Genomic DNA, 72,089 nt, shown 5'->3' with positions numbered 1-72,089 from the left:
ACAGTTCTAGGATCAGAGACACAGGAGCAACACATACACACATGTACACACACGCACAGTTCCTCCCCTTCCTGCAAACTGGCCAAGGAATTTGACAAAAAATAATTGCCTCATTTAATTAGTTCCCGCAACAGCCTGGTATTATAATCCCCTACCTACGTATGAGATCACTCAGAGTAACCCCGGGGAGGTGGCCTTCCCACAGCTGCTTAGAGTTAGGAAAAACCCCAGGTGTCAGTGGTTAAGATTTGGCTACACCAGCTCTAATGTCTGAATTTCCACCCTGGGCTCCACAGCCTGATCAAGGTCATGGTGTGACCTTGGGCAAGTTGCTCAACCTCTCTGTTTCAGCTTCCTCCTGCTGCAGAGGTTTGTCGTGAGAATTAAGTAAGTTAACGCCAGTCTACCCAGTTCAGTAGCTATTTCTTGTTGCTCCAGCTGTCCCCTTCCTCTTCTTTCTTTTGAACTGGCAATGAGCAGAATTGTTCACTTCTTACAGCCACAGAACTGACTGGCAGGTATGCTCTTTCCTTTCACCGACTCCCACTTAATTCATTAATACGCCTTCCGGAAGAGGAAAAAACAAAACAAAACAAAAAACAAACAAACAAAAAACCCTCACACCATGTTAAGATCAAAATGATCCAAAAAGGGATCATATTGTAATATTTAACATTTGGGGGAAACTTTTTTTCTCATCCACAGATTCAGTGAGGCAGTCAAAATTTTCAAAGGGCAGCTAGTCTAGGTTTTAACAAAAGTGACAAAGTAATTGATTTCTGACATCCTCATGTTACTTCTTTAAAAAATGCTCAAATGACTCTAATTGTTTTTAAAATAGTTTTTTGTTTTGAAGAAAATCTGATTTATCTGTGATGAATGAAAACAGACCAATAAAAACATTTGTTCTGAAAAATGCTCAGAGTAAGTTCACGACGTGGGCACAGTACAGAGGTGTGTCCAGACGGGCTCGTCACTCAGAGCTCTCAGGGCTGCATCAGCACGAGGTGGGGATACGAGCGTCTCCAACAGAGCCTGATCTGCAAGACATTCCTTACCCGTGAATTTGCCAACAACGTCCCCAAAATCTTACATTTGCAAACAGGAAAGCAGTGAACACTTCCCTGTCATTCATAAATAATACCCAGTTGCTTGTGACTGTATGAAACAGACAAATGTTCAAAATCATACCATTGGAAACATTATCATTATGCATCTATGTATCTAAAAATCTTTGGTTTGGGTAACAACTTATGTAAAATATACAACGTTATCAATTAAATGTAACACTAGAACAACTATAAAGGCAATCTAGTAGTATCAATGAGAAACAATCTTTAACAGTTATTTGAAGAATTTAGGGACCTAACTCTTCTCCTGTACATTTTACTTGTAGTGTATGAGATGATCTTAGTATCTCACATCAAAGCTGGAAGATTAATTAGGATAGTTCAAGTTAGGGAGAGAGTTCTCTTAATGAAAATGCTTAAATTCAACAATGGTAATTTATTTAAGGACCTATGGAAATTACCAATAAGAGTAATATGAAGATTATTTGATTTTATCATTTAAGAATATTTTAGAGATGTGATTCCTGATGAAAAGGAATAATTTGTTAAAACACAAGTCAAAAAAATAAAGTCTGCCAAGTCAAGAGCACCCTAATTAACATCAGTCATTTGAATACAATGTATTATAAAAGGAGTTGAGTATATTAAATAATACATGTTATATGTGAGATGGCATAATTCGACAACTAGTAGCATAATGTTATTTACTCAAAAACCTGATAGTCTTCATGTATATTCAAAACAGAGGTAGCTACCTGATTTTCATAAGTAATTTAAATACAGTTTATGAAATATGTACTAAATTATCTGATTTCTAAATGGATGCTGAGAAGAGGAAACTTTTTTTTCCCCTGTACCAGCAAATACCAAATTATAGCAGAGTTAATAACTCCCATTCAATTTATATAATCTGAATATTTTATCTCTGTAAAATTTGTGATCATTTCTTACTAAGAATGTTTTATTTACCAGATTAAGATACTACTGCATGAAATAAAAATTTTCAAATCTATGTCAGTTCTTTTGGTGTTGAATTTTAAAACTGCACTAAGGAATTTAAATAAAACCCAAACAATTCCTATTCATGTTGTTCCATTAGGAATTGCCTTAATTTTTAAACTTGCAAGAGTAATAGTTCGGAATAAAGTCTCCACCAACAATCACAGTAGAAACTACGAAATTGAAATGAGCCTGTGAAGATCCTTCTATTACGCCAAAACGGAGCTCCCTCCGATAGTTCTTCCTAGCTAGCCCAACCATTACCATTCTAAGACCTCGTCTAGCTATGCTATACACTTGCATTTAAAGGTTATTTGAATAACCTCCTAATTAAAAAGCACAAATCAGACTCCTACACAAACGCAAGTGGGTCAGGGTTCCGCTATTCTAAGCCTCTTCCAAATGGGTCTGGGAATCCTGGAGCACACAGATTGCATTTTAAATGGCGCCATTAGGCGGGCTCAAGGTGGCCCTGTGGTGGTCATACGGGGGGCGGCATTCCTAGCCACAGTCCCAGGACAGGAGCTTGGAACTGCAGCCGGCAGGAGGAGATACAGGGGCGATCGGATCCTGTTGTCACTGATTCCTGAATTCAAACACTGGCACATCTGGCAAACGATCCAAAATAGCATTTTTCCCAGCCCTCTGAACAGGAATGAGATCGGAACAAAACTGGTGTGCTGAAGATGGAGAGAAGGAAGTGTGCTTTTAACTCCAAAGGAGGAGCCCCCACCCTTGGAGAAAGTGATGTGCCTGGGAAGAGACAGGTCATAATGAGGCAAGAAAAGGCGCCTGGCATTTGCATGGCCCCGACATGGAGCCCTGACTTGCAGAGGGTGTAATTGGAGCTCGCTCTGTGCAGGAACAAAGGCCTGTCATGATGAAGAAAAGCTCCAAGCTAAGCAGAACCCAGCCACCTGCATCTTTCAGCTCCCTCTCCGCGCCTTGAAAAAGGGAAATATAAGAAACCAGGTATGGGGGGGGGGGGTTCCTAATGTTAGGGAGGGAAGGAAGCCTCTGGGCGGATATGACTGCGGGGTTAATTCCGTGGTTCTGCGGCGAGGGACAAGCACCATTCCTGGGGACAGTTTGCTTCCCGAAGAAATGGCGAGGCTCGCACAGCGCACGCAGACCGCCTTCGTTCGCTCGCTCCTTCGAGACGCGGAGGCTGGGCTGGTCGTCCGCCTGCGGAGACGGCGGTGCTCGCGCGTGTCCTCGGCCGGTCAGCGCGCGCCGAGGGGAGACGCCCCGCGCGACAGAGCGCAGCAGGTGGCCCTCTGCAGCCCTTCCTCTCAGGGCCTCGGTGCGCCGGGCAGGGAGACGTGCTGCACCTGGGACAGCCTGAATCTGCAAGATGAAGCTCCGTTCGCGGCTCCGTTGATGTTGAGCAGCGGCGAGCTGTGCCCCGGGGAGCCCCGCTCTCTGGCCCGGGCGCGCCCGCGGTCTCCCCAGACGCGCGGCGGCTCGTGGGTCCCTCCGGGGAGAAGCCCCTCTTCGCTGAGTAGCAGATAGAGCTATTAAGCTTGAATATTTAGATTCCTCACTTCAGTAAATGTCATCAGGAAAAGCTTATTTTCAGGGGATTAGAAAAGGTTGTTAGGCATCGTCAAAGGACGGCCGTAGGAAGCCAAGTTTGGATGATGGATTGCCACGGCCTTCCGGCCCACAAAGGGTTGGGTCGGCGAGACCGTATGTTTATGCGCTGATACAGCTCCTCGGGCCACCTCCACAGCAGTGGACAGCTGGCCGTGTCCCAGATAGAGATTTGTCTCCCAAGCACACAGCACGGTTATAAATGGGGAGTGATAAAATAGTGTGGAGGGCTTGGGAAAACACGGATGCTGGTTACCGGCCCACGATGTACCAACGGGACATCTTTATTGTGTCAACTTTCACATTTCCACAGTCCTGGAAGACTATGGCCGAAGGAGGGGGGATCTCATTCATTTCCATTGTGCTATTTTTATATGGTTTTCACAACAGATTATTTTGGAGGAGATAACGCATAAAATCATAAGATGGATGCTATTTTATTAGTGACAGAATTTAATGACTAAATTTTTTATAGTAGTAAAAGAATTTTTATATCTTGGCCAACATACCGGACCTCTCTTTACTGTGCATATATAAATTTCCATGGCAATACCCCTAGGTGGCAGGGTAATATTATGATACTTTAGTTCTGAAGATGCTCTACATTCTAACCTTAACAAGAGAGAGAGAGAGAGAATTAGAAATAATCTCTTGAATGCTTAACCTTGAATGTAGATATCTCTGAAAATAGAAAGTCTAAAAAATTGGTTGGTAGCTGGCCCTGAGCAGGTTTTATCATCAATATGGAACCATATCTGTATGCATATTCCAAAACTTGTCTGAATAAAAATAAGTGTTTTGGGGCAGCTGGGTGGCTCAGTGAGTTAAGCCTCTGTTTTCTGCTCAGGTCATGGTCTCAGGGTCCTGGGGTCGAGCCCCGCAGCGGGCTCTCTGCTCAGCAGGAAGCCTGCTTTCCCATTTTCTCTGCCTGCCTCTCTGCCTGCTTGTGGTCTCTCTCTCTCTGTCAAATAAGTAAGCAAAATCTTTAAAAAAAATAAGTTTTTCTTTTATATTAGGAAGGAGGAGGGAGAGGAGCGGCCCCGGAGCCCACTGCCTCATCCCAGGTCATCAGAAGCTCATGTTCTATATTATAAATCCTTTCCAAAATATCTATCATTTATTAAGATTGATTAAACAAACCCCAACAAAACAAAAACTAAGCAATAACCAGGACACAGGGCATCAGAGATAGTTAACCTGTGTTCTATTTTGTCAAAATAATATTTTAAAACATACAAAATATTTTCCATTGAAGGTGTGGCTTAAGTGTCCTCTGGCACCTACTTATATAAATGGTTACAATTACGTAGGGAAGTCATTGGACATCTGAACAAAAAACCTCAAAATACTTAAGAACTTTGACCTCATGCTTCTGCTTCATAAATTGATCCCAAGGAACTGAAATACAATAGCAACAATAACTCTTATGAGCGTTGGTGCACATTTAAAATGATACAGAATTTGTGAATCAAAATAACCAGGTATTTGTGCTATGAAATAGTATATAATCATCAAAATTAGATTTACACATAAGATACTGGGAAATGTTTATTATAGTATTAAGTGAAAGATCAGGATTCAAATTGCAAACTTCAATCATAATAAGATATTCAAAATAAAAGGATTGCATAAAAAATCCCAAAGTAGGTACAGGGGTTTCCTCTAGATGATAGTATTGCAGGGGAATTTTTTTTTTCATTAAATTTTTCTATAATTTTTAAATTTTCTCCAATGTGTTACATATTTTATATTTTGTTATATAATAACAAAACAATTTTAGTTCATGTGTTTCTGTGACTTTGTGCAAACACAAAACACATTTAGATCGAGAACTTAGATGTGTGTATATAGGGGTCTATGTGCATGTGTGTGTATGTGTGTCTAGTGAGAAAAGTGTTCTGGGTATTTCTATATGAATATTGAGACTGAAGTAGATCATTGATCTTATCTGAGTATATTATTTAATTTTTAAAAATCTTAATAGAATGGCAGTCAGTCAAAACAATCATTAGGATTTTAGAATTCTAAATTTAAGGATTAACAATATATTATATTGTAAATCTATAACAGAAGTGCCAACTCTTAAAGCCTGAATTCTTGTTCATGAGAATTAAAAATTCATAAATGTGGTGTTTTTTACATTGTTCTTTTTCATAATCTTACTGAGCTATATACTTCTGCTTTACCTTATCATGTGCATTTTCATGGCTTATCAATAAACAAAAAATATTCTTAAATGTTCATACATTTGCAAAATGTCAAAAAATATATTCCTGTGTTGATGGACACCCTTTTTTCCTTTCTAGTGTTTTCTTTAAATAATATTTTTCAAAGATTTTATTTTAAGTGATCTCCACACCCAGCTTGGGGCTCAAACTTAAAATCCTGAAATCAAGAGTTGCACACTCCATTGACTGAGCCAGCCAGAGGCCCGTTTTTCTGAAATATTTAGAAGATACCCCAAGGGTCAGATCTTGCGGAACCTCGGGGAAGCCCTCGCTGTGGGAAGAGGACGTCATCTGTCTGCAGTAACGGAGGCTCTCAGCTCGGCTCCCCATCCCTGCTTCCCTCACCACTTGCATCTGCAGAAACACAATTCACTTGTGTCACTGATGTCTGTCCCTCCTACCTGCAGCCTGTGCAGTAATCATGAAACTGGGCTCACATTTTTCCTTCACTCTCATTTTGGTTTGTATTTCTACCTAGGTAGATAATGTTCTTCAGTGCTTATTACCATATTTGTTTTAATCTTAGATTTATGATTAAACTCATTCAATTCTCATTATCGCTTCTTTTGCCAAAATTTTCCAGTCATCTCTTAGTTGGATGAAGCTTGACCCCTAGGAGAATGCTCAGAAAAAAAATATTGAATGCCATATTTCTCAAGTTCTAGAAGTTTAAATCTGCAATCCTTGGGGCGTCTGGGTGGCTCTGCATGTTGAGCGTCTGACTCTTGATTTCAGCTCAGGTTCTGATCTCAGGGTGGTGGGATCAAGTCCCACCCCATCTCCCGGCTCAGAAAGCAGTCTGCTTGAGATTCTCTCCCTCCTTCTCCCCCTGCCCCCCCCCATTCACAGGCACTCTCTCTCTGTCTCTCTCAAATAAATAAATAAATCTTTAAAAAACAGCCTGAAATCCTTGACTCACACTTTTATTTTATTGAGATACAACTGACATTCAGCATTATATTAGCTTCAGTGTGCAATGTAATGATTGAGAAACGACCATGGCCACCATTACCAGCCAACTACAGGACTGTGATGGAGATGTGTGCGGAGTGTAAGGAATCAGCAGGAAAGGGAGAGAAGAGGGGAACAGATCCTGCATCTCTGGCTTGGACAGCTGCCCGTGTCAGGAAAGGCAAGGAAGCCCCAGTGGTGAAATTCAGAAAAGAGGATAGCTTTGGTTTTGGACATGGGATGCGTCGGTTAGCAGGTCAGGCTGTCATCCATGAGGACAGTGCAGGGTGTGGCCATATGGGGACAGCCGAGGGTAGTGACAAACGTTGGTGATGAAACATCAAAGGCAGGAAGTTGAACCCACAGAGGTGGGTGGACACACTCAGCGTGGGGATTAGAAAACAGGAGCCACACAGGGCAGGGTCTGAGGGACACTGGTCTTCGCAGGAGCATTTGGGGAGCGTCTACATGGGTCGACCTAACCTGGGTGACAGAGAAAAATTCACAGAAAGAAAGAGAAGAAGACACTTGAAGAAGAATGGAATGGCTGACCCTATCAAAGGCGGCTGAGAAGCCAGCTGAGTGAAGAAGCCAGAAGAGGTCCAGGAGTAGAAGACGTAGAACCATCCACACACTAGAGGAGGTGGACACGTGGGTGGGAGATGAAAACATTTCTAATCTTCGCCCAAGTCTAGGCCTCTGTTGCAATCATACCTATGTCACCAATGTCTGTCCATATCAATGTCATGTGTACATATGCCTTGATCTATATGTACATCTACCTGTGTGTATCATCTACACACATGGCTACATTTGCATCTACATATCCTCTACATGCACACACACATTATCTACATGTGTACGTGCATCTACATACCATGAATACATCTGCATCTACATACCATCTACATGCCACCCACATGTCCATATCATCTACATGTGCATCTACACATCATCTACATGTCCACCTACACATCATCTACATGCCCACCTACACATCATCTACATGTCCATATCATCTACATGTGCATCTACATATCATCTACATGTGCATCTACACATCATCTACATGTCCATATCATCTACATGTGCATCTACATATCATCTATATGTGCATCTACACATCATCTACATGTCCATATCATCTACACATACATCTACGTATCATCTACATGGACATCTAGATTGGTATTTTCATTGCAGGTGGATTCCTAATTGGTTCCGCCATGTGGATAAATGCTTCAGTCTGAATGGCAGAAAGGACACTGTCATTGACATTACTAACACTTGTGTTTCTCCTGAGTCATGTGTTCTGTTTCTTTTGATTTTTTTCCAGTTTCTGCCCTAGAACCAAACCTGTCCCTTGAGACAAAGGAAGGGATTTCATATTCTGCACATTGAGAATCAGCCCCATTCCTGGCTCTGCCCCATTTTCTAACTTTATCCTCTCGATAGTTACTCAATTATTTGAAATTTATTTGAACATGAAACAAGGATGTATATATTAACCATATTAGTAGGACTTGTTAAGAGAATTACTAACACTAGATGATTTAGTAAGCTCAAAATGTATACTGGGCTAAACACAATAAAAGCAATATGTTTCTTTTTCAATTCAAGTCCAAGAAGGTGATCCTGCCTGGCAACAGCTGTGTTCTAAGCAGTGATCCGAGGACAGCCCATCTCCCATGCATGATGCCCAAGCTTGTGTGCTTTCCCATCAGTTGGCAGAAAAGAAAATACTATAGACTATGCGGTGAGAAGTTACATGGGGGCTCCTGGGTTCTACCACATGGGTTTGCTCCCAGGCTCTGTCGAGGATTCTGTGGGGTGGGACCTGGGTTATTTACCTGCCTCAAGTCTTCCTGTGTAAGAGGCAGACAGTGGCACTTAAAGCTGCTGGTCCACAGGAGAATCAAATTGGTAAGGCTGTACATGAGTCCCAGCTAAATATATTAGGCATCTTTTATATTAAATGTAAAGACGGAGGCATGATACCGTCAAAGCTCCACAATGATGATGCTAAGAGACAAAAGGATAAAGGGAGGGACGTCAGTGAACAAGAGCAGCCCTGGAAGCAAGAAAGACTATTTTCCACCAAATGAAAAGAAACATCACTGTGACCAGCAGGCAATCCGTGGATTAAACTCCAGGCTTCCCAAGAGGTTTTTCAGGGTTCCAAACTCTCAAGATCAGAAAATGTAACAATTCACTCCATTAATTTGTAAATGATGGATTAAACTGGCAGGTTCTTAAGAGAAAGGAAGGGAGTCCGAGTCCTTTGTTTGATTTTACAACGTAATGTTCCAGGAAAGGCAGAGAGGCTCCTGCCTGGGCTGAGAGTTGAATGACCTTATTTTTCTATTGGTGGAAAATACATTTATATATCATGTTTATTATGCTATATTTTAATAAAATAGAATTTAAAGTTATGTTACATACCTAAACATATGATGTGTATATTTACCAACATGCTTGCTTCTTGGACACACAGTTACGTTTCAGGAAGATATCAAGTCTTCTCGATCTGAGTCACACGTGTTACGGCATCCTAAGAGAATGCCACTGGAATTTTAGGAATGCAGTAGAAATAATTCCAAAGTGAATCCTGATAATGAATATGTACAATTACGGCTGAGAATTACGAAAAGAGCTGCAAGCACACCACCCAACTTCCCAGGTAAAAAATGCAGTTTTCAGATAAATAATTAAAATGTGAAGGGATAGTATGGGTGTAGGCATTGATGGGTGAGATTAGAGAAAGAGAACGGAGAGTCTAAAAATAGATCCAGTCTTATATGCAAATCTGATGTTTGACAGAGATGGCCTTTCAACTCTGGGGAAAAGTTGAACTTTCAATGAATGATGTTCATTCAACTGACAAGTATTTAAAAAAGAAAGAAATTTAGAAAGCTCCTCATCCCTGCATGGAAAATAAATTCCAGATGAAAACACACAAATTTTGTATATTTTATTCTAAAATGTCATGTTCTATGTTCTAAAAAGAACATGGACAAAAATTATGAGTTAGGCACACATTATAGCTCAATCAATATTTGCTGGAATAATTTCAAAAATATTCTCTTAGAATACAGGTGGATAATTGAGTAAAGACCCAGAATTACCTCCTCCTCTGAAAAAATAAAAAATACAATACCTATGAATGGCAAAAACGACTCAGCTGAAGTTGAGATAAGCAGGTAACAGAAAAAGAGATTTGAGGCACCACCAACGAAGACTTGCTGACTAGTTTTTGAATTACTCTTTGACGTCGATGAGAAGAAACCAATGTGTCAACAACATCAGAAGAAAATGAGAAAGGACACCAGGAAGTAATTCACAGGAGAACGAGAAAACACACCAACAGACCAGGCGTTCATGGAAATACACTTAGCCCCAGAGGTAATCAAACAAATGCAAATTAAAACAAAGAAATATGTTTTACATCTCAAGTAAGAGAAAGTTTAAAATGGCAAAAACCACAAGAGTAAAGTAATGTTAAGGATAAGTTTATTCATCCAAAGGAATTTATTGAATGCCAATATGTGCTGGGCCCTGCTAATGATACCTGAGGATAACGCGTCTTCTGCCAGAAAAGAGCACAGGTGCATTCCCTACAGGGAACATGTCTATCTGAGTTTCTGGAATCCGGTTTCAGAGACCTCAACTGTGGACAACCCAGCACTGAGGAAGTGACCTTTTGGGAATGTACTCTAACAAAATATGCACAAGAAATTTCATCACAACTTTGGTTAAAATAAGAAGACTAAAAGAAGAAAGTTTAAAAAAAAAAAAAAAGGAAGTACGGTAATCAAAATGACTATGTGTCTACAAGTGATTTGCTAACAAAATTGATTTTGCTAACAAAATTGTCCTTAAAATGCAACTGTATACAGCCAGGAAAAGGAGCCGAAGTGCGGTTCGTTGGTTGGTTTTTAACCATTGAAAGATGCACATGCTACACTATTAAAGAAAGGAATTTGTTAGGAAGAAACATGCATGGTGCAGCCTGTTAGTGGGGGTCGGAGTCTATGAACTGGTAAGTGTGACACGTGACAGACCTTAGAGCAGACACTGCAGGCTTCTCTTCACCCTGAGCAGGAAAACAGGGATGTTGCCACTAGGAACAACATGGTTTCATTTAGAAGACACAAAATAAACATGATAGAGAGTAAAATTTTCCGTTCAGTCCCTTGACTTTGTCACAATAAGCGAGTTATGATCAGATGTGTGTGGACCCCATGCTCCTGAGGGTCTGTAGGTGGGACAACATGACCTCCCTGCACTGTCTGATTCCAGCCTTTTCAAGGGGAGCAGAACTCCATTCTGATTGAAATTCCCTTCTTCTGATTTTTTGAAGGTAAGTTTTCAAATCTGGGAGAAAAAAAAATGTCATGAACTCTAGGAGGCAGAGTACAGCCACATGAAAGTCTTGACATACAAGTTTTGAGGTCAGAGAGAATATACTTCTCCACCGGGGAGGGATCTTCCAGTCCCCCAAACTGACCGTAAGGGATGTCATAAGCAATGCCTTGGGTCCACCTGTCCTAATCGTAGAATCCCATTCAGGAATCGAGGTGAGTGTGCGAGAGTCCTGGGAAGAAAGTCTTCTGAGAGGGGTTCTGCGTGGATCCTGATCTCAGCCACACGGGCTCACACACTCACCAGCTCACTGTACTAAATCTTCTTTAGTGAACAAGATGGAAAGGTGCTAGAAGCCACCTAGCAGGGACAGAAGGGAACCTGAGATCCCTGGTAAACCTGATATAGGAGTTGCACGCCTGCGGTCCCGGAGGAAGCCTGTCCTTAACACACAGGCTACGGCACTCACAAGGGGTATCATGACCCTGGGAAAAGCAGCGGAGCATCTTACATACTTTGCAAGTACCCTCAAGTTAGACTCCTGCTTTAAACTGGATTTCTTTTACTACAACATTTCTAGGTTGTAATTTGTTTTCGATTATACTCAAGTTCATTTAAATAACATCGTAGTATTTTTAAAACAAGACTCAGCCTCATGGAATGGATGCTTTGGGGGTCCCAGACTTCAGTGCAGAGATCCTATGGTCCTTGAAAGCCGTCTGGGTTCTAGTGTGCCGGACACAGGCGGGAGTGAGTGTGTGCAACCTACCTCACACACCCAAAACTGTTTGGAGCAAGTTGCTTAACCTCTCTGTTCTTCAGTTTTTCTTATCAGTAAAACAGTAGTAGTCGGAGTCGTCACAATGAAGTCACTCTCAGTGTTATTCTTGTTACTATCATTGTCATCCGGCTTACCGTAAGGACACTGGTGACAGCTCAAGGAGTTCAAAGTCTCATAAGCTTCCTTAAGTGGTCGCTATAATTATAGGTCAAAGAATGTTGTCATTTAAAGTGCCATGAACTTTCTTTAAAAAGATTATTACTGGGGAACCTGGGTGGCTCAGTGGGTTAAAGCCTCGGCCTTCAGCTCAGGTCATGAGCCCAGTATCCTGGGATCGAGCCCCACATCGGGCTTTCTGATCAGCAGGGAGCCTACTATCCCCCTCTTTCTCTGCCTGCCTCGCTGCCTACTTGCCATCTCTGTCTGACAAATAAATAAATAAATAAATAAATAAATAAATAAATAAATAATTCTTTAAAAAAATTAAATTAAATTAAAAAGATTATTACTAAAACACAGGTCTTGATTACCTTGCTCCAAAAAATTAGCCACAGGCAAGATTCGGGAAATCATAATGGCCTTCCCGGTGGCAATTTTCCAGATTTAGGGGCACAGAGCCGGAAAAGCATCTGCTGGAGCCTCCCAGGTGACCACTGGACGTTGATAGAGAGCCACACACTTCCCATATCCCAGGTTGTGCTTCCGTGCTTGTCCTTCATGGCTTTTGTACTTTGTGACCTCTTCCGTGATGTTCCCAAATTTATCAAAAGTTTGGGAGTGGGGGGGGGGTGGGGACCAAAATCAAAAAGTGGAACCAATCCAAAAGAGTTGATGAAAAACCAGACCCAAGGTAGATGTTTAAGTGTACTAGGGCTTTTCTTTCCCTTTAAGATGTTTGTTCTATTATCAAAGAACCACTTAGGTACTTCTCCTAAGTGCTTTCATTATAGTATTGACCATTGCTAATAAAACAGTTACTACCAACAGGCCGTTGGTGGGCAGTTACCCTCATCATTCATTTCACTCTTGACACAACTTTGTGAGATCAATGCCGCCTCCAGGGTCCCAGGTCGCTGAGTGTTAGGGGAGTCCATACGCTAGGCTGCCCCCCCACAGTCTGGTCAAAGGAGGTGGCCTCCGCCAGCATGCCATTCCCCGTTACGTCCTGAAAGGCTCTTTCTTGTTTTGGCTTCAAGTATTCTGAGTGCTTTCATTTCAACCCACTCATCGTTGATGATTTTCCTTTAATCTTCCGTAAGTTTTGTTACTTTCACATAGGAATAGGGGTTTTGTAGAAGTAGGCAAAATACTGACACTCTGAGCTATAATTCTCCTGATTTTTATAAAACTACTGTTCAACAGACAACACATTTTAAACTATGTTAGATAGTTTATAATGTCATAAGCCTAGCTTACCTGTGAGGATATGGTAAGAAAAATCAAGGTTTCAGTGACAGGTCTCCCCAGACCAGCTGATCACCAAGGTGTATTTTTCTATAAAGGAAAAGGACATCTTGGCAGTTCCTGAGCTGTTAGCCTTCCCGGATGTTTGAGAAAATCTGGGCGTCGGCGGGGTGTCAACTGTAAACCCTCAGATTAAAGCTTTAAGTGGGGGTGAGCTTCAGGGGATTGAAGAGAAGAAAGGAGAACACAGTGTTTTGATATTTTGTTAAATATTAAATCAAACAAGGCAGAGTTCTGGTGTGATTGTGTCTCACTTCGCATTACGCACCTGTACGACATCACTCTGTTGAGAAGACTGGGCTCTGGGACGCGTGCAGGCTTCCCCAGGTTTCAGAAGAGATCTGAGTGAAGGCGCCGTCACAACAGTGCGGCAGACGGAGGAGGGGGTGTTGTTTGCTCCTCTTGACACTCCCGCTTACCCAACAATGTGTGAGGGAGTCGAAATTTCACACCCTCTTTGGAAAGAAAAATAATACAGAGCATCTAAAGGCATGCTCCTTCACAGAGAGGGTAACATGTCCCGACACAGACCCAGGAGAAGGTGTGCACTATAGGCTTACTTGCCTTTTACCGGTGACCTTGAAACGCTGAGGGAAAGCTGGAGAGAAAAGCAATTTCATCTTTGAAATTACACACCACTGTTCTCATTCATCTTGATAAGCACTTTTAAGGAATAAAAAAAAAAAAAAGGCAGAGGAATATTGCTTCTATAAGGGTTATGGAGACCTTCCTTCTGCAGAGTCGGTGTAAAGTAAATTTAGATGTTCAGAGATGCATTTGATTTCTATTGGGAGGCTCAATTGGCCACTTTGAGAAGGTTGAAAAAAAAAGAAGAAAAAGACAGCTGAAAAGGGGGGAAACGTGTTTAGAAAATGATTGTGTAATCTATTTTTAAGATGCATTTAAAATGAATAGTTCCGAAAGCAGATCCTCCAGGATCGATCAACAATCAAATCCATCAATCAAGCAACAATCAAAATGTTATCAAACTCCGAGAATAAGAGGTTAAATGAAAGACATGAATAATGTGACAATATCATTAAGATATTAAACGATTTTCTTATAAAAAAATAAATACAAGTTTTAAAAGGTATCCCGAGTGGGGCGTTTATTTAAACACAAAGCCTGCTAGCTATTTTGTTCTTCTATTTCCGCTAATGCTGATTCAGTTTGCGTGCAAGCGCGCGCATGGGCTTGGGGAACACCTCTCCCTGCTCATCAGTGTGGTCAAGTCTTTGACCTCAAATAACGCGGGGTCTCCCTCAAACACACACAAAATAATGCAATGCTTCCATGAAATCTGCTCGTCTCCCCACAGTCTGGAATGTTTCTCTGGTTGCAGGAACAGTCTGTCTCTCCTTGGAACCTAACACTCGATCGTACCCTCCTCTGTTATCAGGAGGGCTTACTGTGAGCAAAGAGAAAGCGAGGGTTTTAAACCCAAGAGGGAGCCACTGAGGCAGACATGAAGAGCCAAGGCAAGCGGGTTTAGTTGGGCAGGGGAGGGTCTCCCACAGGGAGGCAGGAGGACTTGTCCTGCAATTAGAAGGGGCTGGACGCGCCCTGCACTCACACTGAGCCCCGAGAAAAGGAGCCAGCCTGAGCTCCACTCCCTCAGCGGAGAAAGACAACAGGGGCTCTGTTTGGAAGTTCTTGGCAGTTACCAGGTAGAGAAAAAGAAAGCAACTTCAAAAATCATCCCTTTCCTTTACTGAAGGCTCCCTCAGGAGCACGGCTGGAAGGAATCGGGTTGGCCCGCCATGGTTGCAGGCACTCAGCCACCGGGGTACCGGCTCCCCAGAATCAGTTCCACTCTGCACACCACATCAGAGCTTCAAGGTTGGGTGGGGGAACACACTCTGCTGACAGCTGTTCCGCAGAGTTCGTGATAGAGAATAAAATGCCTAATGGGCCCCAGAATCTCCCACCTCAAACAAAAGCCGGGAAGGAAGCGGGCTTTCTTCAAGCAAGAAGGGAGTCCGTGCCAGTCCCCAGCTCCTGCCGACGGCAGCCTGGCTCATCGAGACTTCATCTGCCGTGCCCGAGTCAGGGGCTGGGCTGCACACATCAACAGGCCGTCCTTACACGGAAAGGTCCTCCTGCTTTGGCCAGGAGACAGGGAGGGTGGCCGTATGACCAACAGGCTAGCAGACCGCATCTCAGAGACATGGCTGTCTGGGAGCCCACCCTTTGGACTCAATGTAGTGCTTCTGGGTCCCTGAACCTCCACCTCCCTAGGCTGTGCCCATGCATACAGAAAGCATTCGGTGACCTCTCCCTGGTTCCTACATGGATCCTTCCTCCAACAGACACAAGCCTTGGGATTTGGGGTGAACACATAACCACTTTGCGTTCTCTTTTTTCTTCTGGCTCACGAGAATGGGAGTAATAGATACCGAACAAAGTCCGGGAGGTGTGATGTGCTTGTGGTCCTGTGTGATGCAGGTCCGTACTGCGAGTTTATTTCTCTTACAGCAATGCGCAACCCCAGAGAAAATCCCCCTGCAAGAGAGGCCCTCCTGCTCTCTCCATCTTCTTGCACTCAAAACTTTAAGGGTGATGTTGAGACAGCTGATAACAGCAGTAAACAACGTTGTGATCAGAAGAAGACGCCCAGCTGAGTGGGGAACTCCATCACCTGATTCACTGTCCTGCGGCTCTAGAGCGGGTCATAAGACCACCACTCTTGGTCATCCCCCTTCTCAACGCCCCTCCTTCTTCACCTGATACGTTTACCATACTACAAGGGTGTGTGTGTGTGTGTGTGTGTGTGTGTGTGTGTGTGCCCTTATATAAATAGACACACATTCAATCTAGAAGTCATGGACAGACACACATTCAATCTAGAAGTCATGGACTCACGACTCAAAATTACAGAGATGAGTTTCACCAATTATTTTATCCTGTCCCTTTCCCGTCTGCTAAAGAGACTTTGGATTTGCACCGAGAAGGAGAACGTTTGCCAGAAATCATCGGAGAGAACTGATATCCTTCAGAAACCTTGCGGGGTGGGGTGCCGTCGCAGCTTGCAGCAGGTGTAGCGGGTGCAGTGATAAGACCCCTTCTAGCTGCTTCCTTGCTTACTCTGGGAATTCCCCTGTCGCCCTGTCTGCAAACGTCTTGGCACCTCTAAGTGTCCAAGCAAACCTCCCTGAGGGAGGGAAGCATGAGTGGTATTTATTGTTGGGTGAGTATTTATTTCTCCTTTGAAGGTAATCACCCTTTTCAGAAGGTAAGAAGCCACCCTCCCTTAAAATCACAGAAAACCCTTGTGCAGATCTCCAGATCTGCATCTTTTACCAGATGGCAGACATCCACTGGAGTAATTTTCTCAGCTAAGAGTCTCAGACATGAAGAGCTGATTCTTTCTTGGAATCTCGAAGCTGGTGAGACAAGTTCTTCAGTAGTTGAATGAAGAGATAATCCACAGATTGAATTTGAGGGGTTGGGAAAAGAAGCCGACTCCTTGGGTATCAGGGACTCGTTTAACAGTAAAGCATATTTAATACCGAAAACGACATTTTCAGTAATGCTTAGAAATTAAGCCCTGAGTTTAAATTACTCATGCAGTCACTCATCCTTGATGAATGACTAATATAGAAGGGTACTGAGTGTTTAATTTCATATGAAATCAACCAAGTGTGCAAACTGTAGAAGACAGGATTGTTACTAAAGTGTGCTCTAACTCCTATGCCAAGGATACCCACCTTCACTGCAGGTGGGATTAATTGTTACACAGGCACAGAAGTGAGCTGAAGGCTGTCCCTGTGCAGGACATCAACTTTTTCATGCATCCTAGGTGCTTGTGAGGTGTGGTGGAGACACCAGATACCAGCACATGGGACTGGGCACCAGGGCCGAATGTCCCTGAGGGTCTGCTGGGAGAAAAGCCACAGCCACGTGAAGGCCAAACAGACTCAGGTCACACATGAAGAACCTGCCATCCCCTGGAGGAGGTGGGGAGAAAATGCTAAAGAAAAGTCAGAGAAGTTTAGACATCTGATAGTTGCTCTGTCCTTCCAAAGTGAGGGCCCTAGTTGACAAAATCTGGGGCACCGAGTCTCTTAGCTGCCACAGCAAAACACTACAGCCTGGGTGACTGAAAGAACTCATATTTATTTCTCATGGATCTGGAGGCCATACATCCAGAACTAGGCGCTGGCCTGTGGCTCCTGGAGAGGACTCTCTCTTGCTGTAGCATCACACGGGCTTTCCTCTGCATGAGTGTGCATTAAGAGAGAGCTAGCTGTGGTCTCTCCCTCGTCTCCTAAGGAGCCTAATCTCCTCATGGTGGTTCCATCCTCATGACGTCCCCAATCCTCTTTACCTTGGAAAGGCCTGTCTCCAAATACCATCGCCCTGGGGACTTGGACTTCAACCTATGAATGGGGAGGCACAAATTCTCCATCCACGACACTGACAATGGGCTGGATGCAACTCAGAAGCTACTCCCAAACAGTCAGAGTCCTGAGATGCATCAGAGACTTCGGAATCTGTAGAATTGTTCTATCTTTCCCAAATATGAGGCAGGACACCTCCCTATGCTGGAGGACAGTGAAGAAGCTTCTCCCCTGAAAGGTAAGGGGTGCTCCATCAGGATCTGCCTCTGCACTTTCCGTGGTCTATGTCGGTGGCTAGGTTAAGCTGCAACATAATTCACCCAGGGATGTTTAAAGGAGGTACCATGGGTTCAACTGTGTCTCAAAGAGAAATATGTTGGGATCCTAACTCCCACGCTTGTGGACTTGACCTTATTTGGAAATAGAGTCTTTGCAGGTACAGAAAGTTAAAGTGAAGCCATTAAGATAATCCCTAACCCAATGTGACCAGTGTCCTGATAAGAAGAGACATCACCAAGTGTGATTACTGACCTCAGGGAGAAAGCCACATGCGTTCAGAGCCAGACTGGAGACAGCAGCCACAAGCTGAGGGTGGCCAGCACAGAGAGACCTCCACCTTCGGAAGCTGAAAAAGGCAAGGGAAGATCTACTCAGAGTCTCACAGGGAGCATGTCCCTGCTGATATCTTGATCTCAGAGTTCTAACCACCGGAACTGTGACAGAATGATCTCTTTGCTTTAAGCTGCCCAATTTGTGGAAATTTGTTACAGCAGCCACAGGAAACCAATACAGGAAGAAAGAGATTAAACCCCCAGGGATCTTCAAAAGCTCAGAAGCTTGTACCAGCAGACACAGGGAGTACATATAGGATTGGAATTTGAAGATGCTCGATCAAGGGCGTGTCAGAACATAAAGCTGATGGAGAAGAGTATATTGGCTGGAGTTTTCTTCATGCATATAGAATTTGCCATCTTTGCAAGGACCCTGCAGGATGGGGCATACTTACTGCGAGACGCAGCGCGGAAGCCTCCACCCAGAGGAGGAGCACTTCCACCTCCACTCCAGGCTCAGGGCTCAGCGGCCACTGCGTGTTGTCTCCTTCTGTGCTTTATGCCTCCGTCTCCCCCTCAGCCCACTCTGTGCTGCCTTGTCTACTTTTGCAGTCTGAACATCGCTCGCAATAGAAAACGTGTCTTCTTGCCCGCCTCCTGGCATAAAGCCCGAGAGGTGGTGAGTAAATGTATGTGGATGATTAGGTAATCTTCTATGTAATTCGCATGGCGATTTTTCTTTTTAAGATTTTATTTATTTACTTGAGAGAAGTAAGTGAGAAAGATATTAAGCCACAGGGAGAGTTGGAGAGGCGGCCAGCAGTTACCTTGCTGAGCAGGGAGGCTGATGCGGGCTCGATCCCAGGTCTCCAAGATCATGACCTGAGCCCAAGGCAGAGTCTTCCGCCGTGCCATCCAGGCCTCCCAGCATGACAGTTCTTAAAATGCAAAGTAGTACGTGCACCAGCACAGTTGACTAGTGGTGTTTGCTACACAGCAAAGCCCGTGTGGATCCCTTCCACCACTGTTTTGTGGGTGCGATCACTCTTGCAGAATGTTGAGCAGGCTCGGCTGGGGTCTCAGTGATCTCCTCCCAGGGAAGCACCAAGCTCCGTGGCGGGGATTTTTACTAATCCGCATTTCCTGGATGAGGAAGTGAAGGCACGAGGAAGTCCCGCTAACTGCAGAGAGCCGGGATCCCGACCCACTGGACCGCTGTGTCAGCTGAGCTGGAGCATGTGTTTGATATAAACCAAGAGGGAGGCCAGCCATGAGCGATCTTAACTCTAGGGAACACACTGAGGGTTTCTGGAGGGGCGGTGGGGGGTGTGGCTGGGGGAGGGGCACTAAGGGGAGCATGCGATGTGCGAGCCCTGGGTGTTGTATGCAACTGAGGAGTCACGGAACTCTGCCTCTGAAATGAACGGTATGTTATATGCTAAGTAAATTGGATTTAAATTTTTTAAAAAATTAAACTAGAATACAATGGGCTGCGGGGTGTAGCACCCCCTCCCGGAGGGCTGTGGGCCCCTCACGAGTCCCTGAGCGCACAGGTCCTGGCGCAGGCCGGGCATCTGCTGACCGCGTGGCCGAGGAGCGCACACCTGCGGCTTCCATCCCAGCGCGTCATCTACAACCAGGGAGACTCTGCGCAAATTATTTAGATTTCAGTTCAGGTTCAGGCCTAGTCTACGGTCTGCGCCCTATGTCTGGCTTTAAGTTAGCAGAAAGCAGTATAAGAAATGCTACCCAGGCAGCCCCATCAAGGGCATCTTTGACTCTTTCTATTCCAAACAGTGCTCCTGGAAGCTCAAGCCCTCTTTCACCCATTGTCCACCCTCTGATACTCTGTTAAGATAAAAAGCTGCCTGTGGTTATAATGTATCCTTCTCTCACTGCCTGTGGTTACAGTGTATCCTTCTCTCCATCACGACTGCAGAGGGGGTCCCGTGGGAAAACCTCTCAGTTTTCTGCTCTCCCACAGGGCTCTGGCCCTCACCCCATGGCTCCCAACTCTCTTAATGTTAATAGCTTACTAGAGGGAAAAACCTTGACACTGGCAAGGCCTCGGGTATCGGGTATCGGGTATCTTGGTATCTTGTAGGTCCTCTTTAGCATGTGAAAGTTCTTTTTTGAAACCTCCCTTTTCCTTACCTCCCCCAAGCGCATCTATATAACCTGCAGCCCCTCACAACCGGGGGCCAGGAGTCGTCTGCCCAAGGGTCCTGTCCCCATGCTCGAATAAATTACCTTTTTGCACCAGAGACGTCCTAAAGATCCTTTCTTGGTCCTCAGATCAGACCTCACTCATATTCTAAAACTTCACCACCTCTGCCCCTCGAAGCTCCTGGCAACCACCACCCACGGGGCACCACGTTGGTTTTCTGCAGGAGCAGGACACAGCCTGTCTAGCATGGGCTGACCGAGGTCAGGGCAGTGGCTGTGCCCCAGGCCAGGGGTGGCGGGCTACTGTCAAGTTTTCCCTCTAGCAAGGTATTAACATTAAGAAAGTTGGGAGATTCCAGGCAGACTGTCACACTTGCCCCACTCAGGAGTGGGAAATGGGGAAGGTTGTAGGGTGTGCGCTTGTGCTTTGTTCTCAGCCAGCCTTCAGTTCCCTCATCGGAGGGAGGAGGGGAGGCCAGGTGCCCCCTCCCATGAAGAGTTGGGCCTTCTTCCTAGACGCTGACATCCCTAAAAATACTACATTTAAGAACACGTCCCGGGAGAGAGGCTGTCTGGCTTAGACTCCCTTTTGTCCCCAGTTCTTAGAACACACTTTCTCCAGCAAAGCCCTGCTCTGGGGCACAATGGCTGAGGTGTCTGTGAAAAGCTACTAGAAGGTTCCCGCATTTTTGTGTCCTCCAGTAATAAGTCTGACAGAAAGGAATCCACTGGAAGGATTGTGACTGATTTGATGGGAAGCTTTTACCCTAAATATAATTTCTGAAAGAGAGAAACAAACTGCTCCCTTTACCCCAAGCCAGGGGTCTGTGTCTCCCTTGCAAGGAAGCAGCACGGTCTCGCATTACAGACAGGGGAGCACTCTCCCAGCGCACACCTGCTCCTGTGGGGAATGAAGCCGCCGACCGTCCCTTACTGGGCTCTGGTAAGAGCACACGTGTCTGTGTGTCTCCCACGTTCTGACGGCTCGAGTTCAGATCTAAAGTTAAGACAGCACATTTTCCAACAGGAACTGGATCCCCTCTGACTTTATGGCAAACTAGGGAGCTGTGGTCACAAAAGCCTTCTTTCAGAGACAGGAAGGGTTTTCACCTGGAAAAATAAACTGACAAAGACAACATTTACATATTGCTGATGATATAGTGCCCTTGGAGGAAACCCTATACGGCCTTTGAGTTAATGGTGCATTTTAAAAGACGGAGATGGCTGGACGTATTGTGGTACATAATTTGTCTGTTTCCTGTTCCAGTTTCGTGAATTTCCCACAATGTGGTGTCCATGTGACCATCTCGCTGCCTCCATTGTACTGAACCCACATCTGCTCTCACACACGGGGCCGCGGCTCAGGCCGTAGATCTTCTAGCAGCCAGCCTTGTTCCCTGCTTCCTACTTCCTCAAAACGCTGTGCAGTGATTTGTGGTACCGAAGAAGACTACAAATCTGGTAACGTGTCTTGCTTAACTTGTGAAAAATTAAAACTAAGAAAAATAAGCAAAAGACAAGTGCTCTGCTTAAGACAGATCCTTCTGAGCGTTAGGAAAGCAAAGTGCCTGTATGATTCCATGAGGGAACAGATCTCCGATAATATGAAATTAACCACCCACAACCACCAGAACGGAGTCTGCATGTGGGTGTGTGGGGCAGGAACGTAGAGGGGCTGGTCCTATCCATTATCACAGATGAAGGGGAGAGGAGAACTTGTCTTCTGCCTTCTCCACCCAACCCCTACACTCTAACCCCTTCCAAGATGTCCCTGCTTAAGAAAAAGCACTGTGGTGCTGTAGTGACACCATGATCTCTCTTGAGACAACTCAATGTTTCTAAGAAGGTTCTGAAAGATGGCACCGTCATCCCGAAGCAGGGGCTGCCCTGGGTTGGCCCTTCCACTGGACGCCTGTTGCTAGGTCTCCTCAACAGTAAACACTGTGGGCCCCTAGAAAAGTGCTCCTAGACTCAATGGATTCTTTGTAAAATGTTGAGACTTGCACTGGGTATGATTTAGAGGGGACAAGACGTATCACAGCTCTGGAACTTTGCTGGCCTGGGGTGACCCCAGAAAGCCCTACACTACTCTTCTCTCTGGCATTTTACATTAACATGTTGTGTCAAGGTGCGGGCTTCTGTCATCTCCTCAGTAAAGAGCAGCCCAGGCTCCAGCCACACAGGGCACCCCCGCCCCAAGCCTCTGGAAGCCTTCAAAGCTTACTTCAAAAGCACTAGTTAAACCTACAATGCATCTTTCCAAAGTGGCAACAGAAGTCCTTTTTATCCCTTGATCAGTGAAGCTCAAATAGGAAATGTTACACCTTTTTATCAACCCCATAGATTGTCTTTTCTGTATAAGCTGGAGACATTCTTCACAGGCTTACAGCCATTAAGGCCTCCCAGGAATGCTGGGGAGCGCCCTGAGCACTGGCCCGCGCCTCTGCATGTCAGGGAGCCGCAGACCGTCCAACACAGTCTCCCCTGGATGCTCACAAGGCTGATTTATTGAAATGAGCAAAAGCTTATATGTTGGCAGGGTAGTCCCTGACACAGATGTGTACAATAAAACACATTTGATGTTTTCAAATAAAGACCTTGCCTTAAATTAGCAAGCTATTGGATTACTCTGACAGGCTGGCAAAACAAAGCATCCGTCAACAGCTGTCACAGCCTCTCTGAAAGCATCTTACTGGGGTCTGGCCAAGACGCTCCCCGGAAAGTGCGGGGCTGGGCGGGGACAGGGAGCGGGAAATGCCATTGCTTGCACTGCGTCTCCCTTCTTTCTTTCAGCCACGCTGCTGAAACCAAACTCGCTTTGTTGTAAAGAACTTGCTGAAAACATTTGTTTTTCCTGTGCTGTTGGCCACTAAAGGACAGTTTGCCCTCCGTGCCTCCCCTCCCCCCTCCCTTCTTCTTTTCTAAAGAAACTAAGACTCAAATTCTCTCCAAAGACCTGTCCTCTACTGTCCTGCATAATAGCTGCACCCTTTCCTGTCTACGAGAAAATGTGTTCTATTAGCAAGCACCGGTGTGAACGTCACTGTCACATACCCACCTCCGTAGGTGGCTAAGTCCCCAAGGGGCCCTACTCGCACGTTGACTTGGATTTGGATTATTATTATTAATTTTTTTTTTTCAAAAGGAAAGTCACTGGAGCAGGAGGTAACTCACTTGGATGAGTTAAATATTTACTAGTAGCCAACAACCGTGCTTGGCTCCCCTTCGCGTGTTACTGTCGCTGTTCATTTGCAGGATCTCTTATCACTTCTTTCCAGTTCATATTCTAGGTGTATGTGGTAGGTAAATGATCTGTTGATGGCAACAGAAAAGAAAAATGGCATTTTTGCAGGCATTTGGGAGGATGTTACCTTGCCTTATCTTTGGGTCTCTGTAGTTCCCTCTCTTTGCACCGGAGAGAGAGTTCAAAACTTACTTTCCCACCGCAGCAGGATGCTGGGTACAGAGAGGTGCAGCGGACCTACTTGCCCGGTGGGTAAGATCATACAGCGGAAGTGGACCGGCAGGTGCCCCCCATAGTAACACACGGGCTCGTGTGCATACCTCCTAAGTGCAGGGCAAGGAGGTCCAGAGCCAGAGGCAGTTTCGGGCTGAGCATTGGGGAAATGTGGTCCAACCCAAAAAGGTGGTGGTTCACTACACACCTGCTGCACTAACTCCCAATATCTCGGGAGATCAGAATACCTGGACATAAGAGAGGGCATGGGGTGGGGTCCCCTTTCACCTGGGATTGCCTCCGGTGGATTTCATATAAAGGAGGACGTGCCTCCACACGCCTAGGAGATGAACAGGTCTCACGTGCCCTGAGTTTCCAGGGAAAAGCACATTCAACCAGAGGTTCTGAGCAGCATGTCATGGCGGGTGGCTTTTATCCCAGTGACCTGCCCCAGTGGAGGTGCTTCCAACAAAATCCAGAGAAGTAGAGAAGACTCCTTCACACATTTTGTATGGGAGCTATTTTCAATATGCTAATATAAGTAACTTCTGGTAGTTATTTAATTCAGGCAGTTTAGTTACTCTAATGACTCCATTTGATAAACCCAGGCCCATTTTCTGGAAAAATTAATTATTTGAAGAAGCTGTCATGCATAAACTCCTAGAAAACTCCAAAGGTTGTTTGGTCACGCAACACACCTATCCAAACACTTCATTGTTGAAGTGACAACAATACTTGAAATCCTTATGGCTTGGGGGATGGGCATTAAGGTGGGCACGTGATGAGCACTGGGTATGAAACACAACTGATGGATTATTGAACTCTACCTCTGAAACTAATATGCTATGTGTTGGCTAATTGAAATAAAATAAAATAAAATAAAATAAAATAAAATAAAATAAAATAAAATAAAATAAAACAAAACATTGTAGCAACTCAAGAATTTCCATTTCATCCCAAAGGCTCCATATCACCCATTCTTGGCCAAGGGCTTCTGTGATGTTCTCACTGCAGGCTGGTGCCCTGGGACACAGCAACCCTCTGGAAGCATTTCACAGATTCATTACTAACAAGCAGTCAAGAAGGTTACCCTGAACCTGCAGGTTCAGGTTGTTCCTCAGGGATGACTTTCTACTCTCAGCTGAACCATGGTTATCATACATTGTCACATACTGTTGATACGCTCTTGTATTCCGCACTGGTTCTACCCAGAGTGAGCCTTGTGGGCGATGCAGCCGTTTGGGGTCAGCTGCGCAGTGACTGTCCCATGACCTCCTCCCTGAGTTTGCCATGCCCATGAATGGACGGGGATGGAGGAAAGGGGTGTGGGGGCTGTTTGGGTATTGATGGTCCCTGAGAAAAAAAGAGTATGTGGGTGCTGGGGGCTAGCAGGTGAGACAGAGAAACCATATTCCAGAGGGAGAGTCCCTGAGACAGGACAGACAAAATTTGGAAGTAAAGCTGCGTGTGGAGTGTGGTCCTAAAGGTCCCAGACCACACAGTGCATGGACAGAGTGCCCATTGTTGATGAAGGAACTGTGAGGAGACACTGTGATCAGCTGCACTACCACAGTAAGAGGGTGGACAAGTACCACCGCTGGCTTGAGCCTTCAGTATTGCAGCACTGGCCTGGTGAGATGGACTGACATGCGGGCTCTGAGACCGTCCTGCCCTAATCACTCTTATTAGGTATGCCAGCTGGGGCTAATTATGTAAATGTTCTGTGCCTCAGTTTCCCCATATACAAACTGGGCATAAAGTGGGATTTCCCTCATGGGCTAGGGAGAAGCGTAAATGAGTTAGTGTGCGTGTCCTGCTTAGCACTGAGCCTGGACCGTAGTCTGTGCTGAGTGCACATTTGTTATTAATGGTTTCACTGTTTGTATGGGCAGCTTTAGGTCTCTTATCTTAATGTATTGGTGCATTTTAGAAGATTTATTTATTTATTTGGGGGGATGGGGCAAAAGGAGAGAGACTCTCAAGCAGACTCCCTGCTGAGCCCGGAGTTGGATTCAGGGATCGATATCATGACCCTGAGATCATCACCTAAACCAAAATTAAGAGTGGGATGCTTAACTGACTTAGCTACCCAGGGACCCAATTGTTTGGCATCTTAAAAAAAAAAAAAAAAAGTTTATAAATGTTCTGGGTGTGAAAACGAGTTCTCTGCATGGTGTTCTTGTATATTTCCCTCCACAGACAGCTCAGCCTGTGAGTAACTCCTGTCTTTGTCACCTGACCCCTCGTGATCCCCATGAAATAGTCCAGCAGTGACCACAGCAAGCCCATCTGACACAGGCAGAGGGGGCAGCCCTGCCCTCACACAGGCTGCCTGCAGGGGACCCAGATGTGGACCAGTAAACATGCGCTCTGTGAGCCATAAGCCTCTGGAGGGGAAGGATGGGGATGATAAGGAAAACAGAGTGAGCGCTCGGCGGGGAGGCACCCAGTTTGGAGGAGGCACCAGGACCTCAGGACAAGTCCTCAGTGTGTGCCCAAGCCACAGCCAGACTACTTTGGACATGACATCCTCAGAGCACAGGATCACTCCAATATCCCCAGTCATTCCTCACCCAACTATGGATACCCAGGAATGTCCACCAAGATATCACTCAGAACTTCGTACAGGCTTACATAGTAAAGCAAGAGTTCTCTTTCAGGTGCCACCGATGCTTTGCAGCTGTGAGGATTCAGAAACCATGGCCCTGGGACCTGCTTACCGGTGCTGTCTGGTCCCGTGACTGGCAGGCTGGGAGAGTGGAGATGTGTCCTACCTATTCTCTATTATGAGATAAGGCTGGTGGAAGTAGCTTCCAGATGACCTTGTTTTAATGTGTTTTGGTGCATAAGAGCTCTGCTTAAGCTCCAAAATTTTCATGGATCAACCTCTAGATCCACTGTTTTTATGAATGTATCCAGTTTGTGTCCAGCAGTGTGCATGAGAAAGACCGGCATATTAAAATGCTTTCTTCCAGAAGAGTTCAGGGGCTCATGATTATCCAGATCCATCACCAGTATCGCTACGGACCATGTGTGCGACTCAGGCCAATCCTTCCGTGCCGAGCAGCACACTTCGTGCCCGCCACCTCCCTGCGGCAGCGGGAAGCCCTGGGGAGCTGTGGGCCGGGACCTGCGGACACAGAGCCGCCGGCAGAGGACAGAGGACGGGGGTGGGAGCAAAGATCACAACTCATCGCTCCAAACAGCACTGTCTGGCCCGGACAAAACAGAGCTGTGTCCGTGTGTGGAGAGGGCAGGAGGCCATCCGTCAGATCCCTTATCCAAGGGGCAACTCCAGAAAGAACAGTTGCTTTTAAAAAACAGAAACTAGTTAGAAGAAGGTAGAAAAGAAGAGAAGGGTAGGCAAGAGAAGGGCAGGGGAGGGGAGGGGAGAGGGCAGGGGAGGGGAGGACGGGGGAGGAGAAGAGCGAGAAGGAGAAAAAGAGAAGAGAAAACAGGGAGACCAGCCTGGTTTCCAAAGTTGACACAACTCAGAAGTGTATTTGAACAACAAAGCAGCAGAGTTTTGTTTTCCGTGTGACTTGATCTTAATTTCTTAGTGAAATGGGTCCCACAACGGAGAGGGACAGCCCAGCTCCTTAGCTCCCAGCAGCCTCGTTGGCAGATTCCTCTTGAACCCTGCGAGGTCACCAGACATCCATCACCTGCCTCCTGTCCCCTAGGGAGACGCAGGGGGGACCTGCTGACAGGCCCCTCACCTGGCCTCACAAGCAATCCATCTTCTGCAGATCCGGGGCGGGTCCTTGCTGAAGCCCGCCCTGGGGCCGGCCGCACTCAGCGCGGCAAGGACTCCCGTCCAGTGGGAGCTCATGGGTCACGCTTCCCCTCCGAGCTTCAGCAGCAAGTTCCCAAACTTCAGCAGCACTCCCTCCCTGTGGCCCTCCAGGCCACTGACCCTTTGGCCCCCCACAAGTCCCCCCAACTCACATGGTGAGTGGAAGGCAGGTCATTCGCTCCCTACCAACAGGACTGGCTTTTCATTAGTGAATTGTCTGTTCCAAGACACATTGTATTGTTAAAACATGGGTCTGACTCTCCGCATGGCCTCCCCCAGACCCATGCTGAAGCCCTAACTCCCAGTGTGACAGTCTCAGGAGGCAGGGCCATTGGGAGGTGGTTAGGCGTTGCTGAGGTAATGAGCCCGGAGCTTCTAGGAGGGCTCAGCATCCCTCCAAGGAGAGGAAGACACCAGCTGCACGTCGGGCACGTGAGCACCCGTCTGTAAGCCGGGAAGCAAGTTCTGCGTACGTCCAACCAGCCGGCACCTGACCTCAGACGTCCAGCCTCCGAACCCTGGGGAAAGAAGTGTCTGGCTTTGGCACCCTCGCCCGTGGGCCTCTGTGATGATAGCTGGAGGCCAGGGACCGTTTTAACAATTCCGGTGGCTTCAACGACAGACATGTATTGCTCACAGTTCTGGTGGGGAGAAGTTCAAGGTCAGGAAGCCAGCAGGAGGCGGGTCTGTGAGGGCCTTCTTCCTGGCTTGTACGTGGTCACCTTCTTCACCCGGCAGAGAGAGAGAGAGAAGCAGGGACTCTGGTTTCTCTTCTCCTTATGGGGATGCTACTCCTATAAGAAGCGCCTCACACTCATGAGGGCATGTCTCCCTAATACCCCCCCACAAGCCCCACCTCCTAATCCCAGCCCTACAGGGTCTAGGACCTCAGCCTATGAATTTTGGGAAGGGGATGCAAACATTCAGTCTATTCTGGTCTCCTTGATCGGACCTGCCTGAAGGTGCTAGATACAAATGATCATTGAGTTTGGCTTCCAGATAATTCTAAGATATAATTGAAGCCCATGGATTAAGCTTTGTAACTGGAAACAAACCACCCAACTGTGGGTTTGGGGCGCCTTGGTAAGGAGTGTGCAAACCTGATTTCCTCCTTAGGAAGGATCTTCTTCCTCAGGCATGATCATCTCAGGAGACACTGAGTTGCTCTGGTAAAACCCACAGTGCCCAAGTTCACGTACAAACTGTGACAGAAGTATTTTCTTTCATTTCCATCAAAGGATAAAAATACCTTAAATGCTCATTTTAATCTCCCTACGGAGATAAGAACATCTTTGGAAACACAAAGGGCACTTTTCACTTTAACTAACCACTCTAACTGGCCGGTACTCTCCCTGCCCCTGCCAGGGCTCTAGCAGGTCAGTGAGCCCATTTCCCCCGCCCAGAGTCTGTCCATCCCCGATGTCACCCCATCCATATCCGTGTCTTCAAGGAGGGGCAGAGGTGCATACACAGGGTGGAGATGCTGTTGGCAGACATCTGCTCCCAGAACGTGCCAGCCCCAGGATGGCAGGCCGCTCCAGATAGCTCGGCATGGGGACGCTCACTGGAAAGATGAGTTAACAACGGGATTAGAGGTAGTTCTGCCTGCCCTCCAGAGCGATGGTTCTCAGCTCCGTTAGAGCACAGCTCCCACTGCAGCCCACGGCTCAGACGCCCACACCAGATCCTGAAGCCGAGTGCAATTTGTAGAAACACAAGAAAAAGCAAAGCAAGAGGTGTGGGTCCCGTTCTGAAACTGTTCATAATTTAAAAATCTCTGTTTCGTGCCTAAATTGCCTGTGTTGGAATGAAATGCCAGCTCAGATAAAATCCAGCACAAAATTACAGATCGAGTTACTTCAAGTTCAGCACAGAGATGATGCAGAATTTCATAACTAAGCCAACTGGGAGGACCTCTTGAAAGAATGCAGGGAGGACAGGCCAACTGGGCAAGCGCCACTAGCGGCCGTCTGAGGCTAGAAGCTGCAAACACAGACGGAGAAGGACAGGGATGTGACGGTCAGACATCCTGCCCGGAAAGAGTGGGCGGGTTTGTCACATCGCTGAAGATGATGCTGATTCCACAGGGAATGATTTTTAAATGGGGAAAATCTGTCCTTGATTTTGAACTGATGATGCATTTCAGAACTCTCGAAGCGTTTCTTGTCATTTCTTCTGACTGGATTAATTCCTATTCAATTTCCTCATCCCACCGCTTCCCCAAACTATGATGTCGTAGGAAAAACATCAACATTTACTGAAGTTTCAACACTGAAGACCTGACCTTATTTCGATTTTTCAGATAATGCTTCATGCAGACGTGGATATTATTCAATTTTTGTGGGTGAGGAAGTGGAGGAGTAAGGGAAGATAATTGTATACCTTGCTGAGGCAGGGGTTATGTGCCAAAACTAGACTTGGAACCAAAGTTCCTAGCTCCCAGCCAAATAAATGCAGTTTTCACAACATACATATAAATTACGGGTGTCTATCTTTGCTTCTATCACTGTTGATGAAATGGATGGCCCTGTTCTTAAGAAATCTCCACAAATGAAAACCTTAGATTGCTTTCCTCTGACCTTCTTGCATGAGGTTTTTTTTTTTTTTTTTTCACTTTTCTTACACTTGACCACTTCTGTCTTAACACATTTTTTTTTTTTTAATTACAGATATGTAATTAAGTTGTCTCACTGGTGACATTCTGGAGGGAAATCTTAAAGTCTAAATTCCTGAAAACAGACATGCAAGAGATTCTCCAAGCCCTACGTTTGGGTACCACCCCCATCAAATATTGTCTTGGAAATGGACATGGATATGCCCGTTCACAGTTCACTAGATGAAGTCTGCTGCTGAAAACTGTAACACGACTGTATGGCTCTTATAAAACTTCCGAAACTCCTCCGTGCCCCCCCCCCGACCCACTATGCAAATATTATTCAAGCCAGTGATTAAAGCTAAGATCTGTTTTTCATAAATAACTCGCATCACAAACCAAATTATCCCTGTTACTGACCATCCTCAGACCAGGCTCTAATTGGACAATGGGAAAGAGTAATTCAGATGCCAGAGTAAAAATCCTCTCTCCTCCCTTCCGAGTTAATACTGACAACTCACTGGCCACAGGCAATTCTCACAGTGCTTTGCCTGACTTAATTTTGCTTTTAGCATTCAGTGCCAGGAATACCTAGAAAATTATCTACTAATTATCTAGCATTATCTATGTTGGTTCATGTCTAAAGAGCAGCTCATCTAATTACAAGCCCCTTTGCTATTTGCCTCTAAAGTGTGGGTTTAACTGAGAATTTCTCCAAAAGGGTTTGCACTAAAGGCTGGTAATTATGTGCCTTGCATTCTTCGGAGGCTCCTCTCTCAGGTATCAACAACAAACAGAGTCACTCAAATGATGCTTTCACAGCAGGCAGGCTGTAAGCAGTAATTACATCTTGGCATTTTAAGTGTTTCCTTAAACTGGACAATTAGTAAGCACTCTGCTGACCCAGTCCCAACATTCCCTAGAGAACTACAACCACTCACCCCTTCTGGAAAATCATGGACTCTTCCATTGTACCGTCAGAGCACAAGCTAGTCCTCTCTTAGCAGGTGTTTCTTGAGCATGTTTAGAGTCAAGGAAATAAAACATGATTTTAAAACAGGCTGACATTGAATCATATATTGAAAATACGAAGAATTATTAAAATTCCCAGTTACGAGGACCAAATGCATGGGACACTTTATCCATTAATAAGCAAGTAAAACACAGTCCCTCAGCACCTGGAACATGCTAGAAAACCGTAGCAGGGCAGCTGATATAGAAAGCATTTTAAGTTATGAGGAAAAGCATACAAATTCTATTATTTTTCAATTTTAAAATAATTAAAAACCCAGAGAAAAGTTAAAAGTATGGTTAAGTAATTTTTATTCTTGAAACATCAGAGCAAAACTTGCTGTACAGATGCTCTGTCACACGGGTAATTACTTGCCCATTTTCTACCAAAAAAAGGACACTTTCTTACTTAATGGAAGCACAGCAGAGAAAATACTCTATGCACTACTGTAATGGTGGGTTCATGTCATTATACATTCCTCCAAACCCATACACTGGGTCATGTGAAGAGTGAACCCAAATGGAAGCCACAGACTATGGTGGCGAGGAATAAGGCAGGATAATCACGGCAACTGTATCACCCGGGACGTGGAGAGTGGGTGGTGGGGGTTGTGCCTGGGTTAGGTTAGGGGATGTACGTACTGTCTTCTTAATTTTTTGTGAAGGTAAATGTGCTCTAAAAAAATAAAGACTTTAAAACAAACAAGCAAACAAACAAACAAAAATTAACCATGGCTTCTGGCGGAGGTCGTGATACAGAAGGGCCACCCTTCTTTAATAACACTCTTTGCACTTTGTGGGCTTTCTCCCTTCCAGCTCATCGACCGAGGAAGGAAAACCATGAACAGGAGATTATTTGAAGAGGGTGAAATAAACAGGACTTGTCTGTTTTGTTCTGTTTTTCTAATCCTTGTTGTGTTTCTTGTTTTGTTTTGCTTTGCTTTTCTGTTTATCTTTGATAGATTTGGGGGACTGCTAAAAGGAGATAGAGTGAGCCACTATTTCTCTGCTATTTTAGGACAAAAATATCTCATCTATTCTACATCTGTAGCTGCGCCTTTTAAAAATTAAATATTTAGTTTACTTTTATAATTGTTATTTTTATAATTGCTCTCAAATAGTACTATTATTATATCAGACATTGAAAATAATTGTTTTCACTATAATTCTTTATTGTCTGCTCTCTAAAGCTGTTTATGATCCTTAAAATTGTTATTTTTTTAAAGATTTTATTTATTTGACAGAGAGAGAGAGATCACAAGTAGGCAGAGAGGCAGGCAGAGAGAGAGAGAGGGGAGGATGCAGGCTCCCTGCTGAGCAGAGAGCTGGATGTGGGGCTTGATCCCAGGACACTGGGATCATGACCCGAGCCAAAGGCAGAGGCTTTAACCCACTGAGCCACCCAGGCGCCCCAAAATTGTTATTTTTTAATTTGTTTACTTTTGGGTTTCTCTGGATTTCAGGTATATGTTTCACTCTTTTGTTATACTTCCACTTTTTTCCACAAAATTTATTTAACTTTCAAAATACTCACAACCTTATATGTTCAAAGTAGTTTGTCATTTTGCTAAATGTTTTCATATTTTTTTTCTTTAACTCCAGGCTAACTTAGTAATTGGTTTAATGATTTCTAAACATGCAGAAACATTTGTTTTGGCTTTGCAGTGAGGGATCAGATATGATGTTGATCATTTAGAATGCAAAGATTTTTTTTTGTTCTCTGACTCATGGTCTAAAAAACATACAAAGATGTGAATCCTTTATTTCCTACATATAATTTTTTATATATTTGTTGACACAGTTTGTTGACCCTGTTATTTATATCTTTTATATGTTCTTATACTTCCTATCAATATCCATTGTAGGGCATTAATCAAGATTTAATTTTCATTCATCTCTGTTCAGTTCAAAATTTCAAAGTTATATTTGTACTTATATCTGTGTTGAAGATTTTTATATCTTATGATCAATCATTTTTACCAATATATCAAGTCATTTCTGGCAGCTGCTGATAATTTGTTTTAAGATGGGTGATGAGGAGAAATAATAGAGCACTAGAAGCAATATAATAACAAAGACAAACATCAGTGTGTCCATAGACCTAAAATAACCCTATGTCTCAGAAAGAGAAAGAGAAAAGGATACCAGAACTTCAAAAAAAAAAAAAAAAAGAAGTAGGGAGACATAATCCTTTTTAGAATGTGAGATTTCACACACACACATACACACACACACACACACACGAACTTCATGCCATGGAACAGAGGAAAACTTAACAACAGATCATGTGAAAGATAAAATATAGTGATTATTTATACAAAAGCAAAAAAAAAAAATCCTAAAGCATAAACTCAACGTCTTAAAGTCTTATTATGGTACTGGACAAAAGTTAGGGAAAATGCAAAGTGGTAGCTCATTTGTCTAGGAAAGCTATTGGAGAAAAACAGAAATGTGTATCAGAAATTAAGACTGAATTACAATGTGGCAAGGGTAGGGCATGTAAAACTGGAAATGCAGTATCAGAAACAGAGTATATAAATCAGAAAGCTAAGAAAATTAAGTGGAATCAAGAATATTATCAAAAGAATCAGAAACACGTGTTGAAGACATGCAAAGAGGATCCAACAGATGTTCAATTGGAGTGATTACGTCCTCCCCAACCCTTCCCCCCACCGGGGGACAAATGGAACAACAGAATGGAATTAATATTTAAAACTGTAACACACACACACACACACACCACTTTCCTGGAATCAAATAAAACTCGAATCTATGTATTAAGGTGTTCATCATTGACTTGGAAAGTTTGACTCAGAAAGATCAATTCTAACTGTTAAACTCTAAAAGTTAATGCAGAAAAAAATGTGTGAACCTTCAAATGTAAAGTCCACGTCACTCACAAGTTACTCCGAACTTCTTGACAGGAGGCAAGTAGGGAAACAGGGGAGGAAGGGAGCCTGAATAGCAAACCATCTGTCAAGGAAAGAAGATGCACGCACCCAGTAAAATATTCACTTCTGCAAATACGAATGAGGAAGGGACTTGTGTTGAGTGACACAGGTGAAAATAAAACCAAATGGCAGAGTGATATTTATTTTGCTAAATTTTTGTAAAAAAGGAAGAAATTCAAAAATATGGAACGTAGCTGCTTATTTTTGCTGAAAGGAACCATGAAAACCCAAACCTAAAACAAATAGAAATAATTGTAGTGTTAGGTGAATAAGGAGAGTTAGATCATGATCATGTCAACATTCCACATATTAACAGATTAAATCAACCAAGAGGAGAAACTTTAACCTTTAAATTTAACAAAAATAAATGAACTTAAGTATGTAGTAGATGGGTAACTTACCCATAGAGATAAGAAACAATTCAAGTTATTTTTAATCAATACTTCTGCTGGTACATCCTCAGTGGGATATACTTCAAGGAACAAGGGGACTGCAGAGAAATAAATTCTAAACTTCATTCAGCCATTCTATCTCTAGTGATAATAGAGAGGTTGTAATTTTGACACTACTTCTGCAGCTTGTAAGAGAAAACAAATCACTAAATATGCTAATGTTATTATGAACCCAAACTTCCAAATGTGAAAAAAACAGAGATAAATGGAAAATCAAAAAAGCTAAGAGTAACACCCTCTATTTTTTTTAGAAATATGATTTCATGATTTTCTTTTAAAAATGTCTATTTCGCCAAGCTCTGTCACTGAAGCTGCCTGTAAGTACTGAGCCCTGTCGTGATAGGCATGTCTAGTGCCCAGGAGCGGACCGCCTTATGAGAGCCAGTGCTCCTTAAACAAGAGCTAATCTCAGGGGCGCCTGGGTGGCTCAGTGGGTTAAGCCGCTGCCTTCAGCTCAGGTCATGATCTCAGGGTCCTGGGATCGAGTCCCACATCGGGCTCTCTGCTCGGCAGGGGGCCTGCTTCCTCCTCTCTCTCTCTGCCTGCCTCTCTACCTACTTGTGATCTCTCTCTGTCAAATAAATAAATAAAATCTTAAAAAAAAAAAAAAAAAGAGCTAATCTCAAATGTGCAGCAGAGTAAGTTCCCAGCATCCCAAGGCTAATGGGACCACATCAGAGAAACACAAGAGCTTGTCGGAGGGGCTCGCACCAGGTAAACTGGGAAGCTTAAGGTGTCAATAAAAAAAAATAGTCACTATAATTAAACATACAATGCTGACCAATTACAAATACCTGATCTCTCAAAAAGGTTTTTTAAAAATCTCGTTATCCCCCATTGCAAGGGACTAGTACATGGACTGAATATTCTGAAGAATAAAAATGACATGAAGGGGCTCAGTCCTTCCTCCAGTATGTTAGGGGTAAATGTAGATAACCCTAGTTGATGAAGTAAAGATGCTTCCTACATAGTAATGTCAATTAGTACGTATCAAAGCAATCTCATCATTATCCTTCTGCAACCTCGTCCCCAGTCAGATTGTTGAGGTCGGCAAGTCTCATCAATGGAAGCTAAACACCCCAGATGATCCGCTGTCACCACCCTAACCAAGTGATTAAATTTAGCATCACTAATAACGCAGCAGACTGACACGAGGCACTTCCTGATGGGCTGAAATGTCAAATACCGGAACGTGACACATGAAGTGTTCCTGCTAAAAATAATAGCCAAGAATGTAGACCTCACCTTCGTTTTATAGGGAATTGTAAGAGCTGGGGAAACAAGTGAAATGATCCCACGAGAAAACAATCGGACGAATCTAGAATGCAGGACACAAAAATATCCCTGTTTTATTCTCGTCATGAAAAAAAAAAAAAAAAATTAAAGGCTTTAGGGAAGAAGGGGCTCCAAGTCACAGAAAGACAAAGGTGGCGCGCCAGTGTAATGAGTGCCCAGGCTCGGAATCTAACTTTGGTAAAACCAGTTCTAGAATGTTTTGAAAAACAGAAAAAGTATTCACACTGTCTGGGAGACACTGGATTTGAGGGAGTCACTGTTGATTTCAACCCTATGATAGTGGTATTTTGGTTATGTATATGGGTATGTGGGGCTTAGCAAAACGTTGCTTATCAATCTACCTACTTACCTATCAAGACAAAGGCGTAAACTAACAGAGACAGAAAGAAAAATAAAACACTTTTTTTTTAATGTGGTAAAATGTTAATTGTTGGATCCAGGTGACTATTCCATCAGTCATCAGCTTTTTCTTATAATGTACCATTTTTCACAATAAAAAGAAAAATTATATGTAAAAACTACTTTCAGTCCAGAACTGAATGTAGGCCTAATTATTCTTTGATGTCTAATTAAATACAACCATCAAGGATTCAGTATTTGAGGCTTATCTGAAAATTAAGATCACTGAAAGATGAAATACGCCGATCTCAACAGTTATCAATTGTATTTCCCCAATTAGAGTCAACCATCCTTTCTGAAAGATTTGATTGTTTCACCAAACTACTGCCTGTCAATAAATACATTCCGTTCTATGGGTCATAGGGTTGTCATTTTAGTATTTAATAATTCAACACCTCTCACTGCATTAAGCTCTAGAAATTACAGGTCCTGCTGCCTCCAGGAACAGTCCTTCTCTCCGGGTGTCTCATTGTCTTAGGCCCAGCTATTTCTTAATCAAAGTACATTCTACCTTTTTACAGGTCTGACACAGTTTGCTTCTTAAAGGGTTGGCTCTGAATGTTCATTGAATTGCACTGGATTTCTAGAACAAAAACAACTCCGTGTGTGTGTGCGTGTTCGAGCACACACACGACTATGTGTGTCATACTTCTGACACTGAGTGAATGTATTTCCAAATCCGTGGCAGTGAATGACACGGGAGGCAGCACGGTGGCCTACCCACAGTACGGAGACCTGTGTTTCTTTTTCTTCCTGCTCCTTGGGGTCTCTAGTTATGGTCATGTAGTCAGAAACATTTACATTTTGTAGGTGAAGGCAGCTGAGAGTCAGTGGCATAATGGAAGTGACATTAATAACATTAAATGTCATAACTCCTGACAACCTGATGCAAATGAGCACCTTCCAAGCAAGCAAGGAAAAAAAAAAAAAAAGTATCCCTGAATATATCTTTTCTCTAAAACACGTTCAGTATTAGAACTCTCCAGTCAGGATGGAAACGAGGTGTCCGATTTTGGTGAGCCCGCGACCTCCCTGTGGGCACAGCCTGGTCATGTCTCAGGCCGGAGCCGTCTCCGCGCGAGGCAGGGAGAGCCACGCTGGTACTCAGGGCGCTGCACATGCTTCCCTCATTCAGGTCTTTCCGTTTAGCGGCTGCTCCCATTTTCCTTCCTCTTTTATTTTTCCTTCAACGCAGATGGGACTGGCAGGCGGCGGGACGGGGAACACCGCCAGGCCCCGCCTCGGTCCTCTGCGCAGAAACACAACAAAGGTGCTTTCAGAGCGAAATGAAGCAAGTCCCAGCATCCGCCGCTGTTGTCATAACAGATGAAGCAGACCCTTCTGATGCGGTTCCCAGCTTTCTCATCGCCCTCGCCTTGTCAGGGGGTTGCCATCCTTTAGAAAGGTACACAGCATTTTGAAAGGATTAGATGGAGGATAAAACACGGCTCGATCCTTTATGAAAGGGAGGCAGACCGGGAGGGAGGCAGAGAGCTGTCAGATGCTACAGAGCCATCGGGCCAGAGTGACGTGCTCACAGAGAAGCGGCAAACCGATCGCGCTCCGGTTCCTGGGAGGCGAAAGGAGCGGAACGGGGCGCTTGACAAATACTTACTCCCCCAGAGGAGGCGTCTGGAGTGAAAGACCCATAAGTGGTTTCTGACAAGGTTTAAAGTTCGCAGAAGAGGCCGACTCCGCAAACGGAGGGTCGACCCCCGCGCGCGCCTCCCCGTCCCCCGCGCAGGCGGCAAACCAGGGACATCCGCCGTCGGCTCGTCTTCGTAAGGACGGAACCGAAGAGGCGCCTCGGGCCGGTGTGAGCAGAGCTGCAGGCGCCGAGCCGGGCGCTGCGCCGGGGCAGCTGCGCGGCCTCCCCGGAGTCCGGGGCTGCACGATGCCCGGTGCCCGCGGGACCGCGCGGCCGACCCTGCCGGCAGAGCGCAGCGAGGCGCAGCGCCGAGACGGGCGACGTCCCGTCTCCTGCACAGAGACTCCAGCTGAAGACGCGACCCAAGTTCCCTGCCTGTGGGCGCCGCGCCTCGCGTGACGTGGCGCGGCGCTGCGGTCCCGCAACCCCCAGCGGCGCGCGGCCTCCTCGGCCCCCGCTGCCCCGCTCGGCCGCGCCCGCCGCGCAGACGGAGACGCGCCCGCTCCTCTCCGAGACGCCGCGCGCACCGTAAGTCGGCGCATGGGCTCCTGCACGGCGCGCACCGAACCTTCTCGAGGCTGTGCGCAGCTTCCACAGGCGGCCGGGTGCGAGGCCCAGACGGCGGATTCCCCCGGACAGGATTTACTCGCACACACGTGTGTGCACTTCCAGCATTTGCTAGAAGTCAGGAAGGGAAGACACGAGGAGATCTCAGGATAATTAGGGGCAATACCGAGGGCCGATTCTCCGCCAACAGTTACCCGAGGAACCCGAGCACGGCCCGCCCGTCTGCACCGGATGCACAGCGCGTCCCAACCGCGTCGGCCGGGGTCCTGACACGCTCCTGGGCAAAGGGAAACAGTATGCGCTTGGCTTGTCCGGTGCTTCTAACGAGGTGTGTGCGGGGCTTATTTCGGAGAGAACCTGCTAAAGCAAAACTGCACTGCAGTTTGAAAGGTCCCCTCCCGGTGGTGGCTGTGCGCGGACCTCAGTGCGGCCCGCAGTCAGGTGTGTATGTACGTGCGAACACACGGAGAGATGCAGAGAGAGTGATGCGCGTGTGCGTGTCTGTATCACGGGGTACACGGGGAAGGTGTAGAATCACAGACACCCAGTAACAACAAGCAAACTTAACACCCAGATCTTGTTTTCTAAATACCATTCTCCAATTAAAAAAAAGTCAAGATTCCTTGGAAAAATGGCTGATTTGAGGGCTGAGTCACGGATTGCATGGAGCTCTGGGTGTGGTAAAAAAATAATGAATACTGTTATGCTGAAAATAAATTAATTAATTTAAATAAAAGTAGCTGAGACTAAAGTGAGGGGAAGGGTCTGAAAGGTTCATGAGCTAACCTCCATTTACTCTCAGTGCCCAAATATCGAATAAGTTGAACAGGAAGATGAGTAACCATCGTGTTGTATTATAACCCAAGAATAAAAGTGATATCCGAAAATCCATTCTGATATACGAAATGATTACTAAATAATAAATTAAATAATACTAAATAAATAAACCAAGTATACTAAATAATAAATAAATGGAGGAGAAAAGAGAAATCGTCTTCAAAGAGAAATCCAGTTAATAAATATCAAATAAATGAGTGAAATAAAAAGTCACCATTAGGACATCACAGCAATAATGACGGCAGACGAGACTCCCTGATGAGTGCAAGTTAGTGGAAGGAGTCCCAAGGAGGACAGCGTGTGCTCATCTTCTAACGCATCTCCTCTGATATATTTATTAATTGTATGGTTTTAGCACATGTCCTCAAGTTAGCTGATACTTCTCCTTCTGGGAGGTGGAGGTTACCTCTCTTCTTCTTCTTCTTCTTCTTCTTTTTTTTTAAAGATTTTATTTTTATTTAATAGAGAGCGATTACAAAAGACAGGGAACGCAAGCAGGGGGAGTGGGAGAGGGAGAAACAGGCTTCCTGCCAAGCAGAGAGCCAGATGCGGGGCTCGATCCCAGGACCCTGGGATCGTGACCTGAGCCAAAGAAGAAGGCTAACGACTGAGCCACCCAGTTAGTATGTTGGAAGGAGAAGGGCACATCATCTCTGCGATATCCTTTCTCCAAATCCACATACTTAAGCTAATTGTGAAAAAACTTTAGAATATTAATTTTCTAGGACTGTTAGAACCAGTACCATAGACTGAACCAGTTATAAAACAGGCATTTATGTTCTCACATCCTGGAAGCTAGAAGTCTGAGATGCAGGGGTGAGCAAGGCTGGCTTCTTCTGAGACCCACCTCCTTGGCTGTAGATGGCTATCTCCTCTCTCTGTCCTCATGCGGGCGTCCCTGTACTGTGTGTCTATGTCCCAAACGCCTCCCCTTAAAAGAACATCAGTCATATTGGGTTAGGGCCCTGTCTAATTACCTCTTCATATGTTCTGGCTTCAAAACCAGTCATAGCCTAATGGGTGAATGTTAGGTCTTGCATATTCGAATCAGACGGTGGGGGGGGGGGTCACAACTCCGATAAACACGAATAGAGAAACATTACACAAAATACCCAACCAGCACTGTTCAAGAGTCCAGCGTCATGAAATAATAGGAAAGACTAAGGAACTTCACAGATAGGAAAGGACTGAGCTGATGTGACGACCAACGCAATGAGGACCCCCGAGTCGAGCGCTGGAAACAAAACGAGCACTGCTGGGAAACTGGGGGATCTGCACAAACTCTACAATTCACACAATAGTACAAAATCGAGGATAATTAATTAGATCATATCATATAAAAATATTAATATTGGGGGAAGCGGACTGAAAGGTACAAGGAGCCATCTGTACCATCTTTTTTATTTTTTAAATATAGATTTTTTAAAAAAGCTAAATATAAACGTGATTTCCATCTTCAAAAGTATCTACCTTTGCTTGAGAAAAAAAAAATTACCCAGGAGAAAAGAAATTCATATCATGCATTTTCTTTTTAAATGTTCTTTATGTAAGAAAATTTTTTTCTTTAATGACTTTTGAGTCTTACATTTTTCGCTTTCTCAGTTTGAAAGTCAGTCATATATCCTTCTGAATCTTCCGGTCACTGATTCCTTCCTGCATTAACCCTACAGCCCTCAAGCAGTCATGAAGCACTCAAATACACTTTGCATAGAACATGATTAGAATATGCTCTAGTGGGCCTCTGGGGGGCTCAGCTGCTTAAGCGACTGCTTTGGGCTCACGTCATGATCCCAGAGTCCTGGGATCGAGTCCCGCCTTGGGCTCCCTGCTCCACGGGGAGTCTGCTTCTCCCTCTGACCTTCTCCCCTCTCATGCTCTCTCTCTTTCTCTCTCTCTCATAAATAAATAAAATCTTTAAAAAAATGTTGTAGTCATTGATGTACCCATGGGTGGGTGCACCACCAGGAATGCACATGGGTGGGTGGGGAAGAAAATCTGGAAACCCTTCTTACTGCAATGCTGCTGCAGATCTCAGGAGCTAAGAACACGAGACTTCCTCAAAAATAAGAAAATACCTTAGTCTGCCCAGAGAAAGGTGGGTTAGCGTTCTCAAGAAGAAACACAAGAATGACATCATAAAGGACATGGGGCAAAGCATGAAAGGATTCGGTGAGCAGTAAGATTTGTGCATGTACGGATTTTTGTGAGATAACTATCAGGAACTACAAACAGTTCTGTATTATTTGGGAACAGAGATTTGAAAGGAGGATTAGGGAGAGCGGAGGAAGGGTTTAAAGGCAGGCAGCGAGAAGACTGGGTTCTCTGTGTGGGAGAAGGTCTCAGACAGCTTTCATCCAGGATGAGACTGTAAGGTTGCATTTTGTATTGGTCCATCTGGGAAGACAGCATGAAGGATGAAAGGAATAGGTTGGCCTAGAGAAACAACAGCAGATTATAAGTCAGTTTGCAAATGTCCAGGTTGGATACCATGAGAGTGCGGGGGCTGGAGAGAACAAAACGGTCAGAGGTATGTAGCCAGTTCCCTCAATAACCAAGCACCTTCCGCAGCACGTGCACTGCAACAGGAATGATGCAGAGAGAGTAGCATGGCCCCTGGTGTGGACAACAAGCAAACTCACAAAGCATTCCATATTTCTAAAAAAATTGGTTGCTTACCAATTGTTCAGAGGGGCAAAGGGAGAACTAAGATTGTAGGTGCATCTTCAGATTTCTCCCTGAGATGTGGTTCGACTTTACTGGTAGTGGTAGTGGTAGATTCTGACACCGAATCTGTCACTGCTGGTAGTGGTAGTCCTCCTAGTACTAATACTACAACTCGCAATAAGAGTACTTCTACTGCTGTTGCTGCTGCTGTTACTAGTTCTAGTAACACAAGTAGTCTGAAGTGCTTGCTGAGCATCGGGCAGAGCTGGCTTCCCCTGTGTGCCTGCACTCAATGCTCTGCCTTCACTATCTTGAAATTCTTTGTTTTTCCCCCTGGTGAGTTATCTTGGCTTCCATTCTCTACTCATCTGTGTCTTCAGGTTTCTAGCCGGCAATTCACTCTGCTACCTCCGTTCTTCGACAGATCTAAGATATCCAGTTTATTTTCTTGCAAGGACAGGAGTGATGACTTCCAAGGTCTTTCATCCATCAGAGCTGACATCAGAGGAGGCTCATTTCTGGGTTGTTCCATGTCGATCCCATAGAACCCTGTGGGGCCTCAGGGAGCTATCTGGGGATGCTCATCTTCACCCGACAGGGATAGAGCTGGTTCACATGTCCAGGCAGCATCAGACAAATGATTGTCCTCTTGGTCCCTCTTCTGGGATGACTGCAGCCATGCCTGAGGCTTCTACATGGATGCCTCAGGACTAAGAGCTCAGGAGGAGGTTGGGTCTGGGGTCAGAAGGTTGGATAACTATGGACAAGGAAAGAGAAAGCTTAGGGAGGGAGGAATGACCAAGAGTGTTAAATACTGGAGAGAGATTGGAGGATTCAGGTTAGGAAACAGTTCTTGGATTTGAGAAAATCTCTTAAATTCAAGAAGAAGTTTTATTTTATCAAAATACCCAATATAATAAATATGCTAATTTTGACAAATGTTTGGGGAACAACAGCATCAAAATCTACAAAGCTATAGGAAAGTGATGTTGAAGCCTAGCGAAACTTGCAATAACTCATCTATAAGGCAAATTCAAGGAGGCAGTGAAGTATAATTAAGAAGCTCCCCTTTCAAGACCAGGGGACCCTAGTCTGTGGCAGGTGTCCAAGAGTACACATGGCATGATAAAGAGCACGTGAACGCACATACGCACATAAATAGGAATCGTGTGGAATAGAGCAACATTTCAATTTGAGTAAGGATGTGGATGGGGTGACTCAGTAGGTTAAGCGCCCAACTGTTGATTTCAGTTCAGGTCATGCTCTCGGGGTCCTGGGATCCCGTCCTGTGCTGAGCTCTGCTCTTAGTAGGGAGTCCGCTTGAGATTCTCTCTCTTTCCTGCTCCCACTTCACTCCCACCCAAATAAATAAATAAACAAATAAATAAATAAATCTTTAAATGGAAGAATGTGAATAGAAACATTATCAGATGAAACACAAAAAAGACAAAACTGAATAAAAGGCGAGCTGAGCTGAGGAGTTTGCTTGAACATCATAGTGAAAACCTGCCTCCTCTTTCTTGACGGATGAATGTAGGAGCCCACACAACCACCCTGCTCTCCTTGGCCCCTCCGGCACGTCCCCATTTTAAGGACCATCCAAAGGTCGATGATGGGCCTGCAGGTGGCCTGAGTGCCACATCTGGGGGCTCCATGGGAGCTCTTCACTCTCATAAGCACTTCCAGGGTTTTAACTACAGAAGTTCAAGCCACCATCAGACCTCGGTTCAAGTTCACCTGGAGGGCGGGTCTGAAAGTGCAGGCACCTATAAAACCTATCTGGTCACCTCCTTTTGGACCTTGAAGATGCCTGCCCAGTGCAGCCTATGCCAGGATTTCAGGCTTGTACATCGTTTAACTGATGAACCAAGCTAGGGCATTGACTTAAACCCAGACGCCGCTGTTGCGAGTACCTGGCCAAGTCACAGTCTATGTTGTTCTATTCGGTTTCAACCGTTCAAATATGACCTTCCAGCACCAGAGCAAAGGAGCATGTGATGACCTCAGTGAATCAGTGTCAAATAACTTTGCGCTTTCTGCCTGCTCCCCGCTCCTAGTTCACACTCCAGTGAGAGAGCTCCCATTTCAGGGTGTATAAAGGTGAGAAGCAGCCACTTTTTGCCATCCAATGATAGTAAATGAGACTGAATGCCCTTGAGAATTTAAGTTACCCTATGTCACACTACAACTTTGCCAGTTGTCACAGGAAACAGTGGCTTGTTCATGAGTGTTTCACTCAGAGGATGCTTGGTCTGATGTGTGGGTCAGGGATCAGGCTGTTCTAAACTAGCTGAAGCACCACTTCTGACCAGTCACTCTGTGGGTGAGAACCGTATCTTCCCTGAGACCCGAAGGAGGAAAAATCCCCTTCTTGCCCGCAGAGCACCTTGCTCCAAAGGCCGGAGAGAGGCCTGGATAATTTCATTCATTCCAGGTAAAACAGAAGTTAGACAATTTTGTGACCTACAATTTGAGAATGCAGATTTACCTCTCTGGTTGTCTGGATTATTCTATTACACACAGATTTCGAATTACATTCCATCTTTCCTTATCCTGTAGAAAGGAAGCTAGCTACTTTGATGTGGCTTCAAGTACATGATGTGATTACCTCTCCAAGCCACCGGAGGACGGAAGGGTGTGGGCAGCACCGAAGATTACTCTGCAGGAGCATAGTGTTCCCCAAGCAACCAGGCTTTTCACGATGGAAGGTTCAGTGCCAAGAGAGCTAGCCTGGGGACATGGTGAGGGAGTTATTCAAATCAGCTCAAGGGTTAACGGGAGGATTCTGAGGACGGCACACTGTCCAAAAGGAGGGCTGAAGGCGGGTGGGTTTACATTGTGCCTGGTGGCAGCAATTACAGCCTGGCAGCCTAGAGCGAGCCAGGGGCATTCATCAAGGCCACAGCCACTCACTTTCCGAAACAAGTTGTAATGTATGTTTATCATAGAGCCTAATTCCCCAATGAAAGGAACAAAGGCAAATATCAAAATAGAGCAAATTTTTTTGACACTAGGAAGTGAAGCAAGGGACTAACCTCTTTTCAATCCCTTCTTTGTTAAAACAAACTCTTGCCTTGGCAGCTCACTGCAGATGTCGGTCAGAACCTTCCTATTAGCCCCAAACAGTGCTGATGGCTCAGGCCCCAAAAGAGACAAGACATAAATGGGGTAGTGACTCCAGGTAGTTTCTCCTTACAAGAGAAGCCTTGCCACCCTCTGAGCCAGACCCCGGGGTCCTTACAAGAGAAGCCTTGCCACCCTCTGAGCCAGGCCCCGGGCACACCCTTGGGAAAGTATAATCAGTCTATAGACTTGGATGTGTTTTGTTTTACAGTCTGTTTGTTGTTTTTTTAATTAGCAGACACTGTGATATTTGCATGTGTGAGTGAGTAAGGGCTGGGGTTCTGTCTAAAAGCAGATAGTTATTTAACAAAGGGTGTGGAATATTCTTTCTTTTATTTTCTAGGGCAAATTGCAATTCTGTTTTTCCTAAAATTATGTTTGCCAAACGTGGGAGATTCTAGCAATTTTCTAGTCTAGTCTAGCAATTTTCCTTAAAATATACCCGTCTTGTTCCAGTGCTGGGGGAGGGGCAGGGGGTCAACCTCGTTTCAGATTCAGTCTTGATGTGCAATGAAAGATGTGTGGCAGAGACTGACCAGCCTTTGCTCTCTGCGTTCTGGACCTCGTGTGCACTGGGTAAGACCATTAACCCATGGGAAGCACGAAGGAAGTATGGGACAGTCACCTGGAGGTAGGACACCTGGAAAGGAACAGATGAATTTTGCTGGAGGTACAATGAACATGGCCACTGTGGCAGAACTCATGGTCTTGATGGTGTCTCTTTACTCTATCCACCAACCCGTGGAAAGCCTGTGTGGAGGAGCTTGCCGTGGAAGACGCTGCCTATGTGTGGTCTCATGGCCGAGCACGTGTTGGGCTTCCTCCAGCCGCTCTGTGTGGATCCCTGGTCTTCGGCAGTGAAGAGATAAAGCTGAATGCAGATGCCTATAGAGCCATGAAAACAATAGTGATAAAGTCATGAAAAACCTGAACACTTGATGCCTATAGTCTCAAAACCATAGACTCCTTTGTAAATGTGCCCAGTTCTGGCTGGCTGTCCATGAACTGAGCTGAATCTGTCTTCATATGAACCCATCTGTTCCCACAAAGAGCCATGTTTCGTGCCTGGCAATTCAGCAACCTTCTGGAGTTGCCCTGTTGAAGATCAATAAATGGGACAGAACGTGACTCCCAACCAACCTTCCTGGGCAGTTGTGTATACCCACTCTATAGCTGCAACAGTTGGCCAAAGGTGGCCATGTGGCCTTCCAAAGATCTCATGGCCTTCCAGAAGCCTGCAGCCTTGTTGAAAACCCAACCATCCTGACATCCCCTCTGCTCTGCACCGAGGCTCAAGACACCATGCCTTGCAGAGAGTTCTACTCCATCTCCCCCGGTATTGACATATGGTCATTTCTAATCTGGAGAGGCCAGAGCCACAGTGGATTTAAAGGAGTTCCGGTAACTCAAAAACAGTATTTGAATTAGAACAAAATTTCCGTCCACCTCTCTATGTAGCCATCCCTTCACATCACATCACGTCCCTGCAACGACTGCCCCCCAACTCCTGCCAATCTATCACTTTTGCCTTTTTCTACCCACTTTCTGCTTGGGTATTTCAGGCAGCTAATGAAGTTCAGAACAATAAAGTGCTCAGGAATCATGAATTGGTGCTAGAAACAGATGTGCATCCCGGAGCCAGGACAGTTTGGGAGGAGCATCCAACATCTCCCAGTCTCAGGTCTGTCGGAGGGCATTGCCGGGGAGCACTCGCTCTTGTTCCTTCCCCTTGGTTGTAACACAGGACCCCAGGCATTGCAGAGTGGGGATCACGGGGTCCTGCCTGGCTTCCTCCCTGGTAGTATGGCTTAATAGGCCAGACCTCACAGAACTCAGGAAGGAGGAAAGCCCAACAGGAAGGGAGGAAAGTGGCATGGCTAGGTAACAAACCTAACAGTGTTGTCAGACCAGCTCATGGATATAGCCAGTTCTGCACAAAAGAAGAAAACAATGGAGCATCATTTTTCTCTCTTGGCATGACCGTTGTTTCAAGGAAAGAGGCCAAGAAAAAGAGCTAGAAGATGATGGGAGGAACAGCTCTTGTGTGGTGCGACCGGAACCCAGGGGTAAAGGGGGGAAGGGACCAAGTCATGCCATTCGGTGGGGTTATCCGAGGAGGGCTGGCAGTATTGCCCCCTCTTGACCTCAGTGCCCGGGTGTCCCTGGGGAACACTGTAGGTGCCCAGGTGAGTACACACACGCCCTCACACTCACACCCATGGGCGGAGACCCTGTGTGAACTCTGAAGGGTACAGACCCATACCCAGCCCCTGTCCTGTATCAGCTTTCACCTTGTCTCGTTGCCTCTCTAAACAAAGGTAACAAACAACGAGAACAGGAACTGAGAGTCATGCCGCAGGCCACTTGTCACCCAGACTGAGTGGCTGCCAGCGTCAATCGTGGAGCATCACTACTAGGGAATCCATAAGGGCACGGCTCCTTTGATGTCTCACAGGAGTGGAACAAACATGATGAGCGCACAGACATTTCAGGTCACTGAGTGCATCTCCATCACCTCCCCTTCTCCCGTGGGGCACTGATTCGACCTTGGGTGAATTTAAAATCAAGTTGAATCCAGTTTGACCACAAGAAAGTTGCTCGTGATGAAAAGGAGACGCCCCATCTGGTGATCAGCAGTGCTCTCAAGGTTTTGGGTGTTTGTTCGTTTGTTTGTTTGTTTGTTGGAACTTGCACCTCATGTCCCCTGAACAGCTCTGCTTTCATAAATCATCACAGTTTCCCAAACTGATACAACTCTTTCTTCTCATCAATTCCAAGACTACTTTCTTGTTTGGCAGTTAGCTTTCAAACTGTCAGGAAATGACGATAATTGAAGGTGAACTTGAAGAATAGGAAAACGGCCAAGTGTGCTGGTGACCTGGTTCTGAGTTGTTCTGGGGATGAAAGAAGTGCAAGTGTCAAAATCCAGGAAAACGCCTCTCGCTGGAGAAGCAGGCAGGTGCCCAAAAAGCAGCAGTCGGCTAGGATGCCGAGGAGGATGTGAACTTCTCTGACCTGACTTCCATCCCCAGGCAGTAGGAGAGCAGGTGGCAAATAATGGCTTTTTTTTTTTTTTTGACTGTTGCCCAACCACCTTAGGAGGCAGGGCCCACACAGCCTCCGTTCACATGAGGAAACTGAGGCAAGGGGGAGGGAGGAGCACCCTGTCCTCAGTAGCCCAGACAGTGAACAGCACAGGGAGCATGAGAACCCAGAGCGGAGATCACCAGCTCATCCTCACGGACACGGGATGAGGCTGACACAAGACAGAAGAGGAAAATCACACAAGATTGTTTTGCAATAAATTTCCTACATGGGTTGGGAAAAACTGTTCTAGAAACATAAACTATATTTTGTCAAATTTTTAAATTTATTTTCAGCGTAACAGTATTCATTGTTTTTGCGCCACACCCAGTGCTCCGTAGGGAGCTTCCCTATGAGCTTCTTCATAGGGCAGCTCTATTTTTAATTTCTTGAGGAATCTCCACACTGTTCTCCAAAGTGGCTGCACCAACTTGCATTCCCACCAACAGTGGAAGAGGGTTCCCCTTTCTCCACATCCTCTCCAACACACGTTCTTTCCTGTCTTGCTAATTTTGGCCATTCTAACTGGTGTAAGGTGATATCTCAATGTGGGTTTAATTTGAATCTCCCTGAGGGCTAGTGATGATGAACATTTTTTCATGTGTCTGATAGCCATTTGTATGTCTTCATTGGAGAAGTATCTTCATATCTTCTGCCCATTTGTTGAATTGATTGTCTGTTTTGTGTCTGTTGAGCTTGAGGAGTTCTTTATAGATCCTGGATATGAGCCTTTGTCTGTAGTGTCATTTGCAAATATCTTCTCCCATTCCATGGGTTGCCTCTTTGTTTTGTTGACTGTTTCCTTTGCTGTTTAGAAGCTTTTGATTTTGATGAAGTCCCAAAAGTTTATTTTTGCTTTTGTTTCCTTTGCCTTGACACATAGACCAGTGGAACAGAGTAGAGAGCCCAGATATGGACCCTCAACTATATGGTCAAATAATCTTTGACAAAACAGGAGAAAATATACAGTGGAAAAAAGAGTCTCTTCAATAAATGGTGCTGGGAAAACTGGACAGCTATATGTAGAAGAATGAAACGCGACCATTCTCTTACACTGTACACAAAGATAAACTCAAAATGGATAAAATACCTCAACATGAGACAGGAATCCATCAGAATCCTAGAGGAGAACATAAGCAGTAATCTCTTCGATATCAGCCACAGCAACTTCTTTCAAGATATGTCTCCAAAGGCAAAGGAAATAGAAACATAAACTATTAAAATAATAAGATGCACTAGGGACTACTATCCAGTTCAAAGTCCCTCATGTAACTGGGCAAACCCAACAGGGGTCTTCCCTTGAACTGTAGACCCTCAGTGTGAGTGTCCACATTCATCTCATCTCACAGGCGGTGGTTAAATTCATGTCAGTGTGGCTAGGCCACGGTGTCCAGATATTTGGTCAAGCATTGTCCGGGATGATGCTGTGGAAGTGTTTTGTTGTACTTGTGGTTGTTGTTGTTGTTTTTCAGTTGAGATGAACATTTACGTCAATAGACTTCAAGCAAGGCAGGTTATCCTCCATGATGTGGGTAATCCTCGTCCGATACATGAAGACCTTAATGGAGAGTGAAGTCCCCTCAGGAAGAAGGAATTCTGCCTGCAGATACCCTTCAGACTTAAATGAAGCATTAACTCTTCCCTGGGTCTTCACGCTACGGATTATGGATTCTCAGCAATCAGTTTATCATTCTCTCTCTCTCTCTCGATAGATTGTAGATGATAGGTAGATAAATAGACAGACAGACAGATAGATAGATGGGCAGCTAGATAGGTGATAGATGTACACACATACTGCTGGCTCTGTTTTTCCAGAGAACCCAGCCAGACTAGTCCAGTACTGGCAGTGGAAGCCGACCTGAGCAGGAGCTTTGCAGATGTGTGTATGTGCCAATCAAGGCACATGTATGATTCTCGAAACTAAAGACCTTTATCACCACAGATGAGCATGTAGGGGTTGTACAAGATGATGCTGCTGTTGGACCATAATCTAAGTCACCATGTGTGCATGCATGCGCACACACACACACACACACCTGCCCTTGCAGACGAGTGTGGCTGAGCAGCATCAGATAGCACAGATCTCCAAACAGGAGGGTTTCAGCCCCATTAGAATGACATATGACAGACACTGGGCCCCACCATTTTGGATGGTGGAGAAAAAGACTTATATTCCAAGGAAACTTTCCCACTGCAAACTACAGGATCCCATAAGACACTTATCAATGGAGATGCGCCCTCATGTGAATTCAAAGAGTGCTTGAAGAGGGACACTTTGTACAGACAGGTGTGGGTAGAGCATCACTGAATTCTGAGTCTTGATATTCACAGGACTGTATGGCACTCATCTGCTGGTCACTTTGAAATTCTTGTACAATGGTGTCATTAACTGGGCCATGTCCTGTATCTTTGCTTATTCCCTCTGTCTCTGAGGTCCTTCACTAAGTACGGGAAGAACACTTTTTTTCCCAGGCTTCATGTGTTCAGGAGGACAGACATCAGAAATTCCAAATTCTACTAGCCTTTCCTGGACCTCCTCCCAGTGGGACCAGGTATGACTTAACCCAAGAATAAGCTTAAGGAAAACAAAAACAAAAACAAAAAACAGGCTTAGAAAAAAAAAATAGGCTGCAGGTAATGAGATGAGTTTAGGGAAAAAATGGGATGCAGGTACGTTAAGCTCCTTCCCCTTCTCTTTCTTTAGAAATTGGGGCACACACTCCCTCAACTCTGTCTTTCAGCATAGGGTAAGCATGGGAGTAACTACTCTGCGCTGTGAGCAGAGATCCTGCCATGGGCTTGATATTTCTGCCTGGTTCTGTGATTTGATAACAGTGGAACAATTCTGGCCATGCACCCAAACCCTGACCTCTAGCGTCTCTCTCACTCATGAAGCTGACGTGTTGGTATCTTCTGCCTGATTCTTCTATCTCCCTCAACTGGATCAAGCTTAAACACTTAAAAGTGGGGGGACCTGGGTGGCTCATTGGGCTAAGCTTCTGCCTTTGGCTCAGGTAATGATCCCAGGGTCCTGGGATGGAGCCCCACATCAAGCTCTCTGCTCAGCTGGGAGCCTGCTTCTCCCTCTCTATCTGCCTGCCTCTCTGCCTACTTCTGCTTACTTGTGATTTCTCTCTCTGTCAAATGAATACATAAAAAATTCTTAAAAAAAAAAAACCTCAAAAGTGGTAATATCCACTGATCTTCTCAAACCACTCCCTGGTGCATAGACCAGGAATGTTGAGAACTGGAAAGGAGGTAGACCCCCCAAGGGTAAAAAGGCTCTTGGAGTGAGAGAAAGGGCCCTACTCCAGGAAAGATACTGGATACTTAGAGAGTGTCCTGGTAGCTGACCACAGCTACAGTAGCCTCACCATGCTGTGTGGGGTCCTGCACTTGGTCATGGACAGATCTATATCACTGCTGTGCCCTTGAATCAGAGAATAGGTGTGTCTATGGCCAACAGTGCCAGGCCCTTGGTTTATGAAATTATGGGTCATTGCACTGTTGAAGTGGCTGGTTATGAGGTCGCAGACACCTTCTTCTGTAAAGCCATCCTTACATATAAAAGATGAACTACTTCTAAACTACTGCAGCAGGAAGTTGGCTGGCACACCTGGACCAGAAGTACAGGTGAGCCTGATGTGGACTTGGGTCATCTGAGACATGGGCGGGCAGAACAGCTGTTCTTTCTAAAAGGCAAGCTGCAGAGCTACAGAGCAATGATTAGTTTCTCTCTTAAACTGCTTAGTGCCAAGCTGGGTGTTATGGACTGAGCTGTCCCCCCAAATTCCTATGTTGAAGTCCTAACCCCCGGTGCACTGTATTTGGCAATAAGCCATGTAAGGAGGCTTTTTCTGAGGTTAATTAGATGAGGTTATAAGGATGGGGCCCCCAAATATTAGGACTGGTGCTCTTAGAAGAAAGCAAACACCCCCCAAGGATGTGTACACACAGGGAAGAGAAAGACAGAAAGGCCACATGAGGACACAGAGGGCAGGCAGCTGTCTGCAAACCAGTGAGAGAGGCCTCAAGGGAGGTCACAGCTGTTGACACCTTGATCTTGACTTTCACTCTGGAACTGTGAGAACTAAGTTTTTGTTATCTAAGCTGCCCAGCCTGTGGTATTTTGTAAGGTAGCCGAAACTGACTGATACATCCAGGTAAGTGTTCTTGATTCCATTCTGTTGTTGAGGTCATCCTGGGGACTGTGCCTGGGTCAGCATTGCACTAGTATGAGTTGATGATGGGCCCGAGCCATCTGTTTTGCTTGTGTATATATGCACAATGACACATGATCACACACACACACACACACACACACACACACACACACACAACCACGTATGCACAACCACCCATGTCCAACCACACACATTAAGAGTGTTGAATATCAATATTCAAATATCAAATATCAGGCTGATGTTCCTTGATGAAAGTCTTCTCTCTCTCCTCTGTCAAGCACACAGACACAATTCCTGAACCAGGTGAAAGACAGTAGTTTTTCCTAGAAAATACTTGAGTTCCTGAAGCATGTTCATTGCACATGTTTCTGTTTCTATGTTTCCACTCACCCCATATCTCTACATGCTGTTATGATTCCAGAAGGAGACTAACACTTTTAGTTATTTGTTAAAAGGAAATGCTTCCAAACATTTACTATGTCATAAATTTCTGTGTTTTATGGAACTAAGAAAAGAGTCATCTGGCAGAATGCCCGCCCTTGTTACATGTGACCTCATCTTCCTCTGTCCTGTTCCTGGATAAATAGCTATTGTTTCTTTCACAGTATGCAGAACATTTCTATCCATAACTGGACCTTTTCAGGTAACCCTGTCTATCCCATTTACTCATTACTGTGTTTTACCCAAAAATGTTATTTTTTTTCTTTTTTTTTTTTAATTGTGTTATGTTAGTCACCATACAATACATCATTAGTTTTTGATGTAGTGTTCCAAGATTGAAATTTCATATGGATAAAACTTCTCCCATCTTGCAGAATATCATTAAACTTTCTGGAAATACATGTGCATCCAAATACTAATTGATATTGTTTAACTTTCTGAAATGATTATATTTTCAGGTTCCAAACCCTTAGATGGATGATATGACATACATGTATTAATTCTCAAGTCTTCAAAAGACCACACAAAACCATGTGAATTAGGCAAAACTAAGTTTATCAGGGTTAGTGTGATAAAGGAGAATAGCCCTTGGCAAAGTCTTAATAATGTCCTCTAAGGCATAAGCCAGTGAAGAACATTATTGGGTTTTCACTTCTGGACTTAGGTGATTTAGGATGGGTTTCTCTTTGCAGAGCCGTGATTTGGGATTGGGCAAACTTCTTGACAACATATGTTAGGGTTGACAGACAAGATGAGGACTGTAAGGAAAGTCTTGATAAATGTACTATTGTTTGATAAGTGAGCTTTTTGCCTGAGCGAACTGGACAATCTGTTACCATGAAATGAGAGCTTTTTGGCTTGAGGTGAGAATTATTTACCCAGAAAAATGAGTTTGTAAGAATTTTCTGAAATATATAGTGAGGTTATTTATTGGCAGAAAGCTTATCTTCTTGGAAACAGTTTCCTGAAACACAAAATTAGGCCACATTGGCACAAATGGTCTCAGGACTTACTGCCTGGAGATTAGTTATATGAACACACATGGTCTCAGGGTTTCTCTGTGAGTCCCTTGCCCATGGCTGTGGCCTGGTGTCCACCATGACCACCCATCTTCCCACCCAAGCTTTCCTCTGCTCAACAACCCCATCCTCTAGCAAGTCCAGTGTTGGTCTGTCTCTTGTAATCCCAATGCCAAGCATCCCAGGCACCAACCATGTATTGTAATATTTGTTGACCTGTTTAATGTTTTCTCCTTTCTTTATCTGCTTCATCATCAAGCTTTTTTCTGGCTTTACTTACATCTCTGCCCAGCTCAGAACCTATGATGTGCCACTTCCATGGCATCAGCATCAACAACAAATATTTCCTTACTCTTTTGTTTTCAGCCAGAAACATGAGACCAACCCACAGGTTTCCAGCAACTGACTCCTTTCCCTCATTGTTTTTTCCTCATTCCCCTTAAGGAGTCTTCTTGACCAATTTCCTAATCACTCCATCCAATATAAATTGAACAACACACATTTACTGTATCTGTTTGCGAATTTGGTTAGATCTGTATTTCATGGAAAACAGTAAGATTTTTTTCACCTACCATCGCCACTCCAAATTTTCATTGTCCCTTTGGGGAGCAATATTTTTCCTGTTGAGAATAGACACTCTATAGTTCTTCATGGTGACAGAGCCCTGAAGGAAGAAATCACACCATAGCCATAACTAGAACACTAGATATTTACTCTTCCTCTTTTATAAGCACTCAGTGTTCCTAAATGATGCCTTCATTAATTTATGGCCTAGAGAAGGACTAATGCACTTGTGCTGTCCCCCACGAATCCGGGTGTCAGAGAAAGTAGAAGTTATCCAGAGATAACTTCTAGGTCCGTCTGCTCCACGGATCACCATGTCCCCTTGTTCCCCCTGGCTCCAGCCCCTTTGCTTTCTTTCTCTGAATAAATGTGACTTCACCTTCTCCTCCAAATTTAATATCTCCAGCTATGGTCTGAATCTCATGTCTTTTGTCAATTCTGAGATCTTAAGCTCTCTGTGAATAACTTTATCTTCTGTTCCATCATTCTTTTCATAAGCATTCACATACAAAATAAATTTAAGTGTGCAACATATTCTGAAGTCCTGAGACCTTAGATTTCTTAAGTATGATTTTGTCTGGTCTTCTACTTTCTACCATCTCTGCACCATATGGGTTGGTCATGCCAGAAACGTGGGCACCTCTAAATGCCCCCTCTGTCAAGATCATCCACCTCTCTTTCAGTCTGGAATTTACTCCCAGACCACTCCCAATCTACTCCAAGATGTTAGGACATGTATCGTCAACTTCCCTCATCAACCCGCCTTTCCCCACCTGATCTTCTGTGTTGACAGGCACCATTGAACTTTGGGAACCTACCATCATAACACTTATGCTACCTTATGAATGTACTGTCCCTTAAATGTGATCCTGCTGGATGTGTACACTATTTGGTACTGTCCCCTAAATGTGATTCTGCTGGATGTGTACACTATTTGGTATTTGGTATTTACACTATTTGGTCTGAAGTCTCCAGTGCTTCCACCAACCCCCAAAATGATACATTGCTTCATATGTCTACTGAATGATAGAACAGAGGAGTGATGGATGAAAACACAAATTGCTGAATGGGAGAAAAAAAGATGAGAATTTGAAAAAAAAAATAACCTGCCAGTACAACAGCTTGACTAAGTAACTGTGAAGTGCTAACCACATCAAATGAATTCTATGCTTCCAAATGTAAGCTAAAAGCTTCCCCAGGAGGACTTGTATCTTAGGGTTCTGGGATGCATCTACCTATTTTATGCAAGTTGACTACATACCACTCCAGGACAGTGTTCCTGATGATGTGCCCACAAACTCAGGACTCAGCCTCTGGAATCATTTAAACAAATTCTTCTTGATATTAAAAATGTGTTCCTTCAATAAAATTGAAGCAAGTAGTAGCACTGAGAACTCTAAGGCAGTTGTACTCCGCATCAATCTTGTTACCAGTGCATCCAATACAATTGTCTTAATGAAAAAAGTAAAGCTCAACATTTTGGGTGGGGGAAAACGAGGAATCATCAGGCGTTTCCCCATTACTGCTATGTGACCATGGCTTTCTGTTAGAAGTCTGTAATAGCTTCATATAATAAGAGCCAGAAAGGGTCTTTGAGGTCAATTGTGTTTCCAAAGAGAAAAGCACCTACCAAAGATAATGTGTCTTTGACCAAAATATTTAACAAATATTCTATTAAGTTCAAGCAAAACTTCTAAGTTTAATGGAGTTTAAATATTGTATGATGGATTTTCTTTGGTGCTTTTTAAAAAAATTGACATGAAGGCAGATTTTGCTCATCCTTTGTTGCTTTTTTTTTTTTTAAATAATTGGAAAATGCCCAAGGACCATCATTAAATATTAAAAGGTGAGGGGAACCATATGGTCACCACTGAGGGATTTCAAGATCGTGACGGTGCTCCATCTGCATCAGTAACAACTTAGTCATTACATCAAGGACATGGAGAGACTCAGAAGTGGACTTGTGTGGGAGGGAGTGTGAGTCTGAGTGGCATAATGCCATGCACGCTATGCTCTGATCACCTTCTCTCAGCGGAGCGCCCTTGGACCCAGCTAAATAAGTCAGAAACTCATCCAGTAATGCTAGTTTTTTTTTTTTTTTTAATTTTTGAAAAGAGAGTTTCTATTCACAAAATCAGATCATCTTTTCTTCAAAACAGACATTAACAAAATGTTTGCTTCTTAGACACAGGGAACATCTTATTTCAACATCATAAAGCAGTTGCACATAACTCTTTTGAACATTGAGTTGGATTACCTGAATTTCATTTCTACTGTAAAGTACATTTCCAAGCAAACTATTCCCTCAATTAAGGGAATTACACATCAGGAATGCATAAAAGACTTCTGCTGTTGATGTCCACTTCTTCCATATGCTGTCTCTATGGCCTCCTCCCTAACTTCAGCTAAAAATACCATTGAAGTGTACTGTTGAAATGCACCAAAAGGTCAAATTTTAACAAACAAATCCTACAAATGTTGGTAATGATAGCAATAAGGTGCTTTTTAGGAATTCCACTACTGTGTATTCTCTAATTATGTATTTTATCTCCAAATATGCTGTGAAATGGTTTGGTATTCCTCACTTTATAAATTAAGTGTTGTTAGCTCGGATTTTTTTTTAATTCAATTAACCAACATATAGTACATCATTAGTTTCATATGTGGAGTTCAAGAATTCATCAGTTATGTAAAACCCAGTGTTCATCACATCACGTGCCCTTCTTAATGCTGATCACCCATTACCCCTTTTCCCCATCCACCTTCCCTCCAGCAACTCTAATCTGGCTTCCTACAGCAAAGAGTCTCGTGTGGTTTTCTCCATCTCTGAAGACTCGCCGTTCAGTTTTCACTCCCTTCCCCAATGGTCCTTTGCAATGTTTTCTACATTTCACACAAGAGTGAAACCATACGATGATTGCTTTTCTCTGACGTATTTCACTCGCCATAATACCCTTCAGTTCCATCCACATCAATGTAAGGGTAAGTATTTATCTTTTCTGATGGTTTAGTAATACTCCATTATACACACACACACACACACACACACGTATATATATATATAAAAATACATGTATATATAACATATATACATATATATATACACATTTATACATATATATAATACATATTTACATATATAGTTTTCTTTATCTATTCATCTGTTGATGGGTATCTCTTCTCTTTCCATAGTTTTGTTCCTGTGGATATCACTGCTATAATCATTGGGATGCAAGTACCCCTTCAGGTCATTACATTTGTATCTTTGGGGCAAATACCTAGTAGTGTAATTGAAGAGTCATACGTATCTCTGTTTTCAACTTCTTGAGGAACCTCCATACTGTTACCCAGAGTGGCTATTCCAGCCCACATTACCACCAACAGTGCAAGAGGGTTCCCTTTTCCCCACATCCTTGCCATTATTTGTTGTTAATTTTAGCCTTTCTGACAGGTGTGAGGGGGTATCTCACTGTGGTTTTGGCTTGTATTTCCAGGATGTCAAGGGATGTGGAGTATTTTTTCATATGTCTGTTGGCCAAACGTGCAAATGTATGTCTTCTTTGGAGAAATGTCTGTTCATGTTCTCTGCCCATTTATTGACTGGATTCTTTGTTTTCTGGGTGTTGAGTCTAATAAATTATTTTTATAAATCTTGGATACTAGCCCTTTATCAGATAGGTCATTTGCAAATATCTTCTCCCATTCCATAGGTTGCCTTTTAGTTTTGTTAACTGTTTCCTTTGCTGTGCAGAAGATTTTTATCTTGATGAAGTCCCAAGAGTTCATTTTTGCTTTTGTTTCCTTTGCCTTTGGAGACATGTCTAACAACAAGTTGCTGTGGCTGAGTCAAAGATGTTGCTGCCTACCTTCTCCTCTAAGATTTTGATGGATTCCTGTTTCACATTTAGGTTTTGCATCTATTTTGAGTGTGTCTTTGTGTGTGGTGTAAGAAAATGGTCCAGTTTCAGTCTTCTCCACGTGGTTATCCAATTTTCCCAGCACCATTTATTGAAGAGACTGTTGTTGTTGTTGTTTGTTTGTTTTTGTTTCTGTCATTCTTTCCTGCTTTGTTGAAGGTTACCATTGAGTTGAGGGTCTATTTCTGGGTTCTCTATTCAGTTCCATTGATCAGTGTCTGTTTTGTTTTTGTTTTTTGGTTTTTGTTTTTTTCCCCATTACTATACCATCTTGATGATTGCACTTTTGTAATACAGCTTGAAGTCCAGCATTGGGATGCCACCAGCTTTGATTTTCTTTTCTAACATCCCTCTGGCTATTTGGGGTCTTTTCCAAAAGACTCTACCTCAAAATTGCTAGAACTCATACAGGAATTCAGCAATGTGGCAGGATATAAAAGCACAAAAATCGGTTGCATTTCTATAATCTAACAATGAGAGAGAAGAAAGAGAAATCAGGGAATCTACCCCATTTACAGTTGTACCCAAAAGCGTAATATACCTAGGAATAATAAACTGAACCGAAGACTTAAAGGATCTGTAATCTTAAAAACTACAGAGCACTTATGAAAGAAATTGAGGTAGACACAAAGAAATGGAAAAACTTTCCATGCTCATGGATTAGAAGAATAAATATTGTTAAAATGTCTATGCTTCCAAGAATAATCTACTTATTCAATGCAATCCCTATCAAAATACCATTGGTGTGTTTCATAGATCTGGAACAAGTCATCCTGGAATTTGTATGGAACCAGAAAAGACCCCCAAACATTCTTTAGGCTTCTCATGAATGATAGTTTTGATTTCATTCTTGATCAAATCCATTCCATGCTCCCCAGTTTTTACAAAAATAAAATGTATTTTAAAACTGAAACTTCTTAGAGATTATCCCATCAAACTTATCTGAAATAAAAGTATGTATGCAAATTCAAATCTTTATTTTTGTATTGTCTGTGATCATTAGGCCCTAAGAAACAAGATATTACAAGTGATATTACTGCACGATTGTTCAAAACACCAAAATACACTTAATGCTTTTATAAGTTTTAAGAATAAAAAAGTAAAATTTAATCAGAAATGCAGCTTTTGGGACACCTGGGTGGCTCAGTGTGTTAAAGCCTCTGCCTTTGGCCCAGGTCATGATCCCAGAGTCTTGGAATCGAGCCCTGCACCAAGCTCTCTGCTCAGTGGGGAATCTGCTTCCTCCTCTCTCTCTGCCTGCCTCTCTGCCTACTTGTGATCTCTGTCTGTCAAATAAATAAATAGGATCTTAAAAAAAAAAAAAAAAGAAATGCAGCTTTTAATGTGAAAAGTCATCAATCTTTTCTATACACTTAACGGAGAAATTTCCGTACTCCCGTATGCAATCAGAACGATGGCTTTCATGGCATTTTACTTCTGGTGAGCTGACAGAATACAGTAAACAAGTTTAGAATGAATTGGGGATTGGCTACAGGTAAAAAGAATATTTTATGACTTCATACAAGATATTTTCATGCCCAACAGAATAGCAAATACCAAATATGAAAAAAAAAATCACATAAGCTTTTGCCCATAAAGTTAATGCAAAGGATCTTTAAAACTTTGTCATTCTGAGAAAAATTTCCAGCATTCTTTGTGCTTTGCTCTTATGGGAGTCTCCCTCTTGTGGGAGTCTACGCTTAGGACCTGTGTCTTCTGTATCCATAGTTGAGATCTGGGAGTAGCAATCATGATGTGAGAGTTGCTCTGTCCCCACCACCCCATCACCCATAACCTGCAATCAGACCGTCCCAACGAGGAACTTCAGTAGCTGGTGCACACAGCGGTTCACCGTCTCATTTAACTTGGAAAGGGAATTCAAAAGCTGTGAAATTGCTATGTGGAGATGCTCTGGCTGAAGAGGCTGAAAGGCGGGTGTTTTAACCTGGCTGGGGGAGCAATACGAAGCCTTGAGTTGGGATGGGGCAGACAAACGGTTCTCTTTTGTCATGTGGGTAAATGGCTGTTGAGAGTTCTAGCCCGTCCTACTACAGATAAAGTTTGGGAATGAGTGGGTAGGGAAGAAGAGTTGGAAAGCTCACTCGGAAACGATGCATGCCCTCAGTGCTGGAAGACGCTTCATACACCTCCAAACAAAGCCTCTGAGAATTTGAAGATAATGTCCTGAACTAGCACACGAGCATCAGGAAAATGATGGCCTTGTCATGACTGCCTTTTCCTCTTGGATCCTGTATGTCACCAAAAGACAATATTCAGTCAACAGCTATTAAAGTAATCCATGAATTGGCGTACAAATGAAGAAATGAATGAGTGAAGAGAATGGGTTCATGGGGGACTCGTACAACAATGACAAGTGAAAGTCTACACAGTCTGGAGCTCCAATTCACTGAGACTCCCTGGGATAACACTGTGTAAATGAGGTTGTCCCAGGAAGATGGGACCCCCCCCCCAGGGCCCCAGAAAACATGGCTATTGCCATCAATTGAGACACCATAGAAGGGAATGTTTTCTGAAGGAAAGTCGTAGTTAGAATAGCTATGAACAGTCAGAGTTAAGTAACTGCAGGTCAGTTTTAGACATGAAATCAAAATTTTAAATGCAGATAGAGAAACGTTAATTAGGGGTGTCTGGGTGGCTTATTTGGTTGACCTCAGCTCAGGTCTTGATCTCAGGACAGTGGGTTCAAGCCCCGTGCTGGGCTCCACATACCCCAGTCTTGGGGTGCCTGCATGGCTTCATCTGTAGATCTTGCAACTCTTGATCTGGAGGTTGTCAGTCCAAGCCGCACGTTGGGTGTAGAGATTACATTAAAAAATAAAATATTTTTAAAAGATCTCATTGCCTCTTTCTTTGAGAAATCTTTGACACTTGTGCTGTTTCTAACAGCACCTTGGAATATTCAGTTTGAAATAAATTCCATTCTCTGTTAAGTTTTTTGAAGGAACATATGGCTGTCACTGTATTCAGAATACCAAGAGTATTTTATATCAAGCTTCATTTTGCTTAAAATTAAAAAAAAAAGTAGGTCCACACTTTTTCCCACAATTTCTATACAAGTCTTGATATTAAATGAAAGCTAGATCATACTGAATTCAATCAATGGGTAGTCAGCTTGAAAATCCAAAACTTCAAATCCCGTGAAATGAGAATGATATTCTTCCAGAGAAATCTCATCTTTCATAGGTGCATGCAAATACATACCTTGAACCTGTTATAAGATGTTAGAAAAAAAAAAAGTTTGTTTAAACTGTACAGTTTAGTTAGAGACTACTCAGGATGTGACTTTTATTTTGCAATAGCTAGAAAATTACTACTCTAGTTTATAAAATAATTTAAATATTACTCATGGGAAAGGAGGTCTCCTTTCAATGGTTATACATTTCTGCCGTCTAAAAACTTCTTTCTTACAAGATACCGCTTTCCTATATGATAGATCCTGGCAATGTGTCTTATTTTTCTCTTTAAAGATTTTATTATTTATTTACTTTTCAGAGAAAGAAAGGCGGGGGCAGAGGGAAAGAGGCAAGTAGACGCCACACTCAGCTCAGCCTGACGTGAGGCTCAATCCCAAGACCCTGAGATCAGGACCTGAGCCAAAACCAAGAGTCAGATGCTTCACCAACTGAGCCACACAGATGTCCCATAATGTGTCTTTTGAGTGTTCCTCCCTCTTTTTGAGGTTGCAGCTTTTGCATCAGAGTCACATAAGTGAGCACATTGAATGGTTCTGGAGATTCCCCTCTTCTCCCTGACCGGGCGAGCCCATCCCCCTCCTTCACCCCATCTCTTCCAATGACCATGACGAAGTCATCGGACCTCAGTTTAGGTGACACCTCCTCTGAGAAGCCTTCCCTTGACCTTCATGGAAAGGTTATACCTGGGGCCGGGGGGAAACACGCTTCTCAAACCACTCTGTCCTTATCTTGACCCAGCCTGGTGTTCCGACTTCAAGTTCACTGTCCCTACCTTCCAGCAGCCCGGACATGCTGGTGGAGCAGCTACTGCACTGCTCACTTCTGCACCGCAGCAGCAGAGCAACGCCAGGCACAAAGCAGGCTCCCAATCAATATTTGCTTAATGAACACATTTGCCTCATTATTTCGCTCTTTCATTATGCTAGCATGCAGGCCTTGCTGAACAGGTGTTACTGAGTTTTAACGCATACAAAATGCTGGTGATTGTTTGTCACTCCCAGGAAGATGGAGTAAGTGTACTTTTCTCTATTCCTCTCACAAAGTACAACGGAAAGCCCTGGTTGTTTTATATGAAATAAACATAAGAGGATTGTGAACGGTGGGGAGGGAATAAACAGACATTTCATAGAAGAGAATAGTCGGGTGACAAGAAGGCATAAGAAAAGAAGCTCAGCATCATTAGTCATTAAGTAAATGCAAATCAAAACCCAGACTGATACTGGCACACAGATATCAGAGTAAGTCTCTCTCTCACACACACACGTACACACACACAAATATTGGCAGCACAAAATGCAGAAGAGAATAGCACTCTTACATTTAATCACTCATATGTTGCTGGTGGGAACCCAAAACAGCACAGTGACCCTGGAAAAGTATTTGATGTCTTATGTATAAAACTGCACATGAAATCATGTTATGGCCCAGCAATTGCACTCTTAGACACTTATTCCAGAAAAAAAAAGGCATGGCCAGACAAAAGTATGTGCGCACATTTCAATGGCAGATTCACTTGGGATAGACAAGAATTGGCAACAAGTCAGAGGTCCTTGGCCGGTAATAGGCTAAACGGGCAGAGCATGCCTTGCTGTGGAACACTACTTGGCCTAAAAAGGGTGAACTGCTGATCCCCTCAATAACTCATGGGGGTGAACCCTGGGTTTTTCAGTGGGGGAAGCAAAAACATCCCAAAAAGTATGATTTCATTTATGTGATGTTCTTAAATTGATGAAATTAAAATGAACAGGTTAGTACTTGGTGAGAGGAAGTGGGCAAGGCAGGGGAGTGAGTGGGCCATGCAAGCCCAGCAAGAGGGACCTTGTCTGTGGAGATACCCTGCTTCCCGGCCACATCCGCGTTGGCACCGGCTTGTGATACTGTCCTCCATTGTTGTTGGGTCGCATCTTTGGACAGCTTGATAAATGATACATGGGATCTCTCTGTGTTCATTCTCTCTCTCTCTCTCTCTTTTTTATTTTTAATTTAATTTTTTCAGTGTTCCAAAATTCATCGTTTATGCACCATACCCAGTGCTCTATGCAATGCTTGCCTTCCTAATGCCCACCTTACAACTGCATGGGACGTGGCAGTGGTCTTAAGATACAGTGATTTAATTTTTAAAAAGTGAAGGCTAATTTATTGCTCTATAGAAGATAACCAGCTGTACTCTGGTTTTAGTTTTCCATTGAATCGCTTTCAATAATCAAGGAATATCTCCAAATTCCATTTACCTCCCTGAGATTTTATGAGTCCCTTAATTAGGACGAGTATTCTTGGTAAAATTAAGTTCATAAAATTACCTGGATATATCCAACACTGACAATTGTCCTTATGGGCTGAAATACTTCAGGCAGTTTCTATAAAAGCAAGGGGTAATTTTATATTCTAAAATGTATGCATATGTAGGTAGATTGAATTAATGGATTTTTTTAAGATTTTATTTATTTATTTGATAGAGAGATCACAAGTAGGCAGAGAGGCAGGCAGAGAGAGAGGAGGAAGCAGGCTCCCTGTTGAGCAGAGAGCCCGATGTGGGACTCGATCCCAGGACCCTGAGACCATGACCTGAGCCGAAGGCAGTGGCTTAACCCACTGAGCCACCCAGGCGCCCTGAATTAATGGATATTTAATAACCTTGTTTAGACAACCCATCGACTACAACACACACACTTCCTGCCTATATGGCCACTAACATGCTTGTGTCTGTATTTCAGTTGTCAGAGCCCCTATGTGCCCTACCAAGAAGTTCCATATCTCACTTTGAAGCGCCTGACCCTACCCTTCAATTTGGATGTTCTAAGAATCCTGCAGCTCACCCAGCTTAAAGCAGTGTGGGGTTTGGCCCTCCAGGCCATTTGTTCAGCCCACACTGTTTCTGTGCTGCCTTGGAAGCTGGTCCCATAGGGGTCAGGGGATGGCCTCTGTGCTTCCATGCTACCTTGTGGGTGAAGATGCCTGAAGTCCTCCAGGGCACATGCACTGTGCCCAGCACTGTCTTCCCTAGGCTCTCTGCTCCCTGCAGACTGATTCCTGGGGCATCTCAGTCAAACTTCTCCACAGCCATCTGCTGTCTTGTAGTCTTGGTTTAACCAGTATTGTCATCCCATTTACACAAACTGTGTTTATCCCAGAGACTTCCCCCTACCCCGAACCCAGTCAAAGACACAGCTTTCCTGATTCATCACAAAAGCCTCCCTGAAAGAGAACCTTGTGTAATGAATGTTGGTGCCTAGACTCCTTATACAACCTGGTGTTCTTACCCAAGTGGGAAACACCTAAGGTGACATACCTCAGGAAGAAGACATGTTGGCATGCCATCCAATAGCCAATAAAAGAAAGGGAACGCTGCCAAAGCAGGACACAGACAGGTAATTTAACACACTTAACTTTGCCAAGCATGCTAGCCCTAATATGGGACTCATAAAGTCTCAGGGAGGTGCATTGAGCTTAAAAATAGTCCTTGATTCACCGTACTATATTCCTGCTCTTAAAGGATATCATTGATGATTTTTTTGCAAAACTCAGGAAACCAATTCAAAGTGATGTAAACATCCACAGCCAAGAGGATGAATTATTGATTTAAGAGGCCATGATAGGGAGTCCCACTCCCAAAATTGTCAAGTGAGGAGCACAACAGACTTACTCTGCAACTAATAACAATTCAACTGGAGGAAATTATAAAAATGAACCATTTAAGGTCTTCAGAAATTGTTCTAAATGCATAGAGCAAATGGAGTACAGTTCATTTGAGAAAATCTATTAAATATCAGTAAAGCAGTAAAATTCTGTGACATTTAGGGTGCCTGGGTGGCTCAATGAGTTAGGCCTCTGCTTCTGGTTCAGGTCATGATCTCTGGGTCCTGGGATTGAGCCCCGCATCGGGCTCTCTGCTCAGTGGGGAGCCTGTTCCTCCTCTCTCTCTGCCTGCCTCTCTGCCTACTTGTGATCTCTCTCTGTCAAATAAATAAATAAAATCTTAAAAAAAAAATCTGTGACATTTAAGCAACAACCCTCTCCCTCCCCTGCCTTCTTGTCCCCAACTTCTATCCTGTGGAAATGACCTTGGGATCTATTCTGTAGGACAGTGTGTGCAAGGTGGGGCTTCCTCTCTAACAAATACAGTCAAGAACCACAATTTCACTCCAGCAGGAAGAGATATTACAGTTTCTCATCTGTCGCAGATCAGTGTTGCAGAAGACAGTCAAGGCTGAGAATTCCAGGACACCTTCCTCCAAAGAGCCCACACTCATGGGATAGAAACTCCAAACACTGTGTGACAGGTTGGGTTACTGGGCTCCAATCATGCCTGGTCCATCTTGCAGGTAGAGTAGATGTTCCAAACCAGGAAAGACAATGGAAAGGACAGGGGTCCCAGCCCATAAAGCACCCTCCTCATGGAGCTGTGTGAAATTCCAGGAAATGTGGTCCCACCTCAGCTCCAGTGCAAGGCTGCTGAGGTTTTGCTAGTAGGAAAGACAGCCATGATGATCATAAACTCTGCAGCTCTGCTTGAAGGAAGTGACTGTAAAGCAGTAGGGAGAACTCCATGCCTAAGGACATCTCTGAAAACAATGAGCCATCTTGGAGGAAAGCAATTAAAGAAGGCTGGTAGCATCCCAACACAAGTCCATCCTTCTAAACAACCAAGTTCAGGTTTCACTGATTTTTCTCTATTGCTTTTCTAATCTCCATTTCATGTATTTCCTCTGCAACCTTTATTTCCTTCCTCATTCTTGCTTTGGGTTTAGTTTGCTTTATTTATTTATTTATTTATTTATTTATTTATTTTGTGGGAGTTTAGGCTATTGGTTTGAGACATTTCTTCTTTTCTTTCTTTCTTTCTTTTTTTTTAAAGATTTTATTTATTTATTTATTTATTTATTTGGCAAAGAGAAATCACAAGTAGACGGAGAGGCAGGCAGAGAGAGAAAGAGGGAAGCAGGCTCCCTGCTGAGCAGAGAGCCCAATGCAGGATTCAATCCTAGGACCCTGAGATCATGACCTGAGCCGAAGGCAGCGGCTTAGCCCACTGAGCCACCCAGGTGTCCCCATTTCTTCTTTTCTAATGTGTGCATTTGTGCTATAAATTCCCTTTATCTCCTTGCTAATGCATTCAGGCCTGTGACCTTCTCAGAAAGTCATCCTTTAATGTTAACAGCATCTCTGCAGATTTTTTCACTGCACAAACTTTGCTTTTTCGGGGAATTGACTTGATCTTCCTGGGTATGAAAGCTAAAATTTGTATCACTCTCTATTGTGCCTTCAAGATGACATGATTGCAATTAGTGTATTTTAAAGATGGATGTGCAATAGGACCATCAATCCTACCCTGTAGTGTGTGAAGTTGTATTTAATCAGGGATAAGGGGTGGGGGCAGATGTGTCTTCAGAACAAACATAGGATGTATGAATTTCTTGTAATCAAGCACACATTTCAGTTCATTGCAAGGAGTTCCCTTCAGATTTTCCATGAATTTTAGAACTTTTCTGAGTACAAAAGAGTGCTTTTTATGAAAATACAAATATATAACTACATGCATATTCACGAGGAACATGATAAATATATATTCACTGTCAGACCAAGAGCCACCCAAAAAACTGGGAAAGGAATGTTTGACTCATGATAACAGTCTTGATCATAATTTCTTAAATTTGGACTTAGTTTATAAAATTTTAGAGGGCAAATCACAAATTGATGAGCAGATTTTCTTACAGTATTAAATGGGAAATGGTTTTCCCCTTAGTGAGATATACAAGATTTCATATTTCTTAAGATCTGTCTAAAAAGACAAGATCCTAATTAGAAAATTCATTGAGAAGAATGAAAACAAAAACACAACATACTAAAATTTATGGAATATGTTAAGTAGTGCCTAGAGGGAAACTTCTGGCTGTAAATGCTATTATTAAAAAAAGAAACATATCAAATAAATGATTTAAAATTCTACTTTAAGAAAGCAAACAAAGAATAACAAAATAAATCTAAAACAAGGAAAAATAAGGGAATAATAAAGAATCAAACAGAAATAAATGAAATAGAGAATGCAAAACAACAGAGAATATCAGTGAAAACAAAATCCATTTCTTTGAAAAGATCAGGAGAGTATGAGATGTTAACTAGACTGACCAAGAAAATGAGAAGACTTAAATTACAAAATTGGAAGAGGAGACATTACTACTGACCTTACAGAAATAAAAAAATGACTGGAATAGAATACTATAAAGTACATCAATACATTAGATAACACTGGCAAAATGGTTGAGAAATGAGATGAAGGGAAGCCCATGACTTAGGGCTCTGTCATTCCCCAGCTCTGAGGAATGCTTTCCTGTACAGAGGGACACTGTCCAGGAAGTGCAGGTGCCACAACAGTCTGCGACCCTCACTTGAGTCTGAGGGAAGTTGTGATTCCAAAGTCCAGATTGATTGACTACTATCAGTGCTCTGCTAAGTAAGCTATAATTACTTCTGCTACCTTGATATAATTATCATTTACATTTAGCAACCAACCAACTGAACAAACACAATAAAATTAATGGGATGCTCAAACACACCAAAAATATGCTTTTATGTATTCAAATCACACGTAAACATTGCTGATGTCACCTTTTGTTCCACTTTTAATCTGTTTTTTTCATTCACTAGTGTAATAACAGAAGTTTGTTAAGTAATGTCATCCATCTATACTGATTGACGTATACCAATTTATTTTATGTAAATGCACAGATTCAGAAACAATGAATTTTTATTCTAAGGAAGAAAAGAAATAAGGTGCCCTGGGGAATGCATTTTCCCCAGGTCTGGTTGAATTCATATCTACCATAACATGACAGATTTTCCTTACACTCAACTTTGTCTTTTTGCCCCCTTTCATTTGTAACCTGTACTTGTTATCTATGTGCACCAACAGTATGGCAGAATTTGTGAAAAAAATATGCATATATATGCAAATTTTACATAAACTATTTTAAGTATACAAAAATATTTTAAACAGAGATGTGGTTTTGGAAATTAAGTATCCAAGTGCATGTTTGCTCAAAGGCCTCATTTAATAGAAAGTGAAGGGGAGTAGCCATTGCCATGGATGATGCATAGCAGAAGGGCACTTACTGAAGGTCTAGAAACAGGGGTTTTGCTAGCCACTCTGTGTTTACACTTTTGAGCTGCAGTTAACTCTGGGACATCCTTTGCCCCAGAGATCCTGTCCAGTCTAAACTGCCATAGTCACCACTCCAATCTGAAAACCAAGTAGCTCTTTTTACATTTAAAGTAATATTATTTTACTTTTAAAGTAAAGTAATATTAACTTAGGGTGCCAGGATGGCTTGGTGAGTTTAGCGTCTGACTTTATTTCAGCTCAGGTCATGATCTCAGGGCTCTGAAATTAAACCACATAGTGGGTTCTATGCCCAGGGGGGAGTCTCCCTCTCCTACTGTTTCCTCGATCCCTCCGCCCACTCTTTCTATCTCTCTCTCTCAGATAAGTCAATGTATCTTTAAAAAAATATTAACAGAGCTTGTCACCAAAGATTGAAAATTCCAGTGTTTTCAAAAATTGCTCTCAAATCTGATATATCTTTCCATTCTGAAGGATACATGATAAGGATACATGCAACTTATACATTTGTTATTTTTTAATGTTTTATTTTACTTCCAGTTAGATAACATACAATGTAATATTCGTTTCAGAAGCTCAATTTAGTGAGTCAACACTTCCATACAATTCCCAATGTTCATCACAAGTGCACTGCTTAATCCCATCACCTATTTCATCCAATTTAGATTATATTTATAATTGAAAACACACTAGAAACAGAATAACTAGAAGATGTAGCAATTCATAGTAATTTAAAGTTGACACAGATGATTGCTACCTCCCTTTTAATTATTCACAAGGCGTGTTTGCAAGCTAAATCTAAAAATAAAATTTTAAGGTATTGAAGTCAGTGAACACTAGTGTTAACCAACTTAATTGGGTGCTTTTAAAAATCTAAATGAATTGAAAAAAAAATTATAATTGTTTCTACCCAGGCTTCATTACATCTCCAAAGATGCAGTAAAGGAGCTCAATATTTGGAGTTGAATAGCTTTAAGTTTGGACTTGTGATCTGCCTCTGACTAGCTACTAGATGTTAGGCAAGTTGTTGACAATTCTGAGATACATTTCTTCCAGATTGCCTAATTTGTTGGCATATAGTTGCTCATAACACATTCTTTTCTTTTTTTTTTTTTCAAATTTAATTTTATTTTTTCATTGTTCCAAGATTCATTGCTTATGCACCACACCCAGTGTTCCATTCAGTACATGTCCTCCTTAATACCCACGACCAGGCTCAACCATCCCCCCACACTCTGCCCCTCCCTTCCAACCCTCAGTTTGTTTCTCAGAGTTCACAGTCTCTCATGCTTCATATCCCCCTTCGAGTTACCCCAATTCACTTTTCTTTTCCTTCTCCTAATGTTCTCCATGTTATTTCTTATGCTCCAAAAATAAGTGAAACCATATGATAATTGACTCTCTCTGCTTGACTTATTTCACTCAATATACTCTCCTTTAGTCCCATCCATGTTGATACAAAAGTTGAGTATTCATCCTTTCTGATAGAGGCGTAATATCCCATCGTATATATGGACCGTATCTTCTTTATCCATTTATCTCTTGAGGGCATCTTGGCTCTTTCCACAGTTTGATTATTGTGGACATTGCTGCTATGAACATTGGGATACATACAGTCCTTCTTTTCACTACATCTCTATCTCTGGGGTAAATACTCAGTAGTGCAATTGCAGGGTCAAAAGGTGCAGAAAAAGCATTTGGCAAAATACAACATCTGTTTCTGATTAAAACTCATAATATGTTCTTAATATTGTTTGTATTTCCTTGGCATTGGTCATGATCTCTCCTCTTTTGTTCATGATTTTATTTATTTGGGCCCCTTCACCTTTCTTTTTGATAAGTCTGGATGTGCTCACAAGTAGACAGAGAGGCAGGCAGAGAGAGAGAGGAGGAAGCAGGCTCCCTGCTGAGCAGAGAGCCTGATGTGGGGCTCAATGCCAGGACCCTGAGATCATGGCCTGAGCTGAAAGGCAGAGGCTTTAACCCACTGAGCCACGCAGGCGCCCCTGGATAATGGCTTATTAATCTTATTACTTCTGTCAAAGAACCAGCTTCTAGTTTCATTGACCTGTTCTACTGTTCTTTTGGCTTCTATTTAATTGATCTTTGCTTTAATCTTTTTTTTAATTAATTTTTTTTTCAGCGTAACAGTATTCATTGTCTTTGCACCACATCCAGTGCTCCATGCAATCCGTGTCCTCTCTAATATCCACCACCTGGTTCCCCCAACCTCCCAACCCCCTCTCCTTCAAAGCCCTCAGATTGTTTTTCAGAGTCCATAGGCTCTCATGGTTCACCTCCCCTTCCAATTTCCCTCAACTCCCTTCTCCTCTCCATCTCCCCTTGTCCTCCATGCTATTTGTTATGCTCCACAAATAAGTGAAACCATATAATAATTGACTCTCTCTGCTTGACTTTATTCACTCAGCATCATCTCTTCCAGTCCTGTCCATGTTGCTACAAAAGTTGGGTATTCATCTTTTCTGATGGAGGCATAATACTCCATAGCGTATAGGGACCACATCTTCCTTATCCATTCATCCATTGAAGGGCATCTTGATTCTTTCCACAGTTTGTCTCCAAAGGCAAAGGAAACAAAAGCAAAGATGAACTTTTGGGACTTCATCAAGATCAAAAGCTTCTGCACAGCAAAGGAAACAGTCAAAAAAAATCAAACAAACAAACAAACAAAAAAAAAAAAACAAAGAGGCAACCCACTGAATGGGAAAAGATATTTGCAAATGACAGTACAGACAAAAGGTTGATATCCAGGATCTATAAAGAACTCCTCAAACTCAACGCACACAAAACAGACAATCCTATAAAAAAAAATGGGCAGAAGATATGAACAGACACTTCTCCAATGAAGACATACAAATGGCTATCAGACACATGAAAAAATGTTCATCATCACTAGCCTTCAGGGAGATTCAAATTAAAACCACATTGATATACCACCTTACACCAGTTAGGATGGCCAAAATTAACAAGACAGGAAACAACATGTGTTGGAGAAGATGTGGAGAAAGGGGAACCCTCCTACACTGTTGGTGGGAATGCAAGTTGGTACAGCCTCTTTGGAGAACAGTGTGGAGAATCCTCAATAAATTAAAAATAAAGCTTCCCTATGACCCTGCATTTGCACCCCTGGGTATTTACCCCAAAGATACAGATGTAGTGAAAAGAAGGGCCATCTGTACCCCAATGTTTATAGCAGCAATGGCCACGGTCGCCAAACTGTGGAAAGAA

This window comes from Mustela nivalis (assembly GCF_964662115.1).
Source record: "Mustela nivalis genome assembly, chromosome: 3".
NCBI lineage: Eukaryota > Metazoa > Chordata > Mammalia > Carnivora > Mustelidae > Mustela > Mustela nivalis.
Note: the sequence above shows the minus strand (reverse complement) of the source record.